Source organism: Megachile rotundata, chromosome 3 (genome assembly GCF_050947335.1).
Source record: "Megachile rotundata isolate GNS110a chromosome 3, iyMegRotu1, whole genome shotgun sequence".
NCBI lineage: Eukaryota > Metazoa > Arthropoda > Insecta > Hymenoptera > Megachilidae > Megachile > Megachile rotundata.
In genome coordinates this window covers 4,860,938-4,933,026 of record NC_134985.1, presented here as the reverse complement: position 1 = coordinate 4,933,026, position 72,089 = coordinate 4,860,938, and the positions used below count along the sequence as shown (strand labels likewise).

The following is a 72,089-nucleotide window of genomic DNA, read 5'->3' as shown; positions in this document are numbered from 1 at the left end:
AAAAAATAATTTCTTTCTCCAACGACAGACTCGTCACAAGCAAAGCAAGAAATACGAAAATTTGACTATTTGCTGGCAACGCTGCTGGTAGCGCTTACTGGTATAGTGTAGAGTGTAGACTAATATTTCGGGAGTTTTTTTAGTAAGTCGATATCAAACAGTTCAGTTAAGTACTTAAATTATTACCTTTACACAAGCCCTAATCTGCTACACGTGTAACGACCCTGGAACCTAGGTTCAGTTTGTTACAAGCGCTAGAAAGGTAAAGAGCGGCTTTTACCCCCCTGAACGACTCATTTTGCAAATAAAGATTGTGGGATTCGTGTGGTGTGCGGTTAAGGAGTAAAATCCACAGGTCAATATCTTTCAACAATAAGGTTTATTCAATAAAACGATAAGAAATGAAACTAACAAATAACAATAACAACAAAATAAAGAAAAGTATATAGATTATAAATGATTAATTAGAATAAAGAATTAAATAGCTTTTGAAATAATAATAATAATAGAAATAATAGAACTTGACAAATTAAACAATATGTAATAGATACAGTGGATATTCTATGTAAGCAAATCTTTCGGGTCTGAGGTTTTGCGTACATGTACAGTGGATATTCTATATAAGCAAATCTTTCGGGAGTGAAGTTGTGCTTATATCGTACAGGTCCTACATTGCTTGATGTCTTGCCGAACGTAGGAAAGGACAGAAGAGAAAAATACATATCATGGTCGCCGTTTGCGTATATCGTAAAGGTGCTACATTTCGAACGAAGGAGACTGAACGTAAACAAACAGTGACCTACTAGAAGGACACTCCTAATGCAAGAATTAAAACTTCTTTATTTTCGACTTTTTTTTGTTGAAATTTTTTCCATCATATTTGTAACATTTTTCTCATTAAAATGAGACCAAACACGACATACTTCGGGACATATTTACTTGTAATTTCAAGTGTTACGCATACATCGATGATTTTACTCTAATAAGATATTGCAAGTAAATATAACTCAAATTACATCGTGTTTGGTCTCATTTTAATCAGGAAAACGTCACGAATATGATGGAAAAAGTTATATAAAAAATGGATGAAAAATAAAAAAATTAGCAATGCTCAAGTATTGCAAACAATCGAACAGACTTTTGATCTTTGCCGACTGCCACGATCGTAGCGTCTCTTTCTTTTTGACTCGCTACCCTCTTCGACGTGAGAAACTTTTATCGTCAATTACACCAGTAAATATTGTCCAAATTATATCGTGTTTGGTCTTATTTTATTCGGAAAAATGTCAAGAATTAATTGGTAAAAGTTTGATAACGAAAAAGTCAAAAATAAAAAAGTTTTATATTTGCATTGGTATTGTCTCACGGATACACTAATACCCGGGTCACGTTACATTTCCCGGCGAGCGAACCTCGGGCGTCTCGAGGGGTCTCCCCCCAGTGGTGGGGATAACATTTTTGCTTATATCGGAAAGGACATTTTTGACCGACTTCGAAAAAGGAGGTTACTCAATTCGATCAGTATATAATTTTTTTTATTATTATTCTTTTCTAAGTGTGCCCGCCGATTCCGCCTAGCTGGATGGACCGATCGGAACGAAACCTTTTGCATCTGGTAGGTTCTGACACCCCATTGGTACCATTATCAAAAAATTTTTCATTTTTTAATTGCAAAGTATTGTTATTGCAAAAAAACCGGCAACTTTTGAAATAAACTTTTGTCGATGTTAGTGCGCTTTTAATATCTTATCACGGACATGATTCTGAACAATTTTGTTCATATACAAATTTCGCGGAAAGCTTTACTTTTCGAGATATTAGCGAAAAATTGTTGAAAAGTTTTGAAATCAACTTTGGACGATTTTAATGTCCTTTTAATATGTTATCAGGGGCACGATTCTGAACAACTTTTTCCTTATCTGCTATTAAGGGGAAGCTTTAGTTTTCAAGTTATTAGCGAAAAACTATTGTTACTAATACATATATTGAATTCCACGTATGCCTCCGTGCCTCTGGTGGTGTATGAGTCAACATGCAGTCGCCGATTTTTTACTGTTTCTACAAACACGTCTTGTCGGCCGAAAATCAGTATACATGTATAATAACTATTGTTATTGCAAAATCCTATTCTTTGGTATTGTTATGTAAGAAATGTCTCACAGTATCCTATACAATTCTCCCCATTCCACTAAAAAGCGTGAAATAAAATAATTTTAAGAAAAAAAATACGCCGACTTCGAAAAGCACTAAAAAGCATAAAATAATTTCTATTTGCTAATAAAGTAATTTCCATTTCATTCAATCATGCAATTACATAACAGATATGAATGAAACCTATTTACTCGTTAGGTAGTATATTAAATACATTTCAACCTTTTCGGAGGCGGCGCATAATTAAAAATACCTCAGTAAACGTTGCTGCCAATAACCAGTTGATTGTGGTATGACGTATTGGAAATTAATAAACCCTGAGAAGGAATACGAACCATTATAGATATATCTGGTAATATACGTAAATGTAACGACTACATCTTCATTTCGCAACGTTTCTGGCATAAATGAAATTGAATCGACTTCGTTCGCATGTGGAAGCCATGGATCTAAGAACCTATAAACGGAGCCCACGACACCCGAATTACCAAATTTGCGGCAGATAGGCTCTATCTTCATAGAATATGTGGCGATCGAGTCTTTCCGTCGCATACTCTATGAATCTAGATAGACCATAGTTACATTCTACACGCACTAACACCTACTTCGCAGCGTGCTGTCGAGTTATATGTATAGAAAAAAAATAGCTATACAAGCTTTGCCTATGTTCGGCTGTCCAAAGGTTGACATGTTCAAGATAATCTTTTAATTTTGCGCCGCCTCCGAAAAAGTTGAAGTGTATTTAATATACTACTTATCTAGTAAATAGGTTTCATTCATATCTGTAATTGTATGATTGAATCAAATAGAAATTACTTCATTAGGAAATAGAAATTATTTTATACTTTTTAGTGCATTTCGAAGTTGGCGTATTTTTTTTCTTAAAATTATTTTATTTCACGCTTTTTAGTGGAATGGGGAGAATTGTATAGGATACTGTGAGACAGTTCTTCTGGGCTTTTTTTTTTGTCTGCGTAAATGCCATGAACATAATTAAGTAAAAGACAACATGAATATTCGGTTTTCAATTTTTTTTTTTTCGCAAATATCTCGAAAACTAAACCTTTCCGCGAAATTTGTATATGAACAAAATTGTTCAGAATCATGTCCCTGATAAGATATTAAAAGCACACTAAAATCGAGAAAAGTTTATTTCAAAAGTTGCCGGGTTTTTTGCAATAACAACACTTTGCAATTAAGAAATGAAAAATTTTTTGATAATGGTACCAATGGGGAGTCAGAACCTACCAGATGCAAAAGGTTTCGTTCCGATCGGTCCACCCAGCTAGGCGTAATCGGCGAACATACATAGAAAAAAAAATATACTGATCGAATTGAGTAACCTCCTCCTTTTTCGAAGTCGGTTAAAAAGCCGCTCTTTACCTTCCTAGCGCTTGTTCCATCTAAACGTAGGTTCCAGAGTCGTTACAAACTCATAAACATTGAGATTCAGAAAAAGGCAATAAACCGCACTTTATCATCCATCATAAACCAAGACCGAAACCGTCACTCCTAATCCAAGTTCGCAGTCCGTTACAGACCTATAATAAAATTTCTGGAAAAACTCTAAACATAACGTTTCCCTTGTTATCCCTATTGCCAGTTTCCGGCCCTCACTTCCTTCCTCCACCTGTGCTAATTTCCAGGACTCCTAACCTAATCACAACTAAAAATTTCCCTCTTTTGCATAGTTCCTTCCTACTTTTCCTGCCATTCCTCTATCGATTCTTATTTCAAAAAGCTTTCCTTTTTAAGGAAAAACGAAGCAATGGCAGAACAAATTCAAACACCAACCTAAACACATCTGTAAAATTCATCATCAAGAGTTAGGTTAAAATAAACTAAGTGTTAAGTTTTTACAATTCACCATTTCTTTCACATCACTCTAAATTCGTCCTCGCGACATTAAGTTGCTGTCGAGCACTGCGATCAATTAGTAACCTGATTAATTCTTTTCTCACCATGCGAGTTCGCGACTGTACACAAACAATTCCCTATGAAAGATTGTTCACAATAGCGAATACTCTTGCGTTAATTGTCTCTCACATGCCTAGAGCATGTTATTTCCAGCGAAATGTTATATGTATGAAGCAGCTTCGTCGCTAGTTGAGATAGGCAACAACTTGTTGCGCAAAACAGGACTACAATAAGCGAGCAAAATACAGCAATAGAGGGAACCGAGTGATATAGCAGCCACACACGGAGAGAAAGTTGAACGACATTAAATTTCCATAACGTTGTAAGGGGTCGTATATGCCATGCTAATAACTCGTGCTAGTAACATTACCAACACCATTACGTAGTCAAATTTTTACGTTTCTTACTTTGTTTGTATCATGCCTGTCGTTGAAAAGAGAAAATGATTTCATGGTGGAGAAAGGCGAAGGAATATAAAAATTCGACTACGTACTGACAATTCTATTAGCACGAGTTACTAGCATAGTGTAAACAACTCCTAAAAGACCATCTGTTTTGCAAGATGTTCGAACATAAGTGCAGCTCTATTATACGAAAAAACACACAAGGATAACATTGCATGTTTTCCTCGGCCGTGAAATTTTATTGATTTTGTTATAGTAAAAGAAAGAATATTATTTTCTGTACCGATCAATTAATAGGGTTCTTATTTGCCAGGTATAACATACATCTATACTATTACTATAAGATCTACTAATAAGCCAAATGAGACTATGATGTAATAATGTGATATACCATGTTTCGTGCTGGCTTCTGACTACAGTTTTCGATCTTCATTATAGAATAGATCATTTGGGATAACATCATTTTAGAACTTTAAATCTCCAACTTCCAAATCTTTCCAAATCACTTGATTTCTATATCCCTAAATTCCTAGATATGAGAATCACTGATGTGACAGTGACAATTAATATCACTGTGGATATAATATCATAGTTTAATGTATCCCATGATATACACACGCAACAAATCTACCATATCTGATACTGAAGGCAATGTACACTGATATACCACTACTGATATCGTTCTGTTTCTCACCAGGTGTTCTCCTTTCGAAGAAAACAAATCGACTGCAGAGTATCAATAATTATCGTCTCCCATGGACTCTCATTTCGCAGATGTATAAAAAACTAATATTATTCGGCGGACATAAACCGTCTGAGAACAATCGAATAGTATGCTTCCTCGTAAACTTGTATTGCATAAAAATATAATGATTTAACTTTGCTCAGAAAATTTTCTTCTTTCGCCTTTTCTTCTACCCTATTATTTTCATCATGACACTATTATACCACCACGATACAGCCACGCATCGCGTTACTCGCACCCTACCTTCGTATGAATAAGTAACTCCACAGTCGTACAACCTGTCAATCACTCTGTTGCATGGAAAGAATTTTTATTTCACTTGATATCATTCACTTCATATATTTCGCTTGAAAATCTTCCGAAGAGGTAATATTTGCAAAGAGTGAAGTGTAATGGAGAGTGCATTGGTGTCTTGAAGATCAGAAGTATTTGAGCCATTGCACGTGATGGTAGAAATAAATAGCTATTACAAGTGGTGTATGTTCTTTCTGTCGATGATAGGACTTTGGCCGTACACAAGTAAAAAACTTCGAATCTTGCAAAATAGCATTGTCAGCCTCGGTACTTGGGTATCCGTAATTTCACAGGTATGGGTTATTAAGTTTATTTCACGTACTAATTGCTATGTTCACGATAGTTTTTTGCATGTTACACATAGAAACAAAGTTTTATAAGAAAGACCTAGAATATTAGATATCAACTAAATAGATTCAGTTTATCGGTGGCAAATTGGAGAGGTTTTCGGGTGCAGTAGATCAAGAGCAATAGTGCATGGATTCGCTCATGTCAGTAGCTGTCGAACACCAAGAGTATTAGGTGTTTTTGAAGTGGTTTTTTAGAATGTGATTATAATTAAATGAGGGAAAATAAAAATATGAAATGAACAATTGAATATATTCTCCAAAAACCGGGTTTCACATGTGTTAAATGTATTTCTCGATTAAAGGTTCACTCTAATTTACAAGAGTTTAAATAATACTTTAACCCTTTCGCTACGGCGATTCAGTCCGCCGTAGTGCCACTCCTGAACGGGACTTCCGCCGAAAGTGTGCACATTGCGCGTGGATAGTGTATTTTGGAAGAAAAGGGATTTTTCTTTAAAACTTATAATATCTCCGTAAGATATAAACTTATTTAACGGGTAAAAAAGTCTCATTAATAATTAAAAAAAGTGAAGAAATAATACATAATATAGAGTAGAAAGTGATTATATGAATGTTGGGGTGTCACGCTTAAATAACCGCAGACAAAATAACGGCAACAAAATAACTGACGACAAAATAACCGAACGACAAAATAACCGACGACAAAACCTAACCTAACCGACAAATCACCGTTATTTGATAATTAACCAACACGGTTATTTTGTCGGTTAGGTTAGGTTTTGTCGTCGGTTATTTTGTCATTCGGTTGTTTTGTTGACGGTTATTTTGTCGCGGTTATTCTGTCTGCGATTGAACTGTTACTCAACCGAATGTCGGATATATCCGGCGTTCGGTTCTGCAAGTTTTCATGTGGATGACGAATATATCCGTGGTTCGGAGCGAAAGGGTTAAATAGAATTTAACCAGTTAACTGTGTCGCTGAAGTCGAGCGATGACGAGTATACTCGTCAATCACAGAGTTGCGCTGGTAAGATATTGGATCAAAAAGACGAGTTTATTTTATAAAATTGACACTTTTATTACTAATGTATATTTATTTGGTTAACTTAAACATATGTATATTACATACTTATTAGACGAAAAACGCAATAAAAATTAAATGCATATAATAGACCATCCCTGAAGGGACCCTATCATAAATCAGCTTTCCGACTTTTGCTTTTGCCCCTTTTACGCTAACATCTAAAAAACGTTGTCGTCGCACATAAATAAATTCGTTATGTGAACTGAAACCGATTGTTTCAGCCGGTGCATGCGGGGCGCATGAGTTTATCTCAAATTATTTATACTTTTTATTCGTTTGTTTTATTCCGGCCTGGCCTCAAAATATTCTAAACATCTTGAAATTTAAGAATACGTTTTGTTTTTCTCAAAAATTACAATTTAAATAGCCAATGGTCACTACTTTATACGCATGACGAGTATACTCGTCAATCACAGTTAACTGGTTAATTAGTTTTGATTTCGGCAAAACAAGAATTTAATCCTTGTGGGTTTTAACGAAAAACAAGCACACGAGGCCCCAAGAGAGACTCGACAGAGAATCTAACACGATCACGTTCAAAGATTTCTCTCGATTTGACGTTAGTGACTCAATTAGAATTCCTATACAAATTCCGTTTAACTTACATTCAAGAATTAACTAAGTCCTTGTACAGAGGTTCTGTATTACTCAACGTTCAAGAATTTACTGGGACCGACATGTCTTCTCTAAAATCCTTCTTATATCCGAAAAATGGGCGGAAACTGAGTGGCGCGTCAAAACTCCCGAAATACACTTGCAGAGAAATGTAACAATATCCGCAAGACAATACCAATGCAAATATAAAACTTTTTTATTTCTTATTTTTTCGTTACCAAACTTTTACGAAAAGATTTTTCACATTTTTCTGATTAAGATGAGACCAAATACGATATAATTTGGATTATATTTATTAATTTAATCGACGGTAAAAGTTTTCAATGCAGAGAAGGATAGCGAGTGAAGAAGAAAGAGACGCTGCTATCGTGGCAATCGACAAAAATAAAAAATTTGTTCAGTTGTTTACAATGCTAATGCGTTGCTAACTTTTTCATTTTCTAATCTATTTCATATACAATTTCCCCCATTATATTTGTTACATTTTCGTGATTAAAATCATACCAAACACGACGTAATTCGAGTTGTATTTACTTGCAGCATCTTGTTGGGGTAAAGTCATCGCTGTACGTGTAATATTTTAAATTATAAATAAATATGTCCCGAATTACGTAGTGTTTCATTTTATTTTAATCAGGAAAATGTCACAAATATGTTGATAAAAGTTTCATAAAAAAAATTAAAAAGAAAAAAGTTTTATTCTTGTATTAGGATTGTCCGACCGATACGTTACTGTTAGTTACGTTCGGACTCCTTCGCACGAAATAAAACGTTAATCAATATAGGACCTGCACGATATACGCAAAACTTCAGACATCGAAATATTTGGTAATATAGAATACATAGTTACTGTACTACAAAAGGAAGGAGGATCTCAAGGCTCTCAATTCGCATTTTCGAAAACAGTCACATTTTATTAATACGCAACGGACGTACGGTTTGTTATGATACAACAGACATAAATTGTTTTATAACACAATAGCATGTTCTGATGTTTTTCAAATAACACTTGACAGTAATAATAATATTTTTTAAAATAATAATATTTTTAGTCTTTAGCCTTCTTCGCTGTAGAGAGAAATCTGCTCCATCTATTACGGATAACATCGTTTATAACAATAACAATGGGCGCACTTACAAAATACCATATAGCCTGGTATCAAATAAATGATGTAAGCTCAGTATGGAAGTTGAATTCAGGTTAGAGGAATATTTATCTAAATATTACTATAAAATGCAGGTAAAGGGATTTCTAAATCGAGTCAGGCTTCATTGGAAAACGAATAATAAAGAGATACTTCAAATCATGCGAATACGCGCCTTTCACGGAAAACATCTTGTAATAATTTTTACGGGTGAGGAAAATATTGAATAGTTGGAAATTTCGAAAGTGATTTAGTAAATTCATAATATGTTTTACAGCCTTTGTTTACCCCTCAGCGTGTATGATGATGCTATATCACATTTTTCCTATTATTTTGGACAAAATTTTACCATTAAATGAATCTCGCTCAGTAAAATTTCCAATAGATCTGGTATTCTTTATTGACAAAAAACAACATCCAATTATCAACACTTTTTTGCTATATTTGTTGGTGATGATTAACGTAACTATATTTGTTGGGACGGAATCACTAATGATTATGATCGGCTCGCATATCACTGGTTTATTCGAAGTTGCTAGGTAAAACTGAGTTTTACATAAATTATTATTTGTAAAATGCACGTACAATCTACATAGAATGAAACAAGATCTTCGAAAATAGTAAATATTTCAAACGTGTCGTGACTGATATTAGTTTATGAATACATCGTACATTTTAAATGATATATCGTTTTTAATTATGAGTTTCTTAATCCTCATAAAACCTGAACACTGTTTTTTAAACCCTTCTGAAAACAATGTGATTATTAATTTCCTTCTCCATATTCTCATACATAATTATTCAATTGAAATGATAGAGCATAACCTAACCGAACATGATAGAAGGGTCTAATTACGCATTATGAACACGCAAAAAATAAGCAGATTTATAGATTTAAGATCAAACGCATGTCTTTAACGCAGTTTGCAAACACGGAATATGCAATTTTCAGTAGCGTGAAATGAAATATAACCAGTAAACAGTTTTTTAAAAGGAACATTTAGAATTTTGTTTTCTAGGTTGCATCACGCAGCAAACATTACAAGTCAGATAAATTGTTTTGGCTAGGTCTTAATATATTTAAATAAATTAATTTTATACTTTTATTATCCTGAATTATCTACAGTATTCTCTCCGTAAGTGTGAAAAGGTCTCTACCGTCAGAGTAAAAATTTTATCTCCGCTATTCAGAGAATCCCTCTCAGAATTAGTCAAACAACGATGAAATATCGGTGAAATACATACTAATTTAAGCGAAGGAAAAGATTACAATTTTTATATTTCTTATTATTTTTTCATGAAATTAGCAGAATCATAATTACTTATATAACAGGTGATTAAAGTTTTTAATGTGTAAGAGGACGGCGAATAAAAAGAAAGAAAGGTAGAATGTTGAAGCGGTCGGCAGACACGAAAGACTTGTGCGTGTTCTTTCTTTTAAATTCAAAAATCGAAATTCTTTATTTTTTATTTTTTGTGAATGAAACTGTTTGCCGAATCTCAGTCCCTCTTTGTTTTTGTGCCGCTATCCTTTTCTACGTTTGGCTCACTACAAAAAATGTAGTACCTATTTTATAAATGTGAAACTTCAAACCTGAAGTTTTCACACTTATGGAGGGAATACTGTATTTCGTGTTTCTAATAGTTCGTTAATTTATCGTTCTTAGTTATCATTTCCAAAAAGCCATTCTTTCGGAATCCTCTGTGTCGCATCTTGGGCAAGATTCTGCAAATAACGAAAGTATCAGTTATATAGTTGATGGTGTTATTGCACATCGAATGGCACTTCAGTGAGTATTTTTCTTTTATATGTGTACTAATCAATTCCGGCCTGCAATAATTTTAAATTTTTAACTAGAGATTCTCAGCCTTTTCTTCATGTTAATGCTTTTGTAAACAGTGGTTTTCTTTATTGACACCATAACATTTTCTGCTACAATGTACAACGCGCACTATAATCTTGATAGAAACAATAAACCATAATTAACCTAAAAATAACGATTAAGTAATGAATATGAATAAAATTTTTGCATGGTTCATTACTTTTTCACTTTTCGTATAATTTTAGTTGTGTTTCATTATGTTCCTACGACTTTCAGTGAACTTGTTCTATACAAAATACATGCATTTGAGACAAATATTAATGATTGTTAATTAATATCTTTTTCCCTTATATTGCAAAGATATAAAAAAAGACATAGAAACCTTTAAATTTTCTAAATATGTTTATTTACTATCGGCTGATTTCCTTCTTCGCTACTGAATGAAAACAAAAATAATATTGTCGGTCCCCGCGTACTTCTGATGTTCTTTATGAGGAGCGAATTCCTACTGAGGAGAGAATCCCATGTCACATTGTTGCGTAGTGCGAGGGTCGGTATGACCAGGTTCCATATAGGCCCATTACCATCCTGATCGTGAGAGGCCACCTTTTGTTTTTAGCGTGGGTTGTTACTGGAGCTGCCGAAGGCAGCTACGATCACCATCATGTCGACAGTAAATTCAATCGCTTACTTTTATAAAATTTTCTTTATAATTTTGTATTTACTATATCAGGGGTCGGCAACCTGCGGCCCTTTGCAACTTTTTGTGCGGCCCGCCAAAGCACCAATATAATTTTAGGAAAAATCAACAAACAGAGCGTGAGCGTGCCGAAATGTGGCCGGTGACAAAAATGCGCGCTAACAGAAGCATATTGGGAAACCTATTTTACTACGCAAGTGTAACGTCTCTGGGGAAACGTTTTTTTTCTCAACCACCAACATCACGACAATCTTCTGCCCACCTATTAGAATACCCAATTACCGACAGTAGTTGCCAAATTATCGACAGTATGTCGCGTATCGATCATCGATCTATCAAACTCAGCAGTCGGTAATCAGAGTAGATACATATAAATATATATATATATTAGCATTTACATTAATTATCTTATAATTTTGATTTAGAATAGGTAATATTTTCATACCAATAATTGAATATTAAGTTGGAACGATTAAAACCAAGATTATGTATTATTTTATTTTTCTAATAAATGTGTAATTTGGTATGGAAATTTCCATGACGCTATGATGTGCCTACGTGCCGCAATACTCATCCGAAATCCTTGAGATCAGCGCTAATCCTAGAAAAGGATGGAGCTACTATTTCTATTTTCGGCATTTTTGACCATTAAATTAATTAATTAATTAAATCAATTTATGTACGTAAAATCAGTCATTACTAAACTACTTATGGCCGGAACCACGATTATTTTCTCAAACTAGAAAGCTGTAAATCGAAATAGACTCGCCTCTTATAGAAAAGGACAGAAAATGTATTTTTCATTAAAACACCATTAGAGTACCATTTTAGTATCGAAACGATAGCCATTAATTCAAGAGCGACATTTAAAACATAATTAAACCGTTCAATTTCATAATTAATATATAATAACGAAGTTATATGAAAATTTAGATATTCTGACGTCACAGAAATTCCAGGAATTCAGCGAACCTGCGAGTATAAAAGGGCGAGCGAAACCCGTCTAAAATCAGAACAGTCTTCGAAGTCGAGCACGATACACGTCGCGTATATTTGTATAAGAATAATTAGGAACAGTTTTCGCTGTCAAGAGCCGCAACGAATCTTGATACTTGATTGGTCAAGCGGGTATATGCCATTTGGACACTTGGTCGTGGGTTGTTTCAGCAGCTAGCTAACGCAGGCTCCCCGTTCAAACGATCTCGTGTCTGAAACTCCGTCAGGAGAGAGCTATACTTAGCGCCAAGAAAGGCTAAGATATCGAAACGATTGCTCTCAGCTACTCATATTTGATTTTTCGTCGGATTGCTAACGAGCCTTCAGATTCTCGGAGCTCGCTCTGGGTCGTTTCGTAGCTAGCTAACGCAGGCTCCCCATTTGAGCGGCTTGGTCTCTGAAACCCGTGTCTTTTGGGTGGCAGTTCAGCAATTACGATTTTACAATTAGAGTCAATTGATTTGCTACCCTGTCAGGCTTATACTTTTCATCTGACTCTGGATCGTTGGGTTGTTTAGCAGCTAGCTAACGCAGGCTCCCCAATTAAGCGATCTGGTTTTGGTTGTCAGTATTCGTTTTGGCTAAACGGGTCATGGACCATTAGTTGTCGAGTCAGATAATAAAAGAGTAACTGTTCTGAAAAGTAATTCATTTAGATTCAGATAAATTTCGATAATTCGAGTTATTAAAGGAATACTGTTCTCACTTAGCGTAATTTACGTAGTCGACTACACCGCGTTAGATATCAGATAAAATCATAAATCTGTCTAATTTTTGCGAAAGCGTATTTAGGTGCGTTTAGAGAATTTCACTTAGGTCGAGTTCCTCGCGGCGGTAGATTACAAAGCGCTAACATTATAACATCTATCAAATTTCGTTTATACAAATCTAGATACCGAATTGCTCTTAGATTATAGCGTCGAGCACAAAAATCGAATATCAAATTTAGTTAATATTACGAATGCGAAGTTTGCTTTATCAGAGACCCGATTCAGATACGGTCCGATATAAAGTATTAAATTGCGAGTTTCATATCGTTAAATTCACGATCATCAATTACATATTGTCTAATTTATCAAATTCTATTACTATTATTATTTCAAGATCTATTTAGTTTTTTTTTATATACTAATCAATCATTTATAATTTATATACTTCCTTTATTTTGTTGTTATTGTTGTTTGTTTGTTTCATTTCCTATCGTTTATTGAATAAAGCTAATTGTTGAAAGATTTTGACCTGTGGATTTCAATCCTTAACCGCACACCACACGAATCCCACAATCTATATTCGCGAAATCGAGTCGTTTAGAGGTAAAAGCCGCTCTTTACCTTTTAGCGCTTGTAACTAACTAAACTTAGGTTCTAGGGTTGTTACACGATTAAGAAAAATAAATTTGGTGACAGCGGTGGGATTCGTGGTAAGAGAACTTTTCTCTGCGGAGATCAAAATCTTTCATCACTGAAATAAGAAACAAACGCGTGGAAGAATTACACGTGTAGAAAATTTAGTAATTAATTATAGTAGAGTAAATTTCGCAACTTACAATGGAGAAGGAATTAGAAATTCGTGGAGGCAGTTCAGAAACTCAGGAGGAACGAATTACTCCTCCTTCACCTCAAATTAGCATTCGAGATGCCGCAGATATTGTGCCTCCGTTCGACGGTCACAATATACCCCTATATCAATTCACGAAAAGTTGTACTAGCGCGAAAAATATTATTTCTCCTCACGCCGAATATGGCCTAGTTCAATTAATCAAAAATAAGTTATTTGGCCAAGCGTCCAGAGTAATCGCAAGCGGTGATTATAATACGATCATCGAACTAATTACAGTTTTGAAATCGCGTTTCGCTCCATTATACACTTCTTACCAATTATATGGAGACCTTTCAAAAATGGCACAGATGCCAAATGAAGCAGTTGTAGATTATGGTAGCCGCGTGTCGAGCCTTTTATCACAAATTAAGAATTGCAATGAGGAAGAGCAACCGAGGTTAGCACAACAGTATAACAAAACTGCCGAAAGTAACGCGATTAGAACATTTATGACAGGGTTAAGACCAGAAATTTACAATAGACTGCGACACCACGAATACATATTTCTCGATGATGCGATTAGCGCAACAATTCTTGCTGAAGCAGAATTTAGGGAAAGTCAGGTCCGATTGAAAATGGCAGATGAGTATGCTCGCGTTAGTAATTATAAGCGTCCTAATTATATGTCAGAACCTCAGCAAACCGCGACGGTACAATGGCAACAAAAATACTGTCTTCACTGTGAGAGATTAGGGCACAGAACCCCAGATTGTCGTAATTTTAACCAACACGGAAGGCCCGCGAGAACAACTAACCAGGAACTACCACAACTACAGCGCATCGTACCACACACTGCGCCAAATCCAAATAACCAAATAGCCAGTCCAACTATTCTCAGAAGACCCCAAGCAGCCAGGCCTCCCCCTCCTACCTGTACGTTCTGTGGAAATATTGGCCACACAATCACACAATGTAGGAAGAAGGCTTATCAAGACAAAAGAGCCGAACAAGCTTATCAGGATAAGAGAGCCGAACAGGGTACATCAAAGTGAAGATATTCGACCACGAGACCATATTGCATATCGCCGAAACCTTACCAATAGAACAAGACGGAATCCTCGGAAACGAATTCTTTCAAAGTACAGAAGCAGTTATTAATTACCCTAAAGCAATTGTAATCACCAAGGACTTCACCATACCATTTGAAGAACCAGTTATTCACATAAAACCTAGGGAGAGAAACGTAATACCAATCAGGGTCCTAAATAGTCATGTCAGCACTGGATACGTCCCAAAGTTAGATATAAATCCCAATTTGCATCTCGGTAACGCTATAGTCACTAATAGAAAGGGAGTAGCTTTTATTTACGCAATTAACGTTTCTTCCGAAGAGATAAAAATTCCCATGCCTGAGGTAGAGTTACAGCCTTTCGAAGAATCACCCGTAGAAAACTTACAAACTCCGGATACATTTAGGATACAAAACTTACTTAAACTATTGAGATTAGATCATTTAAATGACGAAGAAAGGGCTAGCATTGAAAAACTAATAAAACGACACGCGGATAGGTTTAATCTACCGGGAGAAGATTTAGCAGCAACGGATAAAGTATATCATAGGATTATTACCACCGACGACGTACCAATTAACGTAAAACAGTACAGATATCCACAAAATCAAAAAGAGGAAATCAACAGGCAGATTGACGAGCTTCTCGAAAAGGGGATTATTGAACAATCAACTTCACCTTATAATTCCCCTTTATGGATCGTACCAAAGAAAGAAGATTCTCAGGGTAAAAAGAGGTGGCGATTAGTAATAGATTTCAGGCGCTTAAATGAAAAAACTATTGGCGACGCGTATCCACTTCCTAATATCACTGATATTTTGGACCAATTAGGTAGCGCGAAGTATTTCTCAATTTTCGATCTAAAATCAGGATTCCATCAAATCCCAATGCATCCGGACGACAAGTGCAAAACTGCGTTTTCGACCCCTTACGGTCACTACGAGTTCAATAGGATGCCATTCGGACTAAAGAACGCACCAGCCACTTTCCAACGATTGATGGACAACGTTCTATCTGGACTCCAAGGAATAGAACTATTCGTGTACTTAGACGATATCGTAATCTACGCAAGTTCATTACACGAGCATGAAGTCAAATTCCATAAATTGATGGAGAAATTGAGAGACGCCAATCTCAGCCTACAGCCCGACAAATGTGAATTTTTAAAAAAGGAGGTAACATACCTAGGCCATATCATCGACGAGAACGGGGTAAAACCGGACCCCAAGAAGATAGAAGCGGTGGAAAAATTTCCGGTACCAGAGACGGTGAAGAATGTGAGGCAGTTCCTAGGACTCTGCGGATATTACAGACGATTCATCGAAAACTTCTCAAGGATAGCGAAGCCATTGTCGGATTTGACGAGAAAGGAACAGAAATTCGAATGGACAAATCTCCAACAGGATGCCTTTACGATCCTTAGGGAAAGACTATGTAAAGAGCCAATCCTCACTCACCCAGATTTTTCCAAACCCTTTAACATTACTACGGATGCGTCAGGGATAGCAATTGGAGCCATTCTCAGCCAGGGTGAAATAGGAAAGGACCAGCCGATCTCGTACGCTTCAAGAGTCCTCAACCCTGCGGAAACACGATACTCAACCACAGAGCGGGAATTACTCGCCATCGTTTACGCAGTACATCACTTCCGCCCGTACGTTTACGGAAGAAAATTCTTCCTTATAACCGACCACAAACCCCTAGTTTGGCTGAACAGCGTCGCAGACCCGACATCGAGGTTGCTGCGTTGGCGAATCAAATTAAGCGAATATGACTACGAGATTAAATATAAAGCCGGAAATCTGAACGCCAATACGGACGCATTATCCCGTAACCCCGTTTCAACGAAAGTACTACCGGTCAACGCGAAAAGGCCTCGTCCATCGGCTACAAGTACAGATACCCATAGGGAAATTAAAAAGAAAAAGGAATTCCACCAGTACAAAACTCGTCAGAGGGAATCAGCAACGTCCAGTTCCAGAGAAATTAAAAGGAAAAAAGAAGTCCATCAATACAACACCCGTCCAAGAGAGCCAATGACGTCCAGTTCGAAAGAAGTAAAAAGGAAAAAGGAGTGGCATCAATACAAAACCCGACCCCGGGAGTCAACTGCAACGAGTTCAAGGGAGGTCAAAAGACCTAAGAAGTATCACCAATACCCCACTCGTCCATTGGAGGGCAAAAATTCAGATGCACTCCCTTATAAGCGTAGGAAGGGAATAAAAGAAGAGGAGATTAGTTCCGACGAATCAAACTATTATGACACAGACGGTTCCGATGGAGATACCATTGACAAGGAAGGAGACGAAGAAATTATTAATCACGAAAAAATTAAAGAACACCAAATGCAAGTTCAAGCACAAGTTCATCAACCACCCTACGCATTCAAGGCAAAAACTCCACCGCCACTAATATTAAGGAAAAACGACCCTCTAGTAATCGGAGAAGAAATAGAAGAATTCGGTGAAGAAACAATAATTCCCAAACACCTGTTTAAAGATCCGCCGAAAATTTATGCCGCACCTCCATCCTCGGAATCCGAGAGAAAAGAAGAAGAGCCTCCTTACGAGCCTAAAAAGTTAAATAAATCAGGTCCAATAACTCCCATTAAAATAAAAAAGGAAGATGGAAAACTCACAGTAAGTAAGGTACGGAAACCAAGAATAACAGGAAAAGTAACAAGCTCTGTAGTTGAAGCGAAGGATCATCTCTGGACAAGAAAGGGACCAATAGTGGTATTTTGGGACTCCCAAGGAAATCCTCTGGATCCCGAATCAGAATTGTTCATCAATAAGAAGAAAATTAAAACGGCACCTGAAAAGGAAATAATTCAATTTAAACTAAAGAAGCAATGGATATTCGGCGTAACTAGCACATCAAAAAAAGAATTACCTCAAACCCTCAGGAAACTCGCGTTACTCCTCCAAAACCTTAAAATTAGTGACCTTAGCTTACCAGATAGCAAAAACCTAAAAAAATTAATACACTTAACTTTTGCTGACATGCCAATACGTATCACCATTTGTACCGGGGATATTAGAACTCCGTCGTTCGCGGAAAGAATCCCTATAATTCAAGAAAACCATATAACACCCACCGGGGGGCATAAAGGAATAAGAAAAACTTACCATCGCGTCAGAGATAATTACTATTGGAAGAACATGAAGTAGTGATAGCCGATTTTGTAAAAACCTGTATAGACTGTCAAAGAAACAAATTAGTCCGCGTAAAGAATAAAGAACCCATGGTAATTACGGATACTCCCCTAGATGCATTTGATAAAATCTCGATGGATATATTAGGACCTTTACCTTTAACCTCAAGAGGATACAGCTATATATTGACCATCCAAGATAATTTAACTAAATATTCAGTAGCCGCGCCTATCGCTTCAATGACTGCAGAAGACGTAGCGAAAGCATTCACCAAGCACTTTATTTGCACATTTGGCTGTCCAAAGGCGATCTTGACTGACCAGGGGGCATGTTTCATGAGTTCCTTAATGAAGAAATTAGCAAAAATTTTCCACATACAAACCTACAGGACGTCATCTTTCCATCCGCAGTCAAATGGATCCCTAGAAAGAAGCCACCAGGTATTAATTGAATATCTGAAACATTTTCTCACAATAGAAAAACAATGGGACGAGTGGCTACCACAAGCGATGTTTTCTTATAACACTAGCCTCCACGAGGGCACAAGATTTTCCCCTCACGAGTTAATATTCGGCAGAAAAGCACGCCAACCATCCAATTTTCCAACAGAAGATGCAATATGCACTTATCCAGACTATGTCGACAATCTCATCACAAAACTACACAATTTCCGAAAAACCGCACGGAATAATCTCGAACAAGCGAAACACCGACAGAAACATTACTACGACAGGAAAATCCGACCGATTCATTACGAGACAGGCGAAGACGTATTCCTTCTTAATCCGTCACGGAAAAATAAACTTAAGAAGGAATACTCAGGCCCCTACAGGATTACGAGAACCATAGGTAACAACAACGTGGAAATACAAATAGACCATAGAAACAGAAGGAGAATCGTTCATAAGGACAGAATTAAACGGGCCTATTTACAAATGAATGAATGGAAATCAGCGGGGGTATGAATACGTGCGTAAGGGCGTAGCCGAACGAACAAGTAGTCAGTAATAAGAGTGCCATCCAGAAGAGTAGACACGGAGAAAGAAAAAAAATAAGAATCACTTAAGATCCTGATAAGATGGACAGCGGCCGACAAAATCAGCAACTAACCAATGCACTCTGCATGAGGGATATGGGGCTAGTATTCTCTTATAAATTCAACCCTACCGTAGGGAGGCTGTGCTTGCTTTGCATGGCACCCGCCCACTCCGAGGCGAAAAGGCAGTGGTGGAGCGCAGGCAAGATTCAAGATTTCATTTTATATTTATCATTCAACAAATAATTAAACGAATAAATAATTGCGCACAGGGTCGCACTTCCACATCAAAAGGGACCACGCCCTAGGAAAAACTCGGTGCCTCAGATGCAAGAAGAGGCTGGCACACACCATGCCAGCCATAGCCTGCTCTGAGTGCACAAACAAAATTCTTCAGATGGATGACGAGGATGTGGAAGCGTTCGAAGCGGGAGTACCTCTGAACACTGAGGACACGTTCCGCATCACGGAACTGGAAAATACAACATCGGGGACCGCGCGAATGGGTTTAAACACCTACTAATTACAAAAATATACAATCTGTTTTTCCTACTACTTGAAAAGATTTATATTTTATTAAATAAACTTTTGTGTGATTAATGATAAACGGTATATAATATTACTAATAGCACCCCTTCCGCTGAGAAAGAAATAATCGTAAATCTTAAAAACTAGCGCAAGCCATTACGTAACCGCGACAATCAGCGACGCCATGATTAATCACACCACAATAGATCCCATAATAGTAGACAACAACACGCATTACAGTCAACATGGCTCGAAGGGCAGGAAAACGAAGTTGGTTAAGGAAACTAAAATCGAATATTACCAAGCCTAAAACCCAGGTAAAATAGATATACATATATATATTTCACATATACATAATCAGGAATACGATTTAATCAGAAAAAACCCGCTAACGAATGGAGGCTAGTAAAAATCGACGTGCCCGAACGCTCCTACGACACATACAAAAACATCAAACGAGGAGACCCACGACGCAAGGCCTGGAAGGCTCGGTGGTTATTCGGACAAGGTGCAGTATCACCCCGGAACAGCGCGGAGTCCTGCAAGTGCCGAGAATGCACCTCCAGACGAGCAACCAGCTAAAAAGTCTCTTGAGGACAAGAGACTTCACTAAGGGGGAAGGTGTAACGTCTCTGGGGAAACGTTTTTTTTCTCAACCACCAACATCACGACAATCTTCTGCCCACCTATTAGAATACCCAATTACCGACAGTAGTTGCCAAATTATCGACAGTATGTCGCGTATCGATCATCGATCTATCAAACTCAGCAGTCGGTAATCAGAGTAGATACATATAAATATATATATATATTAGCATTTACATTAATTATCTTATAATTTTGATTTAGAATAGGTAATATTTTCATACCAATAATTGAATATTAAGTTGGAACGATTAAAACCAAGATTATGTATTATTTTATTTTTCTAATAAATGTGTAATTTGGTATGGAAATTTCCATGACGCTATGATGTGCCTACGTGCCGCAATACTCATCCGAAATCCTTGAGATCAGCGCTAATCCTAGAAAAGGATGGAGCTACTATTTCTATTTTCGGCATTTTTGACCATTAAATTAATTAATTAATTAAATCAATTTATGTACGTAAAATCAGTCATTACTAAACTACTTATGGCCGGAACCACGATTATTTTCTCAAACTAGAAAGCTGTAAATCGAAATAGACTCGCCTCTTATAGAAAAGGACAGAAAATGTATTTTTCATTAAAACACCATTAGAGTACCATTTTAGTATCGAAACGATAGCCATTAATTCAAGAGCGACATTTAAAACATAATTAAACCGTTCAATTTCATAATTAATATATAATAACGAAGTTATATGAAAATTTAGATATTCTGACGTCACAGAAATTCCAGGAATTCAGCGAACCTGCGAGTATAAAAGGGCGAGCGAAACCCGTCTAAAATCAGAACAGTCTTCGAAGTCGAGCACGATACACGTCGCGTATATTTGTATAAGAATAATTAGGAACAGTTTTCGCTGTCAAGAGCCGCAACGAATCTTGATACTTGATTGGTCAAGCGGGTATATGCCATTTGGACACTTGGTCGTGGGTTGTTTCAGCAGCTAGCTAACGCAGGCTCCCCGTTCAAACGATCTCGTGTCTGAAACTCCGTCAGGAGAGAGCTATACTTAGCGCCAAGAAAGGCTAAGATATCGAAACGATTGCTCTCAGCTACTCATATTTGATTTTTCGTCGGATTGCTAACGAGCCTTCAGATTCTCGGAGCTCGCTCTGGGTCGTTTCGTAGCTAGCTAACGCAGGCTCCCCATTTGAGCGGCTTGGTCTCTGAAACCCGTGTCTTTTGGGTGGCAGTTCAGCAATTACGATTTTACAATTAGAGTCAATTGATTTGCTACCCTGTCAGGCTTATACTTTTCATCTGACTCTGGATCGTTGGGTTGTTTAGCAGCTAGCTAACGCAGGCTCCCCAATTAAGCGATCTGGTTTTGGTTGTCAGTATTCGTTTTGGCTAAACGGGTCATGGACCATTAGTTGTCGAGTCAGATAATAAAAGAGTAACTGTTCTGAAAAGTAATTCATTTAGATTCAGATAAATTTCGATAATTCGAGTTATTAAAGGAATACTGTTCTCACTTAGCGTAATTTACGTAGTCGACTACACCGCGTTAGATATCAGATAAAATCATAAATCTGTCTAATTTTTGCGAAAGCGTATTTAGGTGCGTTTAGAGAATTTCACTTAGGTCGAGTTCCTCGCGGCGGTAGATTACAAAGCGCTAACATTATAACATCTATCAAATTTCGTTTATACAAATCTAGATACCGAATTGCTCTTAGATTATAGCGTCGAGCACAAAAATCGAATATCAAATTTAGTTAATATTACGAATGCGAAGTTTGCTTTATCAGAGACCCGATTCAGATACGGTCCGATATAAAGTATTAAATTGCGAGTTTCATATCGTTAAATTCACGATCATCAATTACATATTGTCTAATTTATCAAATTCTATTACTATTATTATTTCAAGATCTATTTAGTTTTTTTTTATATACTAATCAATCATTTATAATTTATATACTTCCTTTATTTTGTTGTTATTGTTGTTTGTTTGTTTCATTTCCTATCGTTTATTGAATAAAGCTAATTGTTGAAAGATTTTGACCTGTGGATTTCAATCCTTAACCGCACACCACACGAATCCCACAATCTATATTCGCGAAATCGAGTCGTTTAGAGGTAAAAGCCGCTCTTTACCTTTTAGCGCTTGTAACTAACTAAACTTAGGTTCTAGGGTTGTTACACAAGTTTAGTCCCCACTCCCCAGCGAATACGACGCGACGGTTCGCTTAACAAGTGTAGCATTCTTTCATTTCGCCAGTTTGCTACTGTATGTTCATATGTGCATTTTTCACGTAAACACGTTCATATTGACAACCGTATGACGTTTCACTACAATAGGTAATGAGAAATACATGTTATTTTTAGTGTATTTATACTCGTATATGATACAAAAGCACTATTTAAGTTACATTTGAATGTGCGGCCCGCATAAAAAATTTTATTTTGAAAATGGCCCGCCATCCGAAAAAGGTTGCCGACCCCTGTACTATACATGATACAGTCTTACATGAATACATAATTATTTAACAATTTTATTAATAAATTGTGCCTGTAATCAATGATATTTTGGTTATGCCAATCTACTCGTGGTGAATGTTCAAATATCGAGGACTAATCGATTGTATAATTATAGATCCACCTTATAATTTTATCAACTCGAGGTAGATTATGCTTAACGCCTAAGGGGCCCTATCATGACTTTTGTAAGGAAGTCATATTTTACTTAATTTATTACGTATATCTTTGAAGATTTGCACGTGACGTAAGAAACTACTGCAAGATATCATACCTTCTTGCCATTATGTTTGGTGTGATTGCCGTAAGCATTCATTTGTTTTGCGTGAGTAATTCACATTGTATCACGTTATACCAGACGGTATGGATATAATTTTGTTTTAAAGAAATTCATAGTAAGGATTTAGAAATCGTTTTGTTTGTTATAGCTGTCTCAAACGGTGTTTCGAACAGCAGATATCACAGAAACAATCTTATCCATGTTACTGATCACTTCTATATTGGGATACATGTTTTGGATGAACCTTTTAGCCGAATACGTGATCCAAAGCGCTGGCAGCATCTCCCATGCAATGTAAATGTGTTATAGTGTTACTTGCACAAATTTTTGTGTGCTACTTTTTACCGTGTTGATCGTGAAGTACCCATGTTTCGAATATGAACGTCTTTAAGTTTGCAATGGTAAAAGTACCCAAAGGTCAGAGTAATCGAACATATTTGTCAAAAATGCGGTAAATGCTCTCAAAATTTAGAAGCAATTAAATGTTCATAACATTAGACATTCTTAATGGTTCTGCAAATATTGTTTTTATTGATTTTTATCATTATTATCATAGTCTTTAATGTGTTACAAAATTTCAATATTCAAAAACTTGGGTCGTTATATGTAACGCTATGTTAGAATCGCAATCTTTTAGTCATTAGTCCAGGGATTTTACTTGCAATGTTACGGAACCACTAAAAGAAATTTCTTTCAAATAACACTTTTCAAACCGTACAGCTTCTCGTCCAACTCAATAGTGTATAATTGTCTATAATTACAGGTATAACACCAATTGGTACGAAACATCTGTAGCAACGCAGAAATTACTACAGCTGATCATATTGAAAAGTAACAGTAGATTTACTTTAAACTTTCTGAGCGTCTATGTTCCGTCAGTCGAAGGCTTTGCTGTGGTACATATGTTTAATATCCTAGTACGATCCTCGAAAAACGATATTCTGTATTGGATCCTCATTTTTCAGCTTCTAAAGGCGTCGGTATACTACTTTACTGTTCTGCTGTCTATACAGTGAACCTTCTACTTCTTTGGTAAAGTAAAAATTTAAAGTAAAAGAAATTATAAATTTCTTTTATTTAGTCGTGTATTATTATTCCTTATTTCCACCCTAACGTTACGATGTCCAATGTATAACTATTAAAAATTAATTGCTGATAAAATGTTAAATAAAATATATAAAGCAATGTCAAACTGATTCCCCGTTATCGATTGCATAGTAAAAAATTACACAATATTAAAGATTAAATTGCTTAAGGACTTAAATTATATATTTTACGTCTTTTTCTAATCGGCCCTCATTAATATTAGATACATTTTGTGTGGGACAGGGCTCTTCATATGCCAATGTGACCAGGAAAGCTGCTTCATTTAGAAGAATAAACTTTGCCTTGAAAACATTGTCTACTGTAGCTAATACCGTAAGATAGATAAATTGCTTTGAATAGGTTTATGTAAACTGATTGAATATTTTCATTATCCTGTAATAGTTGTAGTTATTATTTTTGTTGAATAATTACAGAGTTTTACTTCTGAACATTTATTAAATTAATAAAAATGCGAAAAAAAAACTATGTATAAGTATAAAGGTCTGAGTGACGCAGTCAACTCAGTAAGTAAACGTGAATATATCTAAAATCTGAAACATTTATAGCAACATAGAAAATATTGAAAATGATAAAACTGAGAAACAATACAGGTTTCACCTTTTTATCCGTCTTTTCTCCGTCTGTTGAAAGTGTTGCGTTGGAATGCCAATATTAACTAGCACAACTCGCAAAAAATTATTCTGTATTATATTTTGAATTTTCAGTTTATAAACACGTCAAAATCCTACTGTACGATGTTGCTGACAGTAGAATAACCCTTCTGATTCTATAGAGAAATAAAACTGTTAGATTTAATGATGCTTGTATTTTGAAATTTTTTGTTTGTTTGTATGTGTGTATTTGTGCGAATGAACCTGAAGTGCGGCACAGTTGCCATTGTTTTCTAATCGAACGGACGATAGTCAATTTTTTTTTGTCTCCTCCGCGTCCCAGTCGTCGTCGCGCATTGTAAACGAGCGGTGCAATGGTTTTCTTTATAAAGTTTAATACGTTTTTTTCCTTTAAATAAAATATTCTAAAAACTCTGTGGAAGTTATTCAACAAAAACACATGAGGAAGTGAATAATTATGTGTAATCTTCTTATCAGGATAACAGAAACAATAAATAAAACACTTCTTTTCTTATAAAATTACTTTTAAATATATTTATAACAGAAATAAATAATTACGATGTACATATCTCAACGTACTGTAACATCCCGGGAAGAATTTTTTTATATGGCAGTCCTATGTTCAATTTCATTACCCGCTGATAGAAATAGTTTAGTTACCGACGATAATAGACTATTACCGACAGTACATTATATACCAATTACCTTATGTATTCGGTTCAGCGGTCGGTAACCAATACATATATATTTATTTTATTTTCAATAATTATTTTATATTTTCAATTTGGAAAGGATAATGTAATTTACAAAGACAATCAAGTTAAGTTGGAACAATTAAAAACAAAATTAATGTATTATTTTATAGTCATTCGAATAAATGTATAATTCTATATGGAAAGTTCCGTAATGCGATGTGCCTACGTGCCGCGATGTTCGCCCCGAATTTCCTAGTATTCTCGCGTAATCCTAGAGAAGGATAGCAATACATTTTACAATTCAGACATTATTAATTATTAAAAACTATTAGTTAAACAAATCAATCAATACAGATCGAGCGTACTAATATTATGTTATCCGGAAATAGAGTCAGATGTTAGTTTATTGCAGTGAATATTGTAAATTATAATATTGTTCAATGGAATGTTCTAGAAACACCGTATGCTTATACATTTAGCTCCAATCCGTATAGAAGTCGTGCGTAGTACATAGAGGAAGACAGAAAATGCAATTTCATTAAAACACTACTAAAATACTACTTTTATATCAACAACATAAACCATTGAGTAGAATGCGATATTGATAATGTAATTAAATCGTTCGTTTTCATAATTAATGCCTAATTGCGAATTTATACGATAATTATATATTTCGACGTTATGGGGGTTTTCCGAGAAATTGCCAGACTGGCGAGTATAAAAGGCCGAGCGAAACTCGCCTAAATCGCAGAACAGTTTTCGAAGTCGAGCCAGCTAGAAGTCTACAGATAAGTATAACCGGAACAGTTTTCGCTGTGAAGAGCCGCAACGATTCTTAATACTTGACTGGTAAAGCGGGTATACGCCATTTGGATACTTGGTCGTGGGTCGTTCTAGTAGCCAGTGAACAACAGGCTCCCCATTCAAACGGTCTCGTATCTGAAACTCCTTTAGGAGAGTGCTATACTTAGCGCCAAGAAAGGCTAAGATATCGAAACGATAGCTCTCAGCTACTCAAATTTGATTTTTCATCGGATTGCTAACGCGCCGTCAGATTCTCGGAGTTCGCTCTGGGTAGTTTCGTAGCCAGCTAACGCAGGCTCCCCATTTGAGCGGCTTGGTCTCTGAAGCCCGTGTCTTTTGGGTGGCAGTTCAGCAATTACGATTTTATATTAGAATCAATTGATTTGCTACCCTGTTGAACTTATACTGTTCACCCTTTTCCTGTATCGTTGGGTCGTTCTAGTAGCCAGTGAACAACAGGCTCCCCAATTAAGCGATCTGGTTTTGGCTGTCAGCGTTCGTTTTGACAAAAAGGGTCATGGACAATTAGTTGTCGAGACAAATTAAGAAAGAGTAACTGTTCCGAGGTAATAATTCATTTAGATTCAAACAAATTTTGAACTTGAATTAATAAAAGAATATTGTTCTGTCATCAGCGTAATCTCAGTAGTCGACTACACCGCGTTAGATATCAGATAAAATCATTAATGTGTCTAACTTTGCGAAAGCGTATTTAGGTACACTTAGAGAATCACACTTAGGTCGTGTTCCTCGCTGCGGTAGACTATCACGCGCTAGTATTAATAATTTCGTAAAAGACTTTTCATTATATAAATTATAAACGTATTAATCAATATAAACTTTGTAATTGCGATAGCGTTCAAGACGAGAACTGAATAATATAGCATATCGAATTCAATTAATTATATAAAAGCGAAGTTAGCTTCATCCGAAAACAGACTTAGGTACGATCTAATATAAAGTATTACCTAGCGAGAGTCATTTAGTTAGATTCATAATTATCTATTACGTATTGCTCAATTTGCCAAGTTCTGTTATTTCTATTATTAATATTATATCAAGTCTATTCTAGTTTCTTTAATCAAACCAGTATACTTTTCATATTTTGTTATTTGTTACTTGTTATTTGTTAAATTCATCATCTGCGTTATTTTATTGAATAAACCCTTATTGTTGAAAGATATTGACCTGTGGATTTCACTCCTTAACCGCACACCACACGAATCCCACAATCTTTAGATTTAGTTATTTTCCAAAACGAGTCGTTTAATTGGTAAAAGCCGCTCTTTACCTTCTTAGCGCTAGTAACTATCTGAACTTAGGTTCCAGAGTCGTTACAGTACTTTTACCGACTATTGTCGATTTAATACAGAATTAACTCACTTTCTAACATATGCAACTGACGGAAGTCGTTACTATGAAACGACTGTTTCGATCCCTTGAAATACATAGTAATTCTTTACTTGCAATCTTCATATAATTGTTCCACAGTTGTGCAACATATCAATCACTCTGTTGCGTTGAAAGAATTTTTGTCATATTTTGTTTGAAAATTTTTTGAAGAGGTAATATTTGCAAAGTATTTTCGCGATTGCACACGATGGCAGAAATAAATAGATATTGCAAGTGGTGTATGTTTTTCCTGTTTTTAATAGGGCATTGGCTATACACAAGCGAGAAATTACATTCATAAAAGTTCTTCGCATGCTCCGACACTTTTGAAACAACATTTGATGGCAGTAATAACATTCTTAGTTTTTAGTCTTCTTCACTGTAGAGAAAACTCTGTTCAGTCTGCTATGGTTGGCATCGTTCATAACGTTGTCAATGATTGCATGTACAAGATACCACATAACTTGGTTATAACGACTCTGGAACCAAAGTTCAGCTGTTACAAGCGCTAGGGAGGTAAAGAGCGGCTTTTACCTACCGAACGACTCGTTTTTCGCAAATAACTAAATATAAAGAATGTGGGATTCCTGTGGTATGCGGTTAAGGAGTAAAATCGACAGGTCAATACCTTTCAACAACAAGATTTATTCAATAAAACGATAAGAAAAATGAAATTAACAAATAACAATAACAATAACAACAAAAATAATGAACAGTATATAGATTATAAATGATTAATTAAAACAAAAGAAACTAAATAGATTTTGATTGAATAGTAATAATAATAGAAACTCGACAAATTAAACAATACGTAATAGATAATGTAGAATGAATTTAACAAAATGTAATTCGCTAGGTAATACTTTATGTTAAATCGTACATAAGTCTGATTCTTGGATAAAGTTAGAGTATAAACGCTCTTATAAAATTAACTGAATTTGATATTCTGTATGATTCGATTCTCTTTTCCGAAGCTATCGCAATGACAACAGTTCACTTGATTAATACGTTATAATTTATAATGAATCCTACTTAAGTGTGATTCGGTTTCTAAATTGATATAAATGTGCTCTTACAAAATTAATAATATTAGCGCGTTATAGTCTATCGCAGCGAGGAATCCGACCTAAGTATGATTCTCTAAATGCATCTAAATACGCTTTCGTAAAGTTAGACAGATTAATAATTTTATCTATTATCTAACGCGGTGCAGTCGACTACGAAAAATAGGCGAGAGACAGAACAATATTCTCTTTCTAATTCAAATTTTAAAATTTGTTGAAAGTTAATGAATTTTCTCGGAACAATTACTCTTTTATAATTTAACTCGACAACTAATTGTCCATGGCCTTTTTTGTCAGAGCACACACTGACACCCAAAACCAGATCGCTTAATTGGGGAGCCTGCTGTTCGCTAGCTGCTAAAACAACCCAACGACCCAGAGTCAGATGAACAATATACGTCCAACAGGGTATTAAATCAAAATTGACTCTACTTGTAAATCGTAATTACTTAATTGCCACCCAAAAAACACGGGCTTCACAGACCAAGCCGCTCAAATGGGGAGTCTGCTGTACGCTACCTACGATACTACCTAGAGCGAGCTCCGAGAATCTGAAGGCGAGTTAGTAATTCGACAAAAATTAAGTGCGAGTAGCTGAGAGCTCTCGGTTTGATGTCTTAGCCTTTCTTGCGGCTAAGTATAGCACTCTCCTAACGGAGTTTCAGATACAAGACCGCTCGAACGGGGAGCCTGCGGTTTGCTAGCTACTATAAAATAATTTTAAGAAAAAAAATACACCGACTTCGAAATGCACTAAAAAGTATAAAATAATTTCTATTTCCTAATGAAGTAATTTCTATTTCATTCAATCATACAATTACGTCCCAGATATAAATGAAACCTATTTACTCGTTAGGTAGTATATTAAATACATTTCAACCTTTTCGGAGGCGGCGCAAAATTAAAAGATTTTCTTGAACATGTCAACCCTTGGACAGCCGAACATAGGCAAAGCTTGTATAACTATTTTTTTTTCTATACATATAACTCGACAGTACGCCGCAAAGTAGGTGTTAGTACATATAGAATGTAACTATGATCTATCTAGATTCATAAAGTATGCGACGGAAAGACTCGATCACCGCATATACTATAAAGATAGAGCCCATCTGCCATAAATTTGGTAATTATTCGAAGCGTTACAGGGTGCTGCGCGCGCGAGAGATGAAGTACTACTAGCGACGAGTACAGACGCGAAATCGGTTATGGAGGTATTAGAATTGCATTATGGAAATAATAAAGTTGTAGCTGAGAAGATTGCGAATAATCTAAAAACTATGCCAGAAATAGACTCGGGTAGAATGAGTATTACGCAGTTCGCGAGCAATCTTCGAAACGCCGTCGCTGCATTCAAGTCGTTTAAATTAAGGAGATATTTATTTAGCCCGAAATTGGTTAAAAGTGTTAGCAGCAAGTTACCCTCTGCTTAAAGTACGCGTATAATAAATATGCTTTGGAAGTTAATAAGGAATTATCAGACTTGGAAAAACTTACGGATTTTCTATATCGGGAAGCCGAGTTAGAGTTAAAGGTCGGTGTATTCGTCTCCGAAACGTCTGTTGTAACGACGCGTTAAAGGTAAAATAAGCTCGCGAACGCTTGTTTCGGGCGCCGCGTACACAGCAGTTAAAGAAACAGGGAATGAACAATCAGCTGTTTCGAAGAAGAATAATCCGGGTTCGCGTTGCGTTTTCTGTAATAGATTTTTAGGAGTGGGTTGCGTGTTCGAATAAAATCACAAGTGTTTGCGTTTTCCTGTTAGCTTTATTAACCCTTTCGGTACGGGTGCCGGATATATCCGGCGCCCTTCTGGTGACCTGTGTGGCCGAGCGCCGGATATATATGGCGCCCTTCTGATCATATATATATGTATATATTAAAGTTACGAGTAATACTTGTCAAAAGCATAGATTATATATAAGGTTAGGAAGGCCTTCACACAAAGGAAGACTGATCATATGTGTAGTATAGGCGGACGATCGCTGTCGCGGATGAGTGCATGGATGTGTGTGTGTGTGTGGATGAGAGTCGAGCGGTGCGAGTGTCATCGCTAGGCATAAGACTAACGGCTGACGAGACGTCAGTCAACATACAGCTATTGACAAGTTCAAAATAAACCGTCTTATTTATTCTCCTTCCCGACGTTACAATATGTATGCTATATGCGCGTTTTCGTCGGGTCACCTCGTACAGCGGAAATATCGCGGCGGAAAGAGCGCTCGTACCGAAAAGGTTAAAGGCGCGTATATCTTGCTTCTCCGAAACTTGCAAGATTACTACTCGAACTCTGAACTATTTTCTATGCGAACTTTTAACTATCTAAACTTTTTGCGCTAGATCTTCTTGTTTTAAAACTTACGCTTTTTCCTAGGCCAACCCCCGAATAGGTGAGGTTAACCAATTACAGAAAATATAAATCCCGCCAAATCGTACGACCTCCCTCTTATGCCCGAAGCACGTTTCCTTGGAGCGGGGGTACGATTTGACGGGGATGCGTTTGCTGGTAAAGGTGGCAACGCAGCGGAATTTCCCCGGGCCGTAGGTCAGCTACGCGGCCAGCTGATGGTCGCTTGACCTCTCGTTGCAGGCCCACGGGGAAACCCAGGGTTTATGACACTTAAGCGTTTTACTGTTGAGACCGTTGGCAAAATTCTAAGTACGGTCATGCTTTCACTAAAAATTCTAAAACGGTTTCCTCAAAAACAGTTCCACTGTCCTTCCTGTCGTAAACTGTGCTAGCCGTTTGCACGTTAACAAGCTATTTACAAAATTTACAAAATTTACAGATTTATAGCTAACCGCTACAGATTTAATCGCCGTTTATCTGAGTGTAGGGATTTTTTAAAGGCTACGATAAATCGTCGATGGTTTATTACGCGGACTTTAAAATTGTGTTGCAAGTGTCTGCGTCAGAAACATTTTCAGAATGTCTGTGATGCGAATAACTGCGACATATGTAATTTGAAGCATCACCGACTTCTTCATTCCGAGAAGGGTAGGATGGGCCGGCAATCTCGAATGCAGGGGAAGGGGACTCCGAAAAATTCGGAGCCAAGTGCTACACGTACTAGTACTATGTCGATCGCAACCGGAAGCCGCGACAAAAACATATGACCTAACTCATTTAATGCTTTATTAAAAATAATGCCGATTCACGTAATAGGACCCGAAAATCGTGCGGATATATTCGCTTTGCTCGATGAAGGCTCGACTATTTCTTTGATTGATGACAAAGTTTCGCGATTTATTGGGTCACGTGGCCCGACAATTGATGTCACTTTGAAGGGAATAGGGGGTCAAGAAAAGATAGTGTCGCAGTCCATCCAAGTAGATTTCGATATTGTCGGGCAAGGGGAAAAATTTAGAATAAAAAATGTCATCGTTGTTAAAAATTTAAATTTGCCGATTCAATTGCTTCCAGAGGATCTCGTTAGGGAAATAAAATCCGGAAACGTTTCTATCTATATGTATAAACATATAAATCTATATGTATAAACAGGAGTTTATACATATAGAAACGCGCAACCTAAAGTTCTTTTAGGACAGGACAATTGGGAGCAGATAGTTATTCGCGAAGTGAGGGAAATTGGAAGGATCGGACTTGCTTTATCGCGTTCGTTTTTAGGCTGGACGGTTCGCGGGGTTGTATGACGCAGAGTTAGATCCAACCAAATTAATTTAATAAACTATAGTATAAAATCACAAGGTAACGGTGTCACGCGTAACACTGTAACGCGGATCGCTATCCCCTCTAATCCACAGTCCAAAGTCCACTCACCATGTCACTTTAGAAGCATATTCACACGAAATAGGCGCGAAGCGCCACGGGGGGTTGGGCCGCGAAACGGCCAGGGGGCACCGCCCCCCAGTTAATTTAATAAATGTAGCGCATCAAGATCATAATGTAACGTTCGCGCGAAACGAGGAAACGCGTTACGAAGATAAACTCGATGAATTAATACTGCAATATTTTTGCATAGACGACTTAGAGACGCGTTATTGACAGCTCGGCCGCGGGATAGCAACCGGCCTATATAAAATAGAGTCGCGCGGCCTGTGTGGGCCTATTTGGCAGTCTGGGAAGGAGGACAAGATAAGGATCATTGGGCGCTGTCGGACAGGCCTAGGGACTCCAGCAGGAGAGTTCGGCAAGAATACCTGGACGCCTGCTGGAGAAGAGCTTAGCTGTTAGAGACTCTGGCAGGAGAGTTCGGTGACCAATACCTGGACGCCTGCTCGGAGAGTAGCTAGAAATAGAGGAAGCTCCAGCAGGAGAGTTCGATGAAACACTGCTGAACGCCTGCTTGGAGCAGAGTAAAGAGAGACTCCGGCGGGAGAGTTCGGTGACAATTCCTGGACGCCCGACCGGAGGTAAAGGTTAAGACCCCAGCAGGAGAGCACAGCGAAACCCTCCTGGACGCCTGCCTGGTGAATAGGGGGAAAGTACGGGAGTTTGTTCCTGGACACTCGGTCGACAAGGAGAGTTCGGCGAACCTTCCTGAACGCCTGTCGACTGAGAGAGGACAGAGCATCTACTGGACGCCCCAACTAAAGTACAGGAGAGTATGGGAGAAAACTACTGGTCGCCCGTTCGTAATGGAGAGTTCGAAGAAAATACCTGGACGCCATACGAACGGCAGAGAACAGAGTTACTCTTGGACGCCTGGTAGATGAGAGAGAAAAAGAGAGAGCGAGAAAGTTAAAAAACCGTATTATGTAGTTGCGAAAGAAAGAAAATTTGTAGCTGCATTATTTCTGCACGCACTCCTAACCTTCGAATAAATATTCCTTGTTTCCAGAATACCTGTTATCCTTTATGAATTCCTACATCTACCAAACTGAATAAAGATGACTACACCGTCATTTATAACCAGAGTTCTAGTTCACAGTTTTGTACAGATATATCGTAGTTATTTGTCATTGTTATTGTTATTGTTTTATTAAATATAACTTTGTTGACTGTTACTCCGTATCACAATTATTTCACGTTATCCTAAAAAACTATTTAAAACAAATATCTTTGGATATTAAACTTCATTATGTCTTTTTTTACATGTTCATCTGATTGGTTCGTACTTTCTCTTTGAAGAATAGCCCTGCTCGTTCACCGAAAATTTCATATTACTTACACATTTATTATATTGTATTATAACGGGACATATTCTCATCTAGTTGTTTAGCTTTTTGTTGTTATGCCTCGTTACGAGGATTCCCCCGAATTGCCGGCCCCATTCCTCCGCCCAAGCGGACCCCTCGCCACTAGGGCAGGAATGAGTGAGGAAGAATGCTTTTCCTTTTTAATTGCGCACATTTTCTTTTATCTTTTTATTTATATTTATTCGCTTGCACGCCACGCTTTTTCTCTCTCCCCCTCCCCCCCCTCCTTCTGCCCCCATCCACCGTGGAGCCGTCATCGTCCCCGGTCGTGGAGGAACCCCTCCCTGAGCGACGGAGGCGCGGGATGGGTCCACCAGAAGAAGTCATACGCTGTTCGGTTGCGGCGCCACCCCGTCATCCTCCGCGAGGACGACCGGCAGTCCGCCACCAGGAAACGCCAGGCCTGGGGACGAGGCACCCCCAACCGCCACTTCGAAGGGGTCCCAGGACCTGGCCACAGGACACTATGGAATGGCCCATCCCCGACACTGAAATCCTTGGGGTGAGGGAATACTGCGAACCGGGGAAGAAGAGGATTAGAAAGGAAAAGCCAGCGAGTCGTCGTGACGTTAAGTTGAATTTCGCCGATGCGCCCCTTTTTGCGAACCTTTTCTTTAGCTTTCTTTTTCTTTTGGTCCGTTTTTTTTTTTTGAGTCGTGCGTCACGTTTTTTTTCTGTTTTTCTTTCCCTTTTTGCTGTACTTTTGCTTTATGTAATGCGTTTTTTCTGTCTTTTGTGTTGTGTGTTTATGCCTTCTGCCGTGGATCGTCGCCGCCGCCCAGGTGTGGAGTACTGGACCACTGCGCCTAAAAAGGTAGGAGTCATCTCCTTACCCGTCATTTTTCTTGTTTATTTGCGCGTGGGCGAGAGCCATAGGACCCCTGGCCCCAGTGACGAGGACCCTAGAGGCCGTGAACGGTTTGCGCCCATACTTTTCTTCTTCTCGCTTCTTTATTTGGTATTTAGGACCAGCGTCCCCTTGTAGTCCACGACCCCTAAGAGGGCGTGTTCCCTTGCAGACGACCACTTCTGCCTTTTTCTTTTGTACTTGCGCGTACCGTTGCCCCCGCGTCGCGAAAGCCTTCCTCGCGATTGGCGAGTCGATCCCATTTCCTCAGCCATTGCTTGTAACGCGTGGGACCCACTCTATTTTTTTGTTTGTTTGTTCGTTTTGTTTACGTGACCTACTTTAGGGATCCGAATAAAATCTCATTCTATTGGATACTAACTCGCGGGTCTTTTTCTCATTTTCTGACCCCCTCTGATTCGCGCTCCCGACAGAGCAGCCGGAAGGGCGATTACCGCGGACGTGTGCATTGGCACTGGCGCTGGCGCCCCGTAAAATAAATCGTCCGTGGGTGTGGGCATCGGTACGTGGAGGGCTGTTTTCCCTGACCGCCCCCACCCTAGGGAACCTCCTCCGGGTTTCCCCCACCGATACGTCACAGTATATTTATATTGCACCAGTTGTATCGAAATTGTATATTCCACGCGTTGCATATTGTATTGATTATTGTTCATTGTACATAGTTCATATAGTATTATACACTAGTCAAAAAAATTAAGGGAACAGAAAAATTCCTTAAATTTCTAGGTCATTTTCAAATTGCTCTGCCTCCTAAATGCGGATCGTCCGTTCGGATAGCAAGCAGGTATATCAATGAAATTTTAAGTTCGCATGTCTTACCTATTCGTCAATACACTTGAAACCGATTTAGATTAGTCCAAGACAATGCTCGACCACATACAGCGAACGTTAAAAAACGGTTCCTGTCGCAACATCGAATTAAAATGCTACCACATCCAGCAATGAGCCCAGATCTCAATCCAATTGAACACATTTGGAATATGACGGGGTGTCGATTGCGAACGGACTATCCGCATTTACGAAATTTACGTGCGCTGCAAAAAGCGCTTCTTCGAATTTGGAACCAAACTCCCCAAGCCATGATACGGCGATGCATTAATATGCGTGAACGTTTGCAAGATGTAATTAACAACCGTGGTGGTAATACTCGATATTAAATTTACAAGTCCTCGAATTTTTATTGAAAAAACAAAATTACACTCACCCGCGCAGACTTTGCTGCAGGTGCCATACCTACGCGCTCCCACGTTCATGTAATTTTTCTGTTCCCTTAATTTTTTTGACTAGTGTATTTAAGCAAATTAACTTTATAATATCATTACCCTGTAGTGTGTATTCCATGTGTAACATCCCGCGGGAACTTTTTTTTTGTACAAAACCACACCCTGAACTTATTACCGACAACGCACATTAGATACCGATCCTATCTACCATATTCGACCGTTGGTAACTAATATGTATATATATTCTTAAATTACATTTAACACGTCACTCAATAAGTCCCCGGTTTGACACATATATGGCGACACTGGTGACAGACCCAAGTTATTTTCGAATAATACTAACCTTCAAACAGTACGTGTCCAAAATTCCATGGTATTCTGACCAATAGTTACAGTCATTTTAGTACCCCCAGTTTCGTAATTTTGAAGACAATGGATAGAAAGGAATTTCGTGTGTTGATTAAACACTGTGTTTCAAGTGACTTGATAAGCATTATAGGGACTCTGCACCAGGAAAATCAACTATCATTGACTGGTATGCTGAATTTAAACGCGGTCATATAAGCACCGATGATGCTGAACGCTTTGGTTGCCCAAAATCAGCAGTCGTTCCGGGAAACATAAAAAATGTCCACAAAATAGTTTTAAAGGGCCATAAACTTAAGTTGTATGAGATAGCTGATGCCTTGAAGATATCAGAAAGTAGTGTCTTCATAATTTTGCATGAAAATTTGGGCATGTGCAAATTACTTTCAAAGTGGGTGCCGCGTTTGCTATTTCACGAAGGCAATGCGCCGTGTCACAAGTCGATGAACACGATGGTTCAATTGAATGAATTACGTTTTGAATTGTTTCCCCACACACCGTACTCCCCAGATTTGGACCCCAGCGACTACTGGCTCTTTGCAGATATGAAAAAAATGCTCCAGGGAAAGAAATTTGGCTCAAATGAAGAAGTGATTGCGGAAACTGAAGCTTATTTTGGGGGCAAAGACAAATCGTTTAATATAAAGGGAATTGAAAAGTTGGAGGAGCGTTGGAATCAATGTGTCACTCTGGAAGGAAAGTATATTGATGATTAAAGTGGAATTTCTAAAAAAAAATTTGTTTTTCTTAGTTAGATCGGAGACTTATTGAGTAATGTGTTATTGTCTCATTATGAATTTTTTAGTTAAAATTAAGTTATATATTCTTTAAAAATTAAGCAAGTATTTAGTTAGTTATTTCAAACAAGATTTATGTATTATTTTATTTCGTTCAAATAAACGTATGTGTTCTCTATGGAAATTTCCATGACGCTACGTATTACGACAACGCCCTGAAATTCTTGGAATCAGCGCTAATCCTAGAAAAGGATAGAGATACAATTTCTATTTACAACATTATTAGACATTAAATTTATTATTTAACTAAATCAATTAATACACGTAAAAACAATCAGTATTATATTATTCATAGCCGGAACCAAAATTATTTCCTTAAGCTAAAAAGCTGTAAATCGGAATATTGCTCTATGTAAAATTCCACGGGCACCGTATGCCTATACATATAGCCTCGACTCTTGTAGAATTTGTGCGCAAATCATAGAAAAGGACAGAAAATGTATTTTTCGCTAAAACACTATTAGAGTATTATTTTAGTATCGAAACGATAGCCATTAATTAAAGAGCGACATTTAAAATATAATTAAATCATTCGATTTCACAATTAATGTCTAATAACGAATTTATACGAAAATTTATGTACTCTGACGTCACAGAAATTCCAGGAATTTGGCAAACCTGCGAGTATAAAAGGCCGAGCGAAACTCGGCTAAGCAGCAGAACAGTTTTCAAAGTCAAGGAAGTAAGAAGTCATAAGTATAGATCGGAACAATTTTCGCTGTAAGAACCGAACTGATTCTAAGTTCTCGATTGGAAAGCGGGTATATGCCATTTGGATAGTTGATCGTTGGGTTGTTTTAGTAGCTAGCAAACCGCAGGCTCCCCGTTCGAGCGGTCTTGTATCTGAAACTCCGTTAGGAGAGTGCTATACTTAGCCGCAAGAAAGGCTAAGACATCAAACCGAGAGCTCTCAGCTACTCGCACTTAATTTTTGTCGAATTACTAACTCGCCTTCAGATTCTCGGAGCTCGCTCTAGGTAGTATCGTAGCTAGCGTACAGCAGGCTCCCCATTTGAGCGGCTTGGTCTGTGAAGCCCGTGTTTTTTGGGTGGCAATTAAGTAATTACGATTTACAAGTAGAGTCAATTTTGATTTAATACCCTGTTGGACGTATATTGTTCATCTGACTCTGGGTCGTTGGGTTGTTTTAGCAGCTAGCGAACAGCAGGCTCCCCAATTAAGCGATCTGGTTTTGGGTGTCAGTGTGTGCTCTGACAAAAAAGGCCATGGACAATTAGTTGTCGAGTTAAATTATAAAAGAGTAATTGTTCCGAAAAAATTCATTAACTTTCAACAAATTTTAAAATTTGAATTAGAAAGAGAATATTGTTCTGTCTCTCGCCTATTTTTCGTAGTCGACTGCACCGCGTTAGATAATAGATAAAATTATTAATCTGTCTAACTTTACGAAAGCGTATTTAGATGCATTTAGAGAATCACACTTAGGTCGGATTCCTCGCTGCGATAGACTATAACGCGCTAATATTATTAATTTTGTAAGAGCACATTTATATCAATTTAGAAACCGAATCACACTTAAGTAGGATTCATTATAAATTATAACGTATTAATCAAGTGAACTGTTGTCATTGCGATAGCTTCGGAAAAGAGAATCGAATCATACAGAATATCAAATTCAGTTAATTTTATAAGAGCGTTTATACTCTAACTTTATCCAAGAATCAGACTTATGTACGATTTAACATAAAGTATTACCTAGCGAATTACATTTTGTTAAATTCATTCTACATTATCTATTACGTATTGTTTAATTTGTCGAGTTTCTATTATTATTACTATTCAATCAAAATCTATTTAGTTTCTTTTGTTTTAATTAATCATTTATAATCTATATACTGTTCATTATTTTTGTTGTTATTGTTATTGTTATTTGTTAATTTCATTTTTCTTATCGTTTTATTGAATAAATCTTGTTGTTGAAAGGTATTGACCTATCGATTTTACTCCTTAACCGCATACCACAGGAATCCCACATTCTTTATATTTAGTTATTTGCGAAAAACGAGTCGTTCGGTAGGTAAAAGCCGCTCTTTACCTCCCTAGCGCTTGTAACAGCTGAACTTTGGTTCCAGAGTCGTTACACATATTTCTGATAATACTCTAATTTATCATTGCTATTTACTATTTCCAAAAAGCCATTCTTTAATGACTCAAAAACGAAGCTTTAAAGCCCATTTTTGCAAACGGAAATCTCATTTATAATTTAATATAAATTGTGAGATACCCTGTATATGTATTAATCAATACCGTTCTACAATTTTAAAATTTAAACCAGGGATTCTCAGTTTTTCTTTACGCTTCCATGCTTTTGTAAAAAGTGGTTTTCTTTAATGACACCATTTTTTCTATAATATACAGCATGCAGTATAATCATAATACAAATAATAAACTATAAATAACCTGAAAATAACAATTAAGCAACGAACATGAATAAAATGTTCACATCGTTCGTTAGTTTTGCACCCTTCGCATTGTTTTAGTTGCGTTTCATTGTATTCGTACGATTTACTCTTTACATTATACTTATTGCATACAAAATACATGTATTTGAAGGAAATATTATTGATTGTAGTTACTAGAAATATTACTAGAAAAATGATTGATTGTTATTTTCAATAACATTAATGTATTTTTTCTCTTATATTTATTTTAGAATCTCTTACTTACTACAGGATACAATCTTGCATGAACAAACAATTAAGTATTAATTTTATAAATAAATTTCTTAATCAGAGGGATTTGAATTATTTCGATCTATTTATGAAGATATTTAAGTGTCGAGGTGTAATCAACTGCATAATCATAGATCCCCCTTATAATTTGATCAACCTCTATGGAGAACATGCCTAACACATAGGGAGGTCCCAACCTAATCTCTGGTTTAAACCACTCACGCGAAGAAGGAAAAAAAATATAAAAAAGAAAAAGAAACACACGCATCCTTCCATACATTGAGGACAAGAAAAGATAAAAAAGAATTTACTAGGTCTGTTTGGTTGAGGCGCTCCGCGCCTAACCTAATATTGTTGGGCGAACGAGTAAATTTCACGCTAAAGCAAAAATAGTCAAACGTGGTTAAAAAGGTTGAAAAGACAAGTACATACGCGCGAGCAAATTCAATTTTGCAGTGAAGTTTACGGGGATCTGGTTTTTCGGTGATTATTCCTCCGTGGTACGTCCGATTTAAAAATTTTTTTTTCTATGTCCATCTGGATGTACATACGCATGTGCGTGCAAAATTTGATGGGAATTGGTTGAGTGGTGCAAAAGAAAAACGCGGACAAAGAAGTTGCAAAGTCAAGTATAAGAGCTTCGCTCGCCTTCGGCTCGTTCGCTCAATAAAAAAGAAAAAAAACACACGCATCCTTCCATACACACCGCGGCGAGGGGTTTGGCAGGGCGGAAGAGAGAGGCCGGCGGGCCTGGTGGCCACTCGTAACTAGGCATGAAAATATGCCTCGTTACAGTACCTAACATTTCAATATTCTTCAGTTGTCTTCACGTTATAAGGGTAATTAGTTGGTTGCGAATGATGCAACTGTTCAGAAATTGTACGTTAAGGAGTTAAGTTAATGCGAAATAATTAGCTTATCCCTTATTCGCGAATAACTGCATATTATTATTAATTGTTTTATTCATTATTTCATTCAACTTTAACGCAATCACACTGTCACGGTACTTGTTCGCGACCACAATAAATTGCCACGCTCGAACCCACAGCTGTCACGGCAGGGTAGTGTTTTTCGTTCATAATGTACAGCCAGCACATGTAATTATGCCCACTTGTACCCATGCGCATATGTTTAAACAAATTTATCACTTGTGTTTCTTGACCACGGTACCCAACGAGTTTTCTCAAGTCGGCTGAGTGATCAGTGAATCGCTAGTTCTCTCCTAGCGAGGAGACGGAGCACAGGCGGGTTTAGGACAAAATCACGAAAAGTTGGTAAAATAAAGAACACTCAGTTGACACGTTCACACAGTTGTTTAATAAATGACACTCACGATGGACACTGGACAACGATAACGATAATAATAAATTTGGTTAACAAAAGTCGGTTGAAAATTCTGGAAGAAAAACGGCTAACGTTGTGACTATGTAAGGTTCACACGGATAATGAATTTTTAAAGTCAAATGGTAATCAGAATTGAACCTTTATCCGGTCGAAGGCGTGGCGGTAGGACTAATCCCGTGCGGGAGGGATTAACGCGTGTACGCAGCGACGTAACAAGGCTTAGACGTGCCTAGGCTTATTATTTTTATTTCGGAACAACTTGTGTCATCGTTTCTTGATCTACTGATCGCATCAATAAATGGGACTGTGGAACGAAATATTGCGTCCACGAAAATTTATTTTAAACATAGAAATTTAAAAATACAAGATCATCTATATGCTCAAAACAATTCTCTTTCATCTATTTGAAACGAATCGTAGAACGACTTTTTTTATTATAAAATTTTATTATAAAATTACGCTCTCCATGAAGCTATATTTTGCGTTAAATTTTCGTATTTCAATTATTGCAAATGTTGATATCCTTTGCAGTAATGTTGATTTTAGAATAATCCTCTTCTAACTGCATTTCAATAATTTCGTAATATATATTATAAGATAAGATGTTAAGATTTTTGCATGCTTATCTAATGCTTGAAACAAGTTAATATCTAAAAACTGATTTTTACTGAGCCTGAAATAGAACAAACGTAAATTATACTGCTCATTAGCCTCTAAGGAAGTCAAATTAGGAGGTTATAAATTTTAAACTTATATTAAACTTGTATTCAAGTTATATTCTAGTCAAAAGGTGCATATAAATATTTCAAATAATACGAGGGTCATTCAATAAGTAAAGAGACAAATTCTATAATTTTAAAACTATTCAATGAATGTGTACAATCTTTTCAGGAGTGTTAGTTGGCAACCTTGGGATATGCTCTGATCAGCTGTTTCATCATTTTATGTCAACATAACCTCAAAATTTTCAATTCACCATGGCAAGTCCACTAGAAGATTGCACCTTAGAAGAGCAGCGCTCAGTCATTAGATTTTTAGTCAAGCTGACCCGTGATAAGCTTCAAGAATTGGGTTGGGAGGTCTTACCTCATCCTGCCTACAGTCCCAACCTCGCCCCATCTGATTTTTACCTGTTTGAACCACTCAAAGACGCCCTACGTGAAAAAAGATTTGCTAACAATGAAGTTAAGGAAGCGGTGCAAAAGTGGCTTCGGGGTAAATCGAAAGAATTTTTCGCCAAGGGAATTGAGAAGCTGCAAGGAAGATGGGACAAGTGCATAACTGTGCGGGGAGATTATGTTGAAAAATAGCCTTAATTTTGAAAGATTGAAATAAACCGTTTTTGAGTTATAGCCATTTGTCTTTTTACTTATTGAATGACCCTCGTAATATCGCCAATGCGTTTCATTGTAATTATTATAGAAATAACGTTTTATTATATGGCAATTTTTGGTAGTGTATTTTGTGGGGGAAAATATTGTAGTCTATTTGTATCATAATATTTAATACGTTTTTAATACAGACTGGACATATTTTTACCATTCTGAACTTTTCTCACACTATGCGTTGAGGGAATATCTTATCTCTCTGCGTACACTTCTCGCCAGGCAATCCCGGATCGTCCGTCGTTTTTTTTACATTTATGCCAACCGAAAAAATATTTCAATCACACCAACTTCACTCACCCAACACTCTTACCAACCTCATTCATACAATACTCTTACCAACCCGTTTTTATTACGAAAACAACCTCACATATTTCACAGTAGGAGAAAATTAAATATATCCTGGTAATAAAAAATAAATAATTGCAAATAAATATATCACGCAAATAATTAACAGAAAGCAATCACTTAAGTCATTAAATTTCTTATATTAAATTGTTTATCATTTTATTAGAGTGAAATAACTGAAATAAAAAAATTATTTGGAAATTTTTTACTTATATTAAACAGGGAATAAAATTATCTTTGTTGCATCATTTATATAATAAAAATAACAGTGTATTTGAAATAATAAGTTATTTGTGGATGAATTATTTATTATTTATCATTGTATGTGCGTCATCGTGTCGACAATATTTTAGCGACGGTCAATGACGCGTAGAATTAATGAAATTTTTCAATGATTGGGTTAAGTGGACTGTATGTTGAATAATTTGAACTCCGAGTATAAACTGAACTATACTGTATTCGCAAATCGAATGTTAAAACTTGTATTTAGAATGAATGTATGTAAAACGAATGAATCTTGTATTTTGTGTGACGAAGGTTGTATTTTGTATGGATTTAGAATTTTGTATAAATGTCCGATGCTTTTCCGCGATCCAGGGAAACTCGGAGTGACGTATGAAAGTTTGCGTTTGTTCTAAAATAACCGTAGCGAGTAATAAACCTAAGGAGTATATGAATAGAAAGTGCGAATAAAAGACTCTACGACTAAGGCTAAGGGTTCTGACGCCAGATGTAACTGACAATAATTCAAGAAAAAACCCGCTAGAATGTAATGACACCTTGGGTCCTATTTCTGCTACGAGTCAAGGACTATTGAAATTAACTGACCTATTTCTAAAGAAATTAAAAATCGTAAACTATTGTGTTGCCCAAACTTGGCCTGAGATCCAATCCTCTCGCTGCAATATAAGTGTATTCGAAGATCTAACAGTCATTTTATTTGAAATAAAATGTTCTTGATCTGACTATATAAACAAATTACAAAATTTTCAGATAAGGCGTTCTTATAAAAACCCATCACCTTGAAGGAAACTTGAAATGCGAAAATTAAATGTTATCTATTAATTTCAGCATGCTTTGCAACAAATATTCACTTTCAATGTGACAATGAACGTGTTAACATTTTAAAAATTTTACGCTGTAACGCGGTAACTGAGGCGCGAACTACTCGCGCCGCCGATAGATGGCAAGAACCGCGAGTCGCGGTTTCTCGCAGCGTAATCCTCTACCGACCGCATATATAAGACGGCGCGAAAGACCGGACCGGCGCGGCGGAGAGTGTCCGGTACCGTTATAGTGAACGACCCGATTCGTACAACTGAATCGCAGCGAGCGAACCGTCACCGTGTATACCGCTCTTCAACGATTTTTGGTAGTCCTTTCTTCCTTCGACAAGGGGCGGATACAGTACGGAGTGTGTTATCTGCAGCCGGTCCGACCTCTTATCGGCAAAACGTGAACTCCAATTCCGACCCCCCCCCCCCGCGAGTATTGTAAGCGAGCGAACCCGGACAAAACCAACTGTGCGACTCTCGGCGAGCGCGGGCTCACCGCGAACCCACCGGTGTTACAACGCTATACGGGTGACGGGTAAAATTGTGTTGGGTATTCATCATACTATTTACTACAATTACAATTTCAAAATGTTTCACAATAAGTATCTGTTATAGTTGTAACAGGAAACTTGTTAAGATAATGTTTTGACTCTTTAGTTTCAAATATTTTACACTGTGATACATTTCACACTGTGTGATATTCTAAGAGATACACTAATTAACACAATTAAAATTTAAATAGATGTCACAATAAATGTTTGTTATTGTCGGAACAGTTAACCTGTTAAAATAACACTTTGATTGTTTGACTTTCAAATCGTTTACATTATTAGAATGAAATGTGAAATCATATCAGATACTTATACCAATTAACACAATTAAAATTCCAATACATGTCGCGACTAATACGTATTATTATAGGTTTTAATATAAGTTTAATGTAAGTTTAATACAAGTTTAATACAAATATAGGTTTAATAATGCTGTGTAATGAGGCATATTTTTATGTCTCGTTACGAGTGGCCACCAGGCCCGCCGGCCTCTCTCCTCCGCCCTGCCAACCCGTCGCGACGGGGCGTGTGAGTGCAGTTTCTCTTTTTTTTTTGTACTTTTTATATTTTTTTTATATTTTTTATATTATTATTATTCGCGCGCCCCTTCCTAACCCCCCCCGGGCACCGGCAGAAGGATCAGCAGCCCCGGGCGCGGGGAAAACCCAAACCCGAGAGACGGAGGCGCGGGATGGAGCCCATCAACGGAAGCCGCCTGCTGACCGGTCGCCGAGCCACCCGTCCACCTCTGCGGGGGCGACCGGCAGCCAACACCGAGGGACGCCAGGCCTGGGGACGAGCCACCCCAGTTGCCACCCGAAGGGGCCCCAGGACCTGGCCAAAACACACGACTTAGCCCATACCTGGCGCCGAAATCCTCGTGGAGGGGGAACTCCGCGCACCGAGGACCCGAACCGCGGATACGGAGATCAGAAGCCTGCGAGCCGTGAAACGAGTTGTAAAATCGCTGCGAGCAAAGTACCAACCGCTTTTCCTTTTTATTTTTTTTTTTCTTTCTTTTGCACTGCGCGACAAACCCTTCGTTCTCTTTTTTTTCTTTCCTCCCCTCTCTTTTGTGTCGTGAGTGCGTGTGTCCGTGCTGTCGTGTGTACCCGTCCGACGCACAGTGGTCCCAAATCGCAAAAAGATGGCCAAAATATGAAGGCGTATTTCAATTTTAATGAAACTTCGTATCTAGGGGTTTTCGAGGTCACTCATTACAAATCAAAAGTAAAAATTACGAAAAACAAAATGGCGAATTCAATACGGACGTTCAGTATTAAAAAAAAAACAAAAAACTGACCAAAATATGAAAGAATTCTTCTATTTAGCTGAAAATTTGTACAAAGTGGTTTTCGAGGTTACAAATTAAAGACAAAATTACGAAAAAAATAATTAATTACGTTTATTAAATTGCTTTTTGTTCCATTCAAATTAGTTTTCAGTGCAATGAATATTTGTTTCTTTGATAGAGTAATTTCTTCCGAAACTGAAATATAAATATAAATATTATACTAAATTATATTTCAAACAAGTTTAATCTTTCCAGCAACAATATAATTATAGACGCACGCGCAAACATATCAATACATCTTTTATTTATAATGTTAAATTCTATAGACCGATTTATATTATACTTTTTTAATAATATTTATAATAATCCTGTGGCGTCCATATCAATATTCGTAAAAAGTTATGAAAAAACTGATGCTGAATATTCTTAAACTCAACGTTTATTTGCTTAATTGTACTTCGGCATTATGTGCCCGGGGGTCACGTATACCTGAATGTTGACCTCTCACCTATTTGTAATTTCTATGCAGGTATGAAAAAAAGGAGACCAAAATAGTGAGCGAATGACTAACTGTATGACAGGGAGAAAGAGAGAAAGAGAGAGGTGAACACGCATGAATCAGCGGCAAACACAAGTATTTACATTTTCAAACGTCCATTAAGACTCAAGGGGCAGATATGGGCAGCATTTATTTGTTAATTCTGATGCATTATAGTCTTAACTAAATATTACAATTGGTTTTTTAGTCCAACTCCGTCTAACTCATAAACTTTTCCGTTTTTTTATAAATACCGAGGTCGTCACTTACTTGAATTTTTATTAAAAAGCGTCGTTCAATTGTTGTATTATACTTTGTAAGAGTTGATCTTGTAATATGTCTATGAATTCTACTTACCTTTAGCTGTGTTTTCCATTTTACAGAATCAAAATTGATGCACTGGGGACTGAGTTACAAATTTTTCTAATGAAGTCTATTTTTACTGGATTTGCGCGCTAAGTATTGCTCGAACGAAAGTCAATTTCCTACTGAAATACCAATGCAGGTAGATGAACTGGACAACTGTACCTTTTGGAACTGAAGTCATAAACTATCAATGTACCCAACCCAATAGTTAAAAGATAAAAATTGAATACTTCATTTTTCGACTTTTGGCCAGCTTTTTGCGATTTGGGACCACTGTGCGACGGAGGAGACGACACCCATCCGCCAAGGAAAAGAAAAGGTAGGATCTTTGCCTTTTGTAAGATCCCTAAGCGTGTGTGCGAGCGTATGTGCGTGTGGGTGGTTCCTGGCGATAGGACCACCAGCCCCGGCGACGAGGACCCTAGGGACCGTATTCGCGGAATATCTTTGCGTTTTCCGTTTCCGCGATCCAGGGCCGCTGACCCCTGTTCGGGTTATCTTTTTCTTCCACTGTATTTTGCATTTAGGTTCAGCGTTCCCTTTGCTGTCCACGACCCCCAAGAGGGCGTGCTCCCCAAAGCGTACCACGTTTTTCTCTTCTTTTCCGATTTTGTATCACTCGCGTGTACCGTGAGCCCTCGTGTCGCGATATCTTTGCCGCAATTAGCGATCGTGACCCAGTTCCCTTACCGAACTTTGTACCACGAGGGGCTCGTTTTCGTTCTTCTCGAAGGGCTAGCTTCGGCCAACAATAAAGTTAAATCTACTAAGGATACTCGCGGATTCTCTATTCAATTTCTGTCCCCTCGTGAGTACCGCTCCCGGAAGAGCTGCCGGAAGGGCGATTCCCCCGGACGCGTGCGTTGCACTGGCGCCCCTTTAAAGAAATCGTTAGTGGGTGTGCGTATCGGGACATGGAGGACCGCTTTCCCTGGCCGCCCTCCACCTCAGGGACTTTTCCTTTCATCCCTCCCACCGATCCGCCACAGCTGGTTAGGATAACACGTCGTAATTCAAACGTCTTTGCGTCACGGCGCACAGTGGCGAAAAACGGCGAAAACGTGGACAAAACTAATATCTTCGATTCTGAGATAAATTATTTAAATGTTTTTAGATAAAATGATTATATTAGTGTTACAAATTAATTTTTTGTGTTAAAAATCGAATTTTGATTTGTTAGTTAACTAATACGGTTAGTTAACTAGTACGTATGAATTTTTATCTCGAAAACTATTTATCGAAATTAATTAAATCTTTTTGCATTTTAAACTTGAATGTTTGAACTATCATAATAATCTTTTTTTCATTAGCAAATTCATTTTTTATTATCATAAATTGCAAATAAATTTTTATTTTTTAAATTTTTTAACAATGTTTAAATATCTAATATGTAATATATATATATATGGGTGTGGATATTGAAATCTCACCTACAAAACAAGACATTTTGCAAAGGTCAGCGACGACATATTTGAAAAACGTCCGAAACCGCTGTTGTCACGTATGATAATAGGGCGCGCGCGTGAACATAAATGTGAATAACTCAGAAAACCGCAAATTACCGCAAGATATCGTTACAGATTCTTGTTCGGGAAGCTTCCACCTTTCATTTAAGCCTATTTGGTAGGTGAACCGAGGTGAAGATCACAACTTTTACCTTACACAAACATTAAATATGACTATGGTTTATGTCTTTCCATATCAGTGTTAAAAATAAACATTTTGTTGTGCAACTTACATAATTATAATGTTAAAGTATCATATAAACAGCCGATAATAGTGGATGAACATAATATTTAAAAAATAATGAACAGCATTATGTTAAACTTTACCCGGAAAAATTGACTTTAAAAAATGTTCAACTTTTGTGGCTCATATCTTCGAAATGGTAGTAATAAAGTCATTAAAACTGTGAAAACAGTATGCACAGATTCCTTATAAACTAATTCCATTAAACGGATTTCAAGAATTGCGATTTTCATTTTTTGACTTTTGTCCACGTTTTCGCCGTTTTTCGCCACTGTGCGGCGTCTCGCAAACTTCTGCCAAGGCACGCGTGTAGGATTGCACACGTCTAATAAACAAAAGCCTAATGATTCGTCGAAAAATTCCGTCGCCTTGAATCGTCGAAAAATTCCATCGTACATCGCATAATATATTGTACATCAACGTCATCACGAACTATGTTACATTCCCTACATTATCAACGTGTTAATATAACATTCCTCGCTCTCCTATTTTAAATCTTTCACACGATCAGGACATTATGTAAAAATATAATGGACAAACTATTGAGTATAGTTGCAATTTCGATATATTTCAAAATATATACATACCGCCCACCGTAACCGTCAATACGTAAACACAACGTTTTACTAGTTTCGCATTGACATCATAAAGCTTGCACACTCTTAAACACCGTTCTATATTAGAATACAGATGCTAACACTGATGAACCATGTTCAACACCCCGTGGATTGTAATGAAAAGGCAGCAGCAACGCACAGTACGTCCTTTTCCTTCGAAGAACCGACGCCGACTGAGACTAGAAGGGGGTAGCAACACTTGTATAAACACCGTATCCAAGGGGTACGTAGTTTCGGTTGCTACGGAGCTACAAGTTAAAGAGAGGGGGTGGCTAAGACATGTAAAAAAAGTGCATAAAGAAAATATTATTTTCCGAGGGTGTCGAACTCGATGTACCTTCTGCCGCCTTCGATTTTCTGCGGAGTATTTGGTATAATTATCTACCCTATTTCGATGATTTTTATATTATGCAACTGCGCCTACTACTGGTCGAAGAAAACTGCTAAAAATATATATATATATAAGTTATATATAATTCATACAAAATATAGAGATATGAAAGGTATACGGATATAGAGGATATCGCAATATGGGGTAAAAGAATATTGGTGCTTTAAAGTTAAAGGACTATAAATATGTGGAATTCTGATGATATGAGACACCTAAGAATGTAAGGACTTATGGGATGAGGACGCGGCAGCGAAAAATAGAAACTATGATTTTCCACCTTTAACTTTCCGAGCTTTATTCACAAAGTGGTCCACGACCGTACTCTTTGACTAACAGTGATGAGCTGAACTTTCATACTCAAAACACGCAGCCCTACACACCCTGACGCATTCTAACCTAGAATCATTCTTTCCTCTTCCAAACCGAATCGCTCTCACTCTAAACCAATCATTCAACGATACACGTGTATTTCTCAAGCATTCCTCGAACTCGGACACCCAACGCGACACTCGAACTGATGATCCAAACATCCTCTCGCAAACGCTACGCAGCATTCACTCGGACCCAGGCAAGCAATTCATTATCGAATCTATTCACACCCAAAATCCTTAAGGCTAAACTAAATATGCATAATAAATTAAGCAGGGACGTGGCGGCCGCTAATCGACGCCACAGACTAAAAGGATAGACGGGATCTAGTGATTCGGAGTATAGCAATGTAGAAATTCAGGTGTAAAGTGAGTAAAGTGAGTTTATTGTTTATCAATGCGAAGAATGACAAAGTTGTCGAAATTGGAAATCGAATTGCCTTTCAAATAATTATCTTGCCATTGCTGTTCTTTGTCATTGATGGTTTGAGTGTGAGGAGTAACTTTAAATGAACCTGTCTTAATTTCAAATCGTTTGTCATGTGTCTTAGTTTGATAATTTGGAATTGGTTCCGAAAGTTTGTTTGTTTGTGTTGGATTTATTCAACACAATAAGTGTTGCCTTCAGCAAAAATCATCGGGTCGTAAACTTTCACTAACGTTGGAGTTTCGACTCAAGAGGTTGCAGATGTTTGTTTTTTCACCATAGGACCCATAGGGTCTATAGACTCGTAACGGATTTTTCCTTCGACGAGTTTTCTTATTCTTACGGTTTTCTTTGACGAGTAAAAACGTGTCTTTCCGAGCTTCAAAAGTTAAATTAAAGTTTCTGTCAAAATATAATTGAGTATCATTACTTTATCTCACCGCCTATTTCCTATAGTTTGTTTTCCTCGTTAATAATAAGTGTCTTAACAAAATGAAAGAGGAAAAAGTTTTACTGTTCTTTATTGCCGATATAATAGTGTGTGCACTTTTTTTATATTTGCAATATTTTTAGAGGAATGAAAATGGCCCGTAATTTTTTAAATGGAACTATAGTTTTTCTTAGATAAATCGATTCTCTGAAATATTCCGAATAAAAAAGTATTAGTGTGTAATGGTAAAAAAAACGATAATTTCTAAGATATGTTAAGTTTCTTTTTTAACATAGTATGCCATCTTTAACATCACCTTATTCATCAGTGATAGTGGATATCAAAAAAATAACACAAAATTGCACACCTGTGGCCACAGACGAACATTTTGATACCATATGTGTAGGGGTGCACCTGCCATCTTCTCACATAATTGCCGGCTGGAAACGGCTAAGCTCTGGGGAAAGTGAGAGTTAAAGAGGAAATATTTCTACAACATACAATAGCATTCATTGAAAAGAAATGTGTACGTCTAACTTAAAAAAGGAATATTAAAATTAACATTCTTTTGCGCGCGCTATTTCGAAATTGTAGCTAATGTAATGTTGTAGGTAATATCAGTTCCTGTTTTAAATCTGTAGTTAAAATATATTTGAAATTAATTTTATAACTTCTTATCAAAATTCTTTTGTTATTATGATATTCTTCTTATAAGTAGTTAGCTAGAAACGAATGGTCATTGTGAAAGCAGTAAAAAAATTTGTTATGAAATTGTAATAATCAATTTATTTATAATTGGAATTTAAAGTTTAATGTTTGGGTGTTTAAAAGGTTAATTTATCTAATTTAAATTATAAAAAGAACATAAATTATTGTAAATATAATTATTAATTGATAATACACGCTGCAGACTTGAAAAAGAATATTATACTATTTTCATGTAATTCCCTGCTTTGCTGACGGCTTATGTGTAAATTGTCTGCATGGAAATAATAGAATAATCTGAGTAGGTTCGTGGTAATTTTTAGTGAAAATGGGAATATCGTATAATGTGAATGTATTGTACTGTCTACATACACACATATATCGCGGAAAGGCGGCAAAAAGATGATAACCAGTCGTGCCTCCGATATTGTAACAGTTCATATTTTTCATTAAAACTTCTACCCTTACAGTGTTGTGAGTATCACTTAACCTACCTCGCAACAGTTATTTTACAATAGATGTAGCAGTATGAAGAAAGATTTTATGTAAATAGAATTTACGATTGTAACATATAGATAGAAAGTAGAATAACAAGTTGACAATCATGTGAGGCAGCTAATTTATTATCAGTTAATTCGAACAAAATCTAACAGCATCGACTACAACCAAACGATACAATGAATATATTCCATAACTCCAAACATTTTAACGATTTCAAAGATGAACCATAATTGTATATTTACGATGCCAACTACACGATATTTACATATGAAAATAAAATAAATAAAACATGTATCAAAATATATAATAATATGAAATAAAATATTTTATATGCATCTTTATTTTTGAGAAAATTGATGTGTCCAAAGAATTTATTAAAATGCTGAGATTCAGCAAATTGCCTGTCGCGATTCAATCCATATTGGCGTCGCAGAACTACGTGCATTTCAACAAGATGACAATCCTAACGGATAGGATGAGTGAGGATTCATCATCAGCATCAGTGCTGCTATGGTGGAGATCGCAACCATTGTGTTTGAAAGGCTGAGAACCGAAGGCCACAGTCAGAGTCAACGCATGTCCAATAGCCGGTGTCGTAGACGTTCGCGGACCAGACCATAGTCTATACAGGGTGTCTCACAACTCGTGTAACTCCCGGAAAGAGGTGGTAGAAGTCGTGATTCTGAACAACATTTCTCACAAGAAGAAACAAGATTTCTCTGTGCAAAAATGTGGTGTGAAGCTTCGCTTTTGAATTATTAAGCAAAAACACGGACTATTTTTGCGACGTACAAATTGTACATTTCTTAACACATTATTTGTTATATAATAAACAAATTAATTTTCTCACCGGTCAGAAGTCGTAAACAAGATAACGCGTAGTCCAGGAGACACAAATAAGATAAGCCAAAAACGGTAACGCAATTCAGAGATAAGAAAAGTATAAAAACAGAAGCAGGCAGGCACGCGTGAGATATTCGGAGATTCAGAGTCGAAGGAGACATTTGGAGCTCACGTGTTGTGGTGAGTCAAATATCGAGATCTTTCTATAACATTCTCGTAACAAGTGTAGCGGTTAAGAAATAAAGTTTTTTAAAACAAACGGAGTGATTTCCTGCGTAACAATTTAAATAAACAAAATTGGCGTTCCTGCAAAAAAGAGTATATAATTTATTATAACAAAGATACAAAAATTTGTTAGTTTAATTATGGTTGAAGATAGAGAGTAATAATTGATAAAACATTGCGGTGTCCAAATATTAATACGAGTCACTGTACATGCCTTTGATGTAATTGATCGGTACGAGAGATTTAGAGAATGTTGTTCATTGTCCATAAATCTAACATTTTAGCGTTTAAATTCTGTCGCTTTCACGTTTTATATTCTGCACCGTTGTAAACTGCTTTTTACTTACAAATATAATTACATCGCCGAAGTATTTCTTTTTTATCTTTTTTTCTTTCCCGCGATGCGTTTATGCCTCAGGTTCTGGGATAAATGCTAAACCGTCAATTTTGTTAGTCCCCTTACCCTTAAGGGGTAAGTGGTAGCCAGATCCTTAAGGAACAACGTTTCTATTCATTTAAGCAATGCAATAACAAACTGCTTGCTTTTTTCACAGTCTCACTAACTGACAAACAGAGCAGTCCCGCGACATCCGACAGCTACACACGTCAATAGCAATCGTCTGTCGCTTCACTTGAACACTCATAAACAACCTTTCGTTCAGATCTCACGCAGTCTATCCCTATCATAAAGTGCGCAAGGATGAAATAGATATAATTGTTCCGTACGATGGTACATCTGAGTGAGGATTTCGAAAGTTTATTTATAATCAGTCCGTTAGGCAGCCGTTTTTGAGTTAAAATATTTCGAGTTTTTTCTAGTTATTAATTTTACTACATGTCTTGCCATAAATTTAGAGTTTTCTCCCACTTGCAGCCACTTTACGAAAAAATGTTTAGGACAATATTAGCAGGGTATGAAGTGCACAATAGATATTAGTAAAGCAAATTTTTAAAACAGTTTGTTCTCTTGGCAAAGTCAAGGTCACCTTGGGTTTTTTAAATAGGAACATACATTTCTTTTTATTCATAGCTTTAGAGGACATCGAGACGAATTCAAAACATATATTATATGATATTTTTACTAATATATTACTCGATTTACAGAAGTGGAAATGTGAAGTAAAAGACCGGAATATTACGCGATGGAAGACGGCATACATTTTGAATATGTAATTAAAGTGTATTTTTCTTACATTCTAGTCGCGTGTTTACATACAGTAATCTCTTTGGAACCAAATAATCGTTACACTACAAAAGTCAAAAGCTAAGTACTTAACATTTCCACTTGTATAAATCGAGCAATATGTTGATAAAAATATCATGTAATATATGTTTTGAATTCGTCTTAACATAAACATTTTTTCGTAAGGTAGCTGCAAGTGGGAGAAAAATCGTGAGTAGCGTTACAGGTAACGCCCTGTATAAGAATGGAAAACAGTGTATGATAATATTAAACAATTAAAAGAAGCTATTAAGATGGATTGGGATAATTTGCCACAAAATACAATTAAAATGTTACACAAATCCTTACCAAAGCGGGTACTCGAAGTAATAGAAAATAAAGGCGGATTATTATTATTATCATATCATTATTGTTTCGAAATAAAGATAATAATAATAGACCTAGGCACTTCTGAGCCGTATTACGCCGCTGCGTACAGGCACTAATCCCTCCCGCACGGGATTAGTCCTATCGCAACGCCATCGATCGGATCGAAGGTTCAAACGATTACCGTTCCGATTTTAAAATTCAGATCCTTGTGAACCTTTAGCGAAAGCAAACGTCTAAGCAATTTTCAACCTAAATTTCAACCGCTTCTCCGAGTATTTCAACCAGTTTATATTATCGTTATAATTGTCCATTGTCCCGGGGTAAGCGCGCGTGTGAAGTGTTTAATAAATCATTTTGTGAACGTTTAAATTTATATCTTTTATTTTATTTAACAACTTCACGTGACTCTGCCTAAACATCATGTGCTCCGTATCCTCGCTAGGATAGAATTAGCGATTCGAGAATCGATCAACCGACTCGAGAAAACTCGTCGGAAAAGGTGATCACGAAACAATTATTAACTTTGTATTAATTGCAATGTAACTTTCTTTTTTTATGAAAATATATGTATAAATTTTGTGAATGTGCTATCATTTCGCCGGCACTATTTGTATATTTCTTCTGCTTGCTCAAAAACCTAGCAAGGTCAACCATATTTACTAAGAAGTTCCTTCTCTCTGCCATGTAACAATTATAATGGTATGTATTACATTAAAAAATTCTAAGTAGTTTTCAAGAAATTAAAGATAGCACACATGTGCTATCCCTTTTTGTCCAAGGGTGTATATTATTTACTTCTTGTAATACGGGAAAATGTTGTTGCCACATACTCCGCTCTGTTGCAGTACATTTTATTAGGAATCCCTTTCTTGATCTGTTTAGTAAATGAAGGAATCGACAGTGGAAAGAAATTGAGGAGTGCAAAGGAGTAATATTATTAAAAGTTATTAATGTACATATTATTTTTGTTTATAGGAGGCTATTAGTGGAAGCAATTTTTTTTTTATTTGTTACTTATGTAAGTAAAGTTATCGCAAAAAAACTAGATCTACAAATACTTTTTGGACCTACTGTAAGTTCTATACTGATAGCAAAGGTTCGGCAAGAGCGCTCACTTCGTGCTGGGTGTCACCAGGAGACTGCTAAAGATGCGGATTTCGATTGACGGTTCGGCGTATTTAGTTTTTGTCTGAACATACTGTACGCCTTCTTCTAAGGCGAAGCAAGTTCGGACAAGATATTGTGTAGTGCCAGTCAAAACGTGTTACGAAGAAAGCGAGGGTGCCGAAGCCATCAGAAATATAAGTAAATATATAGTAACCATTCCATATACGTAAATATGTCCTTTACCCCCATTTCTTATTTTTTCGTTGTCAAACTTTTACCAATAGATTTTTTGCACTTTCCAATTAAAATGAGACCAAACACGATATAATGTGGACTATATTTATTTGTTTAATTGACGATAAAAGTTTTTAACATAGAGGAGGGTAGCGAGTGAAAAAAAAACGTCATGATCGTAGCAGTCGGCAATGATCAAAAGTCTGTTCAATTCGTTACAATGTGAATGTGTTGCTAACTTTTTTATTTGTCATCCAATTTTTATACAACTTTCTCCATCATATTCGTCACATTTTCCTGGTTAAAATTACACCAAACACAACGTAATTCGATTTATATTTACTTACAATATCTTGTGACGAATACGTCACGCAGTCGCACACCGTCAACCGCGCTCCGTCAGCCGCGCACCGCGAGGTGGGGACCCCCCCACCGAAATCCGATACTACCTGGATAGCGGTCGATCAAAGGATAGATGAGTTGGCTCGGGGCTGCGGCCCCGACAGGACCTCTTCGGAGGTCCTCTTCGAGGTACTAAAGCTTCCTAGTCTGCGGATAGCCCCAGGCTGGGCGAGCTGGAGGCCGGCGTCGCGTCGGTGCGACGGATAGACCTTGCATCGGAGTTGGTCGCGCCAACCCTCGGCGGCAACATACCGACCGTGGAACGATGGACAGCCCTCGCTCCGCGGCTGGCAGGGACCCGAGCGAACTATCAACCGGCTTCTCTACCCTGTGGATAGCCTCAGGGAAGGTAAGCCGTGGGCAAGCACCCCGTCGATGGATAGCCCTCGCCGCGGAGCCCGCCAGATCGTCGGGTGTGCACAGTAGGATGGCCTTTATTTTTCGACTTCCGATTTTTTTTTTCTCACACCCTAAACTATTGACACTTGATGAACAAATGATAATGTCAAAGTTTCAGCATGATTGGATAACAGGAATCCGTGCCGCAATCGAGCTGGAATTTTGAAATTTGCACGATTTCAGGTTATCGTCGAATATGTTAGTGGCCTTTTATTTTACAAATATCAGTGAATATTTTATAATGAAAATATAATTTTTTATACATATAATTTTAGTGTTGGTGTACAATTTTCAAAAATATACTGAAAATTACTCAATTTTACCGCTAACGTTAGTATGAATCTCATTCTCTAGTTGCTGAAGCGGTCATCTCGAATACGAAAATTAATCTCCTATTCAGTTAGCCATTAGAGATCTTATGTAAAATGAAGCAAATATTTCGGTATTAAAAAAACGTATAGTAAGTGATCTGCATGGTAGATTTACAAAAAGATTCCCGGCAGTTGTGAATATTACCGAGTTTTATCTGATCAAGGGATCAGGTAAGAAGTACCGTTTTTTAAAAAATTTTAAAAAGCTTGGCCTAAGATTAATTTATCAAATTTCAAAACAGGTATACAAGATTCTTATGTTTACGGAAAAAATCCAGGATGTAGAACAAAAAATAAATTTTTGCTTGTACCATTTACGACAAAAGCAGCCGAGAGATAATTACAAAGAACTTTTGAAGTTGATGATAATTTTTCTTGGTGGATCTCTTCCACGAGGAAATACTTTCCATGTTCCTGGAGCGTTTCATAATGACAGGTGGATGGCTAAAGCAATTTACGTGTTAAAAATTTATTCCGACAAGAATTTTTATTGGATAGTAACGAAATAATAGGGATAAGTGATACATGTATTCTTTTAGCTAATTTATACATTCTAGCCTGGATTAATGCACCAATTTCCGTAAGAGTGCCATTACGAGATCTAAAATTCCTACAAAATCTATACGTGTATTCTACAATTGATAATACTATTGCTAGAATAGAAATACGCAAATTTTCTAACCATTTATGGTACCTTGTATCTAAGAACGTGGCATTATCCTTTTTCGATGAAATAATACCATTGAACATAAAAAGGAAAATGATTAAGGCTCTAAAAAATGATAATACGGAACATTCAGTAAAGAAACTTGTAATACTTCCGGAAAACGTACAAAATTTTGTAAATATGAATATTGATAGCTTCATTTCTACTGAATCCAAAAAATGACTTAACAGGTACAATATACCTAAAGATTTCTTAGAGAAAAACCCTTCCTTGTGGAAAAATGATATTTCATATTAAAAAGGTTTGCACATTGCAAGAAATTTAAAAGTAGTAAATCATACCGCTGAACGCGGTGTTAAACATATATCTGAATATAATAATCTGTTGACCAATAATGAAGATAAAAAACAATACATTTTACAAGTAATTGAGAATTAGAAAAGCTTTTATCCTAATGAAAGCAAATCTACATTAACACAGAATGTGTATTAAACGCTACGTACAGTTTAATAATAGGCTAATTTATAAGACATAACTGAAATTCCATTAAAGAATATTTTGCTAATAAGTATTTAAACAAAATTCGTTTATAAGTGCTAAAACAACCGAGATTAATGGAAAATTTATCAACTTTTGTACAAATTAAGTACAGCTCCCAGTTGCCCAACCGTTACATTCTCCGGTAACTTAAAAGCTACGTTACATTTGTGTGTACATATATTGTATGTAAATATGTAAATATGTATGTGTTGTAATTGTATGTAAGTGCTAGCATTACACTTGTAAAAAATTATATTTTCACTATAAAATATTCACTGATACTTTTAAAATAAAAGATCACTAACATATTCGACGATAACCTGAAATCGTACAAGTTTCAAAACTTCAACTCGATTGCGGCACGGGTTCCTGTTATCCAATCATGCTGAAACTTTGACATAATCATTTTTTCATCAAGTGTCACTATTTTAGGGGTTAAGATGATGAAAAAATCGAAGAAAAAAATCGAGCTCTATAACTAAGGGCCACCCTAGTGCACAGCTAACTCCAGGAACAAATCTGGGTCATTAATAAGAGAAAGACTAGGCTAAAAGTGGCCATTATCCCGGTGTTATTTATTCTCCTACCCTCCTCCTCCTCTCGGACGCGAGTAGACCTAAGATTCGACCGTAGTTGTAAGCACTGCGAACGTGGCGAAGACGTTCCCCCGACCGTACCGAGAACGTTGCGAAGACGTTCTCCTAACTGTACCGCGAACGCCGCGCCGGACGTCCCTCCGACCGTAGCATGTAAGATAGTATGTAAGACAAGATGTTAGAATACCCACAATACTGCGCCACCACCGTCACCGTATTAATCGTGTACCACCGTTATGTATTGTAGAAAGCCACAACAGTGAAGCGAACCGCCACCGCGTCCGAGGCCCCGGCGGATACGCGCAAATAAAAAGGTTTAGTTATAGTAAGCCAAGGGTTGTTCTTTACCCCCATATCAGTCCCCTTCATTCCGCGATCGGCCCCCTCGCAACGACCCTGGTTCGCTGAAGCGTCCGGCACCAGGGGGCCCGCGAGTCGCGTACGCCGCCGTGTCGCTTAGCAATGCGGCAGGTGGAGAACAACAACGTTACAATCTTATTGGAGTAAAGTCATTGATGTACGCGTAACATTTAAAATTACAAATAAATATGTCCCGAATTACATCGTTTTTTGTTTCATTTTATTCACGAAAATGTCACAAATATGTTGGTAAAAGTTTTATAAAAAAAAAAATCAAAAAGTTTTATTCTTGCATTAGGATTGTTCCACCGATATGTTACTGTTTGTTTACGTTCGGTCTTCTTTGCTCGAAATGTAATGCCTTCATAATACATGCAAACAACGATCGTGTTATTTTTCTGTTTGCCCTTTTCTACGTTCGACAAACCATTAATCAATGTAGGATCTATATGATATACGCAAAACTATAGGTCCGAAAGATTTGTTCATATAAAATGATTACTGTACATACATTCTGATTAAATATTATAGTTACAAAGTGCAAAAGCTGAAAGTAGTATACAACTTAAAGTATAGCTATAGCAAAATATAAATCTAATAAATATGACATAACGCGATCGAATACATAGCAAAGTATTGCAAATCTAAAACAGTATGCGATAACTTACACGAGTCGTGAGAGAAAAGAGAATCTCGGACGGCCGGAGTTTGTAAGGGCTTTGGAGCCACGATGCGACGATCTGTGCTGTCAAAGATCCGAGCGCTTTAATTTGATTAGGATGATGCCTCTGACAGCAAGATTTACTCGATTCCCCGCGGAGTTTATGTATCATCAATGTTCCACAGAAACGTTAGTCTGACCCGGTCAGCGATAAAAGGTTTACATAGAGAAGTGTAACTACGGATCCAGGTCCAGATGATGCTGGACTCCGCACTGTGACCGTGACAAGTAAGTTGAGTTCCTGCTTGATTAGTACCAACAGCTTAGCGAAAAGCGCGGCCCCACGTAATTACAGCCGTGAAATGCTGATCGTCTTAATGGGGGTCACCTTGGTGTTAACAACATGGTTTTGCCAACTCGACATTCAGTCACTGTGAGATACACGGCAGCTGTATAAGCACGTTGAGGCGCGTTGCAGAATTCATGCAGTTCGTGGGTATGCCCAGAAGAGTATTGTGTCCTCGATAAGGAGATCATCTCATCTTACGCCAAGCATCCATAGAACCTGTGTTAGAATTTTCGCAAAGATTAAAACTGAAGCGGCTCATTCGTGGGAATTAAAAAGACTTGAAGCGTCAGAGTATCATCCTGCAGACTTTATTTGATCCTCAAGTATTCAGCCCCTCCAATTCCGTGGCGGGCATCCGTGGCATCAGAATCTTAAAACTCTGGTAAATTCGAAGTGATTTTCTTTGTTATAGCTGCACCATAAACCGATGTGCCAAGTATGGAGTGGGGGCGGTCCCATAGATGATGATCGTCAGATTAAAGTTTTGTATCGTCTCATCTGAACGATGGCGCCAAAGAACGCGATGCTAACGTGCAATCGGATGGATGGACCCAAATTTGCTAATTAACCGACTTCGAAAAAGGAGGAGGTTACTCAATTCGATCAGTATTTTTTTTTTTTCTATGTGTGCCCGCCGATTACGCCTAGCTGGATGGACCGATCGGAACGAAACCTTTTGCATCTGTTAGGTTCTGACTCCCCATTGGTACCATTATCAAAAAATTTTTCATTTTTTAATTGCAAAGTATTGTTATGTTGATGTATAAAATAATTTTCAGAAAAAAAATACACCGACTTCGAAATGCACTAAAAAGTATAAAATAATTTCTATTTCCTAATGAAGTAATTTCTATTTCATTCAATCATACCATTACGTCACAGATATGAATGAAACCTATTTACTCGTTAGGTAGTATATTAAATACATTTCAACCTTTTCGGAGGCGGCGCAAAATTAAAAATACCTCAGTAAACGTTGCTGCCAATAATCAGTTGATTGTGGTATGGCGTATTGGAAATTAATAAATCCTGAGAAAGAATACGAACCATTACAGATATATCTGGTAATATACGTAAATGTAACGACTGCATCTTCATTTCGCAACGTTTCTGATATAAATGAAATTGAATCGACTTCGTTCGCGTGCGGAAGCCATGGATCTAAGAACCTATAAACGGAGCCCACGACGCGGGAATTACCAAATTTGCGGCAGATAGGCTCTATCTTTATAGAATATGCGGCGATCGAGTCTTTCCGTCGTATACTCTATGAATCTAGATAGACCATAGTTACATTCTATGCGCACTAACACCTACTTCGCGGCGTGCTGTCGAGTACTATGTATAAAAAAAAATAGCTATACAAGCTTTACCTATGTTCGGCTGTCCAAAGGTTGACATGTTCAAGAAAATCTTTTAATTTTGCGCCGCCTCCGAAAAGGTTGAAATGTATTTAATATACTACCTAACGAGTAAATAAGTTTCATTCATATCTGTTACGTAATTGTATGATTGAATGAAATAGAAATTACTTCATTAGGAAGTAGAAATTATTTTATACTTTTTAGTGCATTTCGAAGTCGGTGTATCTTTTTTCTTAAAATTATTTTATATTTCTTTAACTTATATGTCATTTCTATCAGTTATGAACGTGAGACTATTTAAGATTACTTAATAAATATACTGAAGGAAGAAGGCATGCAAATTCGAAACGGAAAGTACTTTTTTAAGGAATCTATTGGCTTTTTATATTTTTTGAAATTATGGTGCACCTCAACGAAGATTCTTAAAAATTAGTGAATATGCGCTACATGAACCTTCTTATTTCAAAATTTATTCAGAATGTTCGTACGAAATTAAATAGGAAAAATAGGCCTAAAACTGGAATTTCGATTTCAACCTTTTATTAATTCCACGCATAAGATAGAAGGTTAGACCCTTTATAAGTAATAATAATTGCGCAATTAATCCTGAAAAGTGACTGAAGATAAGGAAGAATATCTAACATTAGAGCCATTTTCAATTCGCTAGCTAGTTTCAGCTTCAGCCATTTTATTAATTTCTTTGATTTAAACTATGACTCTAAAAAGACTGACTTGTACGTTTCAGTAATATCCGATCATTGTCATTTCCTTTTTTGTCCCAAAGCGCTCAGCATAAGCGAGAAAAAGCAATGTAGATAATTTTGAAAATATAAATTCGATAAAATAATAAATATTAAGCTCGTTGAACTTTTTGAGAAAAATAAAGAACCGTAGTTTATTTATTTCTAATAAAATGTTGCAGATAACACTTATTAAAAAACGTATTTAACACTATATTTTCGAGGTGATATGAAGAGCAGTTCATTATTTCTCAGAAATATAAAGGTTGGAACTTCGTATGGTATTACATAGAAAAAATTGACATTTCTTTTTTGTAGAGAACTTCGTAAGTTATAAATTTCACAGTAACAACTTTCGCTGCATGGCTAATCAATAACTTTCCTTAAATTTGACCGCCTATGAAAGTATTGACAGAAGTTTCAACACTGTGAACTGGTAATGTAGTTCTTAAAACAGCGAAGTAAAAATCTACTTAAATATATCAACTTGGTTGCATTATTAGTTTAGCTAGAACCATCTAGCTGTGAAAGTTTCGAAATTTGCTATTCTTTTTTCGGTACACCATATTTCAACCAAAAATCTTTGAAGAATGCGCGGTGCGTTAGTTAATTCGAATGGCATTTTTAAATATTCATATCGTCTCAGAGGAATTATGAAAGCCGTAAATTTAATCGAAGTCTTGGTGAATGGTACATAGTGAATACCATTCGTCAAGTCCAATTTTGTAGAAACCGTTATATCGCAAAACAGATCTAGATAATCGTCAATAATTTGAACTAGAAAATTTTATAGAATAGTCATTTTATTAATTTCAGGGTAATCTATACATAACCGCATTTTTCCATTTTTCTTTCGCGTTAAAACAGTAGGGCCCGCGAATGGTTAATTACTGGACCTAATACTATTTTGTTTCAACAAGTTATCTAAAATAGTTCTTAATTTCTCCTTGTCGGCAAACAATAATCGGCGCGTTAATTAATGCGTTGTTGGGGTTGTCGATGACGTCACTCGGTGTCCGCAGAGATCTTGTCAGCTAGTAGGTTGAATTTTGCGGACAATCCTTAATCTGATGTGACATTCCGCATTTGAAACAACTACCACGCTCTCTGGCTGGTTTGCTACAAAGCGTCTCTAACTACCTTCACAGAAATCGATTTTTTTTAAAACACTATGAATCCAATCGCTCCTTATATCATCTCGCAGAATTAGATTTCTAAAAGTTTTTATTAGATTTTCTACCGCTGCAAGACGTTGCATACGCGTTGATCCCAGAGGCGCATGTCGGGGACCCTGTCGATCAACATTCCATTAGCCATCGTAACGTTGTCAAAAAAATAATCACAGAATTACAATCATTTTTCCCATTTCTTCTAACAGCAATGGTGTTGACAAGTACAGAGAAATATCATCAACTGCGCTTATGAGAAGGAAAAAGGATATAAATTTTAAAAAAGATCATATATATCTACACAGTATACGGTTATGTATTAAAATTCAAACATCAACTTATTTAACTAAAATTTATTCAATGAGATAGAGCGAGATTACATTTATAGTGTTCCAACCGTTGGAACACGGTACGTGAGGATTCCGCTTGAAGAGTTTATGATAGGTCCACGACAAAGGCTATTTTTGAGAAGGACGTTTTCCTTATTTCCTGCAATATTCATTTACCTTTTTTCGTACAATAGCTTTTGTAATGTCCGAAGAATCAAGCCGTTGGTCGTTAACAATAAGGTTTATTCAAAAGACATTAATCAGAGTGCTTTTTCACCTTATTACCTGCTACGGGTTTTTCCCAAATCGCGGAATCCCTCGTGCGTCACCCCTTGGTCGCGGCTACTTCCAGGGGTGACCATTTCTTGTACGAGGGAGGTAACCATTTTTTACGAGGGCGGTCACCTCTCAAAAATCACAACCAATAAGAAAACACACCCCTTTCGAAATTACCGATTCCGAGGTAATGTCGATAGTTATTTTTGCGGAAAACGACAGAACACGCTAATCAGTGTACATCGAGAATTCAGTAACATTACGAACAACACATATCTAACTCGCGAACCGAACTCGTATTTCTCGAACTTGTATTTCGAACAGAATAAACACTTAAAAACACGAACGAATCAAATAATATCACGAACAACGAACGTTATAACACGAACCTTAATCGAATCATCACATTACGAATTATCACTTAAAACCAGGCTCAGAGCTCGTTAAATCGTGACTGGGTCAGAATAGTATCGGGTGATCAAATCTACGCTGTTTACGCAACAACACTCTCAACACATCATAGCTTTAAATTTTTAGTTTTCGTTTTGTCCTCGATGGCCAATTCCTGTCATAAATTCGGTAATTCTGAAGGGTCATTTCGACTGTACATGTTCCGAGTTGCTCGGAATATAATTAGCTTAAAATTTATGGGTATTCTTTCAAATCCAAAAACGCTTCATTCTTACAGTTTTGAACGGATCTGTAAGATCACATGAACGTCTCCACAACTTGACGTTCTTAACTATTGACAATAGCCTCCTAACAGGCCAAAAAAGCACATCTTTCTAAATGCCAATATATCTTTCCTTAAATAAGTTTATTTCCATGGTCCTAAACTGTGCACCCCTGCGGTGTGCAATATTTACGGAAATCCTTGCGTACTCGGCGGGCCAGGCACTCTGACTCGGTCATTCAGCAGTCTCGCAATGTGTCCCATTATTTAGTTCTTTTGAAGGACCCAAATCACTTAACTGTCTGGGTCACCTTATTAACGATACGTTATTTACAACCCTGGAGTGAAGGCTAAAAACCTTACAATCTCATTCGCTGAACCATCTCACCAATCAGTATTTTTTACAAATAACAATCTGTCCTGATTCGTCCTTTTTGGTAACGCCTTCACGTCCTGAACTTCCTCCACTGCTTTCTTTTCTGGTTTTTTAGAAGCGACTAAGTTAGTCTTAGATTAGCTTCGTTAGAATATACTCACTTTGGTCAGTCTTAAACTACCTTCGATGAAACATACTTACTTTCACAAACCAACATATAACAATCATTACTACTAGTGGGATGATGATCTACATCCTTCATTGACCTGGGCACACCAGTGTGGAGGACTCTGAGCCACTCTATAAATTCTACTTTACAACAATGATTCTACATATAATTCCACTACCGTAACAAGTTGTGGAAACGCCATGGGTCGACGAAGATTTACAACCTTCGAAAACAGCTATAAATAGTTAATATTTTGCCCATCGCGCGAACAGTACATTCGTTACGGTACTTCACGGCCATCAGTCGTGAGACCCAGAGGAAAAACCCCGGCGCGGCGTTGCCGGACTTGCAAATTTCTCACGTACGCTCTGGTATCGTCATATCCTCCAAAATAAACGCGCTAATGGCGTAACGAAAGGATGGGAGAAAGTCAAGGGACATGTTGATTGGAAAATCAAAAATCGAACGATGACCAATCAACGTATTTCTGAAACTTTCGCCAGGACTCCTTAGCTCGCACGATCGAGAGCTAAGCACAGTTCAAAATCGAACGTCGACCAGATCAAAATCGAATATCTATTTGAGCATCACGGGAATCTTTCGAACCGAACCTTAATAGTTTTTTTTTTTCGCAAAAACCATTATTTCGAGACATCGATAATCGTACAACACTTAGCTGCCCTTTATCGGTCGAAAGGGGGCTAATTTTTTAAGTACTGCTCCAAAGTTAATTAGGCAGAGCAGCGCATCGCGAAAAGTCGTAGTCGAACGAGTCGCAAGATTTATAACCTCGTGGCGGAAAATCCGGGCGATCAATCGCGACGCGAGTAACCTTGTACGAACGGCCACATGTAGTAACACCTAGATTGCAATTAAAAGATACTGGGTCTGATTTAATCAAAATAAATTTATTGCAGACATTTATACAACTGGTCAGTCTTCTTCGAAGTAACACTCTCCCGGTCTTATTCCTGGTGTACCGTTATTATAGCGAGCCTGTCAGACCGCATAAACCTGCTGGAAATTTTCAACCGGGATACTGGTTAACCTACGTGACATTATTTTAGTCTTATAATTACGTACAGGTTCGCACCGTTTAAAGATCGAGAATTATGAGACAATATCTCGGACTTTGTGTAAAGAACATTTAGCAGTTAGCACACATTTATTAGAAATAAGCGCTACACTTAATAATAAGGTGAAATCGCTATGTTTAATTATTCATTCATGACATCATTTAACTAACTGGCTTAAAACTGTTAAGTAATAACCGAAGTTTACGACTAATTAATCATCCATTAATCAGAATTTCAGTTCTTGAAATAACGGGTTCAAACAGTTACATATTCTGCTCTAGTTAAAAAACTATCAAATAAATAATAATTTTTGAACTCGAATGGAATAATTTACATTTTCGAAACATTACAAAATGATTGTAATGTTTTATGGCACTTTACATTCAATTACTTTGCTTTCAAAACAATTGTCCGCTCATTATTAATTTGTTAAAAGAGAAATAAATACATTTAAAAAGTAGGAATTAAGGTAGTAATCATCACTGTTCTCTTCAAAAAGAATTGAAGAAATTAAAAAGAATTAAAGAATTAAAAAAATAATCAAATTTTAAAGAAAATCAATAACTTAAAAATTACATTTATAGAATCTACAAATACAACCATATACAATACTTAACTTTCATAATATGTAAAATTAAATATATAGAAAATAATATATTTATTGGTATAAATAATAATGGTTTAAAGAATTGAGTAATTGTACAGAGACTGCAACGTAATTATTTCGACTTGAGACGTGAATCGTACGATACTCTCGACATTTCAACGCTAATCTTTGTTCGTTAGGAAAAAATTCACAAACTCTCTTCTTTCCTCTCACTGCATTCCTCCAAAAACATCAACGCATCGACGTATGTCTATCATGGTCATAATATTATAATTTTACGATATATTGGAAATTAACCCTTCTTAAAATTGCGATACTACAAATAAATGCCTGGGTAGAATATAATTTGATTTCCACTCATCTTCACAATGGTACGCGGCATCTCCCATCAAGATTCGAGATAACCGATATTAAAATTTCATACGGAGTTTATATACCAAAGGAAGCTGTATTGTAGTCCATGAACTAGCCATTGTTCTCCTAGATACTTAACGCATTACAAATCAGTCATTGCAGTATTAACGCATGCAAAGGCTGGACATTTTTGTCATTCGTGTATTTGCAGTAACCTATATATGAGATTTTTCCTGATTGGCTTTCAATGTTAGAGGCCTACATACGAAAACGGGGATAGAAATAGTCGCGTACAATATTTATCGTTGCCTATTCTGGCTTTCTCAGTTTAATTGACATTCTTAGTTTTAATGTCAACAGATAACTTTTGTGTACGGTAACGAGGCAAGCCGTTCTTCGATACACCAGGTCACCAAAGTCAGCTAACCTAACCCTTCAACCTGGTTGTATACTCGTCGTCGCACAGTGGCGAAAAACGGCGAAAACGTGGACAAAAGTCAAAAAATGAAAATCGCAATTCTTGAAATCCGCTTAACGGAATTAGTTTATAAGGAATCTGTGCATACTGTTTTCACAGTTTTAATGACTTTATTAATACCATTTCGAAGATATGAGCCTCCAAAGTTGAACATTTTTTAAAGTCAATTTTTCCGGGTAAAGTTTAACATAATGCTGTTCATTATTTTTTAAATATTATGTTCATCCACTATTATCGGCTGTTTATATGATACTTTAACATTATAATTATGTAAGTTGCACAACAAAATGTTTATTTTTAACACTGATATGGAAAGACATATAAACCATAGTCATATTTAATGTTTGTGTAAGGTAAAAGTTGTGATCTTCACCTCGGTTCACCTACCAAATAGGCTTAAATGAAAGCTGGAAGTTTCCCGAACAAGAATCTGTAACGATATCTTGCGGTAATTTGCGGTTTTCTGAGTTATTCACATTTATGTTCACGCGCGCGCCCTATTATCATACGTGACAACAGCGGTTTCGGACGTTTTTCAAATACATGTATGTCGTCGCTGACCTTTGCAAAAAGTCTTGTTTTGTAGGTAAGATTTCAATATCCACACCCATATATTTATATATTACATATTAGATATTTAAACATTATTAAAAAATTTTAAAAATAAAAATTTATTTGCAATTTCTGATAAAAATGAATTTGCTAATGAAAAAAATATTATTATGATAGTTCAAGCATTCAAGTTTAAAATGCAAAAAGATTTAATTAATTTCGATAAATAGTTTCCGAAATAAAAATTCATACGTACTAGTTAACTAATCGTATTAGTTAACTAACAAATAAAAATTCGATTTTTAACACAAAAAATTAATTTGTAACACTAATATAATCATTTTATCGAAAAACATTTAAATAATTTATCTCAGAATCGAAAATATTAGTTTTGTCCACGTTTTCGCCGTTTTTCGTCACTGCGCCGCGCCGAACCGAGAGTGGAGGAATGAGTATTTTGTATGTATTGCTCTTTTCCCCCCCATTTCCCTACCACACACACACACACAACTATTGTGGGAAAAACTCGCGTCCCCGGTCGCGGGGAATCGCCACCCGGACGAGAAAAGCGCATGTTGGGTATATCCGAACATTCAACCACTGACTAACGTCGCCACAAACCACCCGTCATCTTCCACAGGGACGACCGACATTCAACCATCACCAACAGAGGGCCCCAGGATTCAGCTAACCAATCCAGATGGTCCCTAAACGACGCGGAAGTCTTTGTGGAGAGGGAACACCGCGCACCGGGAGATACGAGATGTCGTGAGAGATAGACACTCCCAAAAGTTCCGAGATTTTTTTTCAGTTGCTCTTTTCTTTTTTTCTCTTCTGCGAATTAGAAGTGCCAACTGATTCAGCAATTCCCACTGCTACTGTTGGAAAGCTCTTCCACCTCTTGGCGAGCATTTTTTTTAGTGTATTTCGCTCTCCAAGGCCATTATTTCCTTTTTGTACACGATCTTTAGGAAGGGCGTGCCTCCTATCGCTTTCTTTTTTCCATATACCGCGTCTTCCGCATCGCGTTGTGCCCATATTTTCTTTCTAAAAAGAACCCCCACACTGCGAACTCTTTTCCTAATTTGGCGGGTGCGTATCTTATCCCCGTACTATACTTTATATCGCGGGGTTCTCTTTGTGAAAAAACTTGTTTCGGCCCATACTAAAGCCTCTGTATTTCTGTTTCGAATCATTTGTGGTTCAGCTACTTTTTTTGGACCTGCCCTGATTCCCGCTCCCATTCTGAGTAGCTGCAAGAGCGACGACCACAGACGAGTGCAAAAGTATTAGTGCCCCGAAAAAGTTTCTTCTCTTATGATTTCTTGCAGCCAATAATTTTTTTAATGACCCACCATACAATTTATTCGCACCTTTCCTAAATATGAATAAGTTGTGGGGTAGAGGCTATTGAGTAAGAAGTTCTTAGGCGCATAGAAATACTTTATTATAGAACTTCGAGACACTCGTGCTTACGCCGTTACATTCGAAAAGATACTGACCTCTTGCCCGCTTTCCTACAGGCTTTCATAGCCCTTTTTTCAAGCCGGCATAGCTACAGGAAAGCCCGCGAAAAAACGGGCGGGAAAGCTAGCGTTGCGTCGCCAAAAACCGAGAAAACCCTGGCCGCACACGTGACCACCAAATGTGGGCCCGCTTGCGCTTTCATGCGTAGAAATCTCCAAGCTTATACCTACGCTTTCTCTATATTGAGTGATAGCGACGAGGCCGCTATAAAATAATTCTAAAATCGTAGAATATGTCAATCATTTTACGCCGGAAAGAAATTTCCACTTACGCATTTCGCACTTACAAGAATTTTAAAGGTGGTTTCCTTACTATGCTGTGTATTGCAGACAGTAATTACAGATTTTTGTATCTAAAAATGTATTTAGCAGTATAATACCAGGAACTCATTAATTTTAATTATAATTATAGAATAAAGAGGGTATTAGTTCAAATGCAATTTTCAGTTATAATTGACTGGTAAATATGAATGTATTGTTTGAAACCTAATCTGATCGGAAATTTAGAGAAATCAATATTTAGTGATTACTACTTTATGTAGAAGTCTGTATGTGTCAGTAACAAACGACTATTTTTAAACAATCAGATTTGTAATGCATCCAATAAGAGATTCATTTAACTTTATTATTATCAAGCGGACAAAATTTGTACGTGTGCCTTTCAAGTTCTATATTTATATAACTTTATATTATATACTCATGAGATCATTATTTTATGTAACGATTTCATACAATACTGATTTTTCCCTTTTATTGTAAATTAACTGTCTGTATATTGTGTTTCCGACTCAATTGTGGTAAGAATTAACGGTATAATTAAATGATTTAGATTCTAGCCTTCACCACCATGAAATTGACGTTATATCGTGTGTTAAGGGACCTGGCAATTATAACCGTGTCCATGGGATCACTGGTGAAATATCACACAGCCTGGTATCGTGCTAATACAATAAGTTACTAAATATAACAGTAAATTACAAATAAAAACATCACCGTGAATTGCAGGGTAAAAGGATTTATACATCGAATTAAATTCCATTGGCAAACGAATAACGACGTGATACTTCAAATTATGCAGAAACACAGCTATTTAGGAAAACAGCTGTCAAGACTTTTTGCATGTAAATAAAAATTTCAAGGTTCGTAACTTCGAAAGTACAAAAATGAATATAATATGTATTTTGCAACATTTATTTACTCAGCGGGTGTCATTATGATGTTATATCAGTTCTCACTTATTATTCTGGGTAAAATTACGCACCTCAATGAATCTCGTTGAATAAAGTATCCAGTAGAAGCGGAAATGTTTTTCGGCAAAGAGAGAAATCATATTTCTGCTACTATTGTTTACTACTTCTGGACAGTTGTATTTGGAGCTACATAAATAGGAACAGAATCATTCACGATTATGATTTACATACTTAATGTCGCCAGCTTATTTGATGTTACTAGGTAATATTATGTGGTAAATTAATCAGATTAACATAATTCACATTTAAATATATATATGTATACAGTAAATCCTCCTAAAGTGCAAAATGTCTCTTCCTGCGCCTATGTGTGCATAATATCTGAGCCTATGTTATCCTTGCTCGAGCCAGTCCAAATGTAACACGAAACTCAACGCGATTCCTTTGATATGAGATACATACCTACCTGAACCTGGCACCCGACTTTCAAAAATTTTATTTCTTTCAATTGCATCGCATTTAGCATCGTTTGTACTCGTTTGTACCACCTTTGTTTTCGTTTGTACCCTAAGGGGTGAAAAGTTACTAGGGGGTGAAAAATACCCCAGCACCCCACTTTAACATTTTTTAATTTTTTCAAAGCCATCATAAAAAGGGACGTCCGTAGAAGTTTGTACCACCCTCACTTTCGTTTATACCCCAAGGGGTGCGTTTGTACCGTGTTTTGAAAAAAATCCCCTACAGGTAACTTCGCCAATTTTGGGAATTTTTCAAATCTTCTTGGGGGTGCTGTTTCCTATTCGTCTCTAGAGGTTTGTACCACTTTTACTTTCTTTTGTACCTCAAAGGGTTCGTTTGTACCGCGTTTTGAAAAAAATCCCCTAGAGGTAACTTCATCAATTTTGGGAATTTTTCAAATCTTCTTGGGGGTGCTGTTTCCTATTCATCTCTAGAGGTTTGTACCACTTTTACTTTCGTTTGTACCTCAAAGGGTTCGTTTGTACCGCGTTTTGAAAAAAATCCCCTAGAGGTAACTTCGTCAATTTTGGGAATACTTCAAATCTTCTTGCGGGTGCTGTTTCCTAGTCGTTTGTACCCATTTGTACCACACTCACATTCGTTTGTACCCTAAG

At 36.9% G+C, this 72,089-nt stretch overlaps 1 long non-coding RNA gene across 2 annotated transcripts; it reads left to right on the top strand.

The window, feature by feature from the left end:
- Positions 1-52,482: 52,482 nt before the first annotated feature.
- Positions 52,483-59,563, top strand: LOC105661974 (uncharacterized). Of its 2 annotated transcripts, XR_013037586.1 has the most exons (4): positions 52,739-52,794; positions 55,367-55,409; positions 55,483-55,696; positions 58,955-59,563. It is a non-coding gene; the product is annotated as an uncharacterized LOC105661974 (long non-coding RNA). The 2 variants fall into 2 exon arrangements; XR_001095319.2 differs by having other exon boundaries at positions 52,483-52,794; positions 55,367-55,696.
- The last annotated feature ends 12,526 nt before the right edge of the window (positions 59,564-72,089 follow it).